Here is a 71,859-nt window from a genome sequence, read left to right on the forward strand (position 1 = left end):
CATGCCATATGCCTTCTTGACCACTCTATCCACCTGTGCAGTCACCTTCAGGGTACAAAGGACCTGAACACCTAAATCTCTTCTCAAGTTTACCAAAGGCTCTTCCGTTTACTGTATACTTGGCTCTGGAATTAGACTTTCCCAAATCATCACCTCACATTTGCTTGGATGGAACACCATTTGCCACTTCTCCGCTCAACTCTTCTGTCTATCTATATTCCCCTTCATTCTTTGACAGTCCCCTCTGTTTTCTGGCTACTCTGCCAATCTTTGTGTCATCTGCAAATGTAGTGGCGAGTTACTGGGCTAGCAACCCTTGGAGATTGGAACATGGCAGTTGTTCATCCCATGCAGCAAGGAACCATGTTTGGACGCTTGTTCCCAGTGAGGTACCACTGTCTCCTGATGTAGATCAATAATTCACACTTTTTTATTCGGAGTCAAGATGTAGAAATTTACTGACGATACATAGTCGTGTCGTTGACTATGATGAATAATGTCAGGGACCACAGGGATGTATCCAGCGGGTGGAAAGGAAAAATGGCGAATGGAATTGAATCCAGACCAATGAGTGGTAGTGAATTTGGGAAGTTGTAACAATAATAGTGAGGATTCTGAGTGGTGCACAGGAACAAAGAGATCTTGGAGTGGACATTCACAGATCCCTGAAGATTGTTAGGCAGGGAGATCAGTCGTTCCAGAGGATTTTGGATATTTTCTATTGTTGACAACAGAAAGTGGATGATATTCGATCTTTAGCAACCGCCAGTTTAGGAAACAACTAAAGGAACGAGCACAAGTCTGGTCCATGCAATAATCTACATTTTTAAAAATTGAAAGATGAAAGATAGAGGGCTGAAGTGTAACGCTTTGCCCATCAAACTACTTCACCGCTCAATGAATTTACCACTGATTCCTCTCCAGGTCATGCTGGTATGTGCCTTAGAGGGTAATTTGCAAATGGTGAAGATTCAGTGCATCTTCAAACTTGTCCTTATAGTCATTACAATTTTTGAGCTTTAAAGATTCTGCAAACAAAGCCTGGATGACTTACTCCAGTGAATCTTCTATGTGGTGCACTCTGCTGTAATTGCGCCTTAGCAGTTAAGGGAATAAATATTCAGGTGTTGAACAATATACAGTTTAGTGACTGCATTGTAGTGGAGGGTGCCCAGTTCCTTCAGTGGCATTGAAGCTGCACCCACCGAGGCAAATGGAGAGAGTTCTGTTTAACATCTAATTTGTGCGTTGCGGATGATGTAGGCTTCAAGGAGACAAGAGTTGAGTTAATAATCAAACAAAGTCCACCCAAGGACAGGTTTTTGTCGTCAACTTCTTTATATGGGCGGTCAGGTTGCATTTTTCCTAAATACTAGCTCCCAGGACGATTACACGGAGGAATTCAGTTACATTGAAGCCATTGAATGTCAATCGAATATGAGTAGATTCTCATTTGTCAGAGTTATCTTCGCTGTATTTGGTCCTTCTGTGGGTCAATCCGATTCTAATCGCTTTCTGATTTCAAGTTTCAATTCCCATCTGCGCCTGATATTTCAACCCGTTTCCTTGCCGACATTTCTCCACCTGTCTTAATAATATGTAAGGATGCTGTAAGGGACAGCGCAGACTTACAAACATTTTGCTAACTCTGTATACAGTAGAACTTCGTGAAATGATTGGTTAGACTGGGATTATTCTCCTTGAAACAAAGGAGGAGGAGGGGAAATCTATATTCACATAATAACAATTATAAACTTCCAATATTCGTGGGATCTTGACAGGGTAGATACGGGCAGGTGGCTTGGCCTATGCTCTGAGGAGAGCACTAGAGGACATAATCTCAGAATTAGATATTGCCCATTTAATTCAGAAATGAGGAGTAATTTCTTTGCTTAGGAGTCAAAGAATCTGTGGCATTTTCCAGTAACCGCTGTTGAGACAGTGTGGTTGGGTATTTTCAAACTCTGCCAGATAGTTAATAAGAAAGATGATGAACTTTGTTGATCTAAGTGAGCAGAAAGAATTTCAAGATTATCAGATGAACGATGTTAAAAATCACACAACACCAGGTTATAGTCCAACAGGTTTAATTGGAAGCACACTAGCTTTCGGAGTGACTATCACCTGATGAAGGAGCATCGCTACGAAATCTAGTCTGCTTCAAATTAAACCTGTTGGACTATAAACTGGTGTTGTGTGATTTTTAACTTTGTACACCCCAGTCCAACACCGGCATCTCAAAATCAGATCAACCATGAGTTCGTTGATTGGTTGAGCAGACTCCTTGGGCTGAATAGCATACTTCCACTTGGTTTAACATTTCGTCTAACGCCTTATTTTATTCATAAGTTCAGAAATGTGAGGGGATGGGAAGAAGTGACAGAAAAGGTTCATTAAACAGATAAAACAGATCAGGAACAAGCCTCGAATACTCAGGAAGAAGAAATGTGCTATGACCTGGGGGCGACAAATGACACTGGGCCCCAGCACAGGTGGCTGTCCAGAAGCTGTGATTGCTGAAGGAAGTTGCCAGATCTTATACAGTTGGCAAGTCAGTGATCACTCTGGATAATGGATCCTTGTATGATTCGCACACAGCAGAAATTTGTGAAAGAATGAAATGTTTGTTTCATTGAAGAAGTTTTCTGTGTTTCCAATTCCGAGTGACTGTTTGAAATGCTGATCAGATCTTTGTGTGAAGTGTTAGGTTAAAATACTCATGAACAACCCCACTGGATAAACTTGTGCTCCCGATGTCTTGTTAATTTTTTCTCTTTCTTTCGATGTAAATTCATAGAAAGACAAGATGGAATTTAGGGCAGAAAGAAAAATGCGTTCCTTCTCATTACACCAATTTCATCTCCAATTGAATAGAATGGCTGCTCTCACTCTTCATTTCGACTTTAATGTGGTGAAGATTATTTGTGAATCTTCCGTGCAGTGAAGGGCAAGATTCTCGATCCAGTGTATACCAGAGGGTGAGGTGCAAAGGAAAACTACTAGAGCGGTGTGTAAAGTTAGCAACCAGAGTGTGACTCGAACCCGTGAATGTGGAGCACAGCGGTATAATAACCCAGCACCGTAATCTCACAATCTCCTCTGCACATTTTGTAGTGGGGTGACATGTGACCTCATCAGGTTATATGCAGTGAAAGTCATGGATGAGAAAGTTCCAGAGCGGAATCGAATCCACACCATTGTGTTACTGCTTTCACTTGAATTATAATAACAGCAAATTCCAATAAATAGCCATGCTGGTCAGAATGAATAGCTGTCAGTAATACATTCTGAGTCAGAACTGAGTCAGAATGAAACAGGACAAGAATTTTCCGTCATATTTACACCTACATTTGACTCATAATTTCTTCAGTCACTTTTTCTACCACGTGAAGAAGCAGCCATGGTGGGTGAAATAAAGGTGATGTTGTCGCTCAATGGCCTTTCTCATGTGGCTGAACCTGAATTGGATTCAATCGCAAGAAATGCTGATTTGTTCCTTTCATTTTAATTTTGCTGAAACCTCACAATTTTCATTATAATGATCAGAAGTGAATTAGATATATCTCATTGGAACGATTAATGTTGTATTCAAATTTGCTCTGACTTTATTTCAGCTTAAGGAAAATACTGCTTAGAATTTCAGAGGGTTAAAGTGCTAAAGAAAACCCACCAGTTTTGTTGCTTGTTGCTTTATTAAATGTTGAGTATTAAATGGACCAAACATCATGGTGTTTGTTCTCACATCCTTAAAGCATATGATGAAAGCAGGAAGTCGATCTCCAAGCAACTGGTCACTTCCTATTCATTATGTAATATCTTCTGTTCACAATAAATAAAAATCCACTCAGTTCCATTTACAATGCTTTAGGTGGAATATTATGCCAAATCTTTCAAAATGCAGAGTTTTGGAAGCGAATTTATTCAGTTGCACACATTAAAGAAATTTCTTTACATTTAAAGTTAAGCAACTAAGACATTGTTTCCCGCAACTTCCGACCGACTACACCCCACCTCTGCACCTTTACCTAGCCACACGCTGTCTCTCTCCTTGTGAAATGTATTCCTTGTATGTCACCAAATGTGCCTTTCCAAATATTTTGAAAAACAGTTTCTTGGAGTGACAGCGATTCTGTTCTCATCATTTCTTTGCCCTTCCAAGGTTTTATCAAAGCTATTGAATGCCTGGCATCTCGATGTTTACTTACTTGAAAGAGGGAATTTTCCACCTATTTAGTCTGTTCAAACATTTCATAACCTGAAAAAAACCATTAAGTTTTCCTTGGTTCAGGGATAACTGTTCTCAATTTTCCAAGAAGACAAGTGAATAAAATCTCATCCTCAGTACACCCCCATCAGCATCTTCTCTAATGGCTTTACACCCCAGTAAACACCGTCATTATCAATTCATAGAATCACGGAATCCTACAGTGTAGAAAGAGCATTTCAGTCAATCGAACCGGTGTTGACTCTCTGAAGAGCATCTCACCCAGACATAGCTCCCCTCCCTATTTCCTTATATTTCACCTGAAGAAGGGGAATCCCTCCCCCATATGATTTCAAATAAACCTGTTGGAGTATAACCTGACGTCCTGTGACTTCTGACCTTATCCCCGCGTTACCCAGGGCTAATTCACCTAATGTACTTAATTCACTCCCTGGACACCGAGAGGGCAATTTAACTTTGCCAATCAACCTAACCCTCCCTCTGAACAGCAATGCGAATTACTGAGACAATGTTCCATCATACTGAGCATATGCTGTATCATTTCGTAATGGTTTTCTACCCTGGTAACAGCCTCATCAAAACAAATGAACCAAATTCAATGAATCGAAACGCTACTCTGTCCTTTATAATTTCATTCGTGCTGCGGGAAATGTTTCTGCATTCATATTTGAATGCGTTTATGTTGTTTCTTCCTTAGCTTCCTGCTTCTAGTAAACACTTCAATCCGGAACAATTCTGTCAAATGCTTTTCATTCCAACACAGGCACAAGGTGTAGTTTGCAGAAGTCACGTGTTTGGCCGTTCACTGACACTCTGCGTCCCTGAGAGTTGCAGTCCTTCCCCAACTTTAAGGAGAAAGTGAGGACTGCAGATGCTGGAGATCAGAGCTGAAAATGTGTTGCTGGAAAAGCGCAGCAGGTCAGGCAGTATCCAAGGAACAGGAGAATCGACGTTTCGGGCATATGCCCGTCATCAGGAATCAGGATTCCTGAAGAAGGGCTGATACCCGAAACGGCGATTCTCCTGTTCCTTGGATGCTGCCTGACCTGCTCCGCTTTTCCAGCAACACATTTTCAGCTTCCCCACCTTGATTCAGGCAGCACTGTCACATGCCCCATCGAGAATGGATGGACAGGTATCAATACCCACATGTGGGAATGGAGCGACAGTTTTAAAATGTTTACATTGTCCCAGGGGAAAATTGAGCCCTGTTACAGGCGGGGACATTAATCATTATACTACCGAGGACAAGAACGTCAAAGAAGGCCCTTCAACTAAATGTGGCCACACTTGTCAAAAACAACTGCCTAATGAACTGAATCCCGTTTTACAATGCTAACCCCACAGCCTTATATGTCTTGGTATCAAAAGTTCGCATCTGAATATTTATTCATGTTATAATGATTTCTGCCGCTCTGAACAATGCAGACAGTGTATTCCAAATTCCAACTACCCACTGGCTGATAAAGCTTTTTCGCACATCTTCTCAAACCTTTCTGTCTTTCTCCTTAAGTCTCTGGCCCCTGTTGATCTATCCCTCCATCAATGGGAAACTCGTTCAGTCAACCCTGTCCACACCTGAACTCAATCATGTCTTGTCTACATCCCCTTTGCACTGCGACAAACACTCCACTCTGTCCTGTCTTTCTTCACAACTGAAACTCTTCAGCCCAAACAGTATCCCGGTAAATAACTCCTGCAATTTTCTCAGTGTGATAACATCCCTGCTATAATGTGACTTGCAAAACTGCACAACGACACTCTTGTGTGAGTCTTATGAGCATTTGTTTTAAAATTTCTGGATTAGTATGAGGGCGATTCTGGCTAAGCAGAATTTATTACCCATTCCGAATTGCCCAGAGGTCAGTTGAGACTCAACCATATTGCTATGAGTCTGAAGTCACATGCAGCCCAGACCAAGTAAGGATAGCAGATTCCATTCTGAAATGACATCAGTGAAACAGATTTTCTTTCAACAACTGTCAATGGATCTATAGTCGTCATTAGATTCTTCCTTGCAGATATTTTTTGGATCCAAATTTGACAATCATGGCATGGTGGGATTCAAGCCCGAGTACCCAGACTATTACCTCGGTCTCTGGATTATCAGTCCTATGAAATTACCACAAGACCAACACAGAAAGCCACAAAGCTGATCTTGAACAATAAAATGTCTTTTCACCAGAACTGCCCTGGGTATTTTCCATGAGCCTGACGCTACAATTGTCTCTGGTCAGTAAAAGCTGTGACAAAGTGATTGATTTCACAACCGCGGTATCCAAATGGATCGACTTGTTTGAAGGTCCCGATGGTGGGATTGCGGCACGTTCACCCAACAACAGTGACCGCAGCAGCAGCACAGACAGAACAGTATGGATGTGAAAGAGAGTGATAGCTTGGGCATTGCCTCAGAGAAATGGGGGGAGGGACGGAAAGGAGGTTTAATGATCGTGGGAAGGACCGGAATCTCTGACAACGGGTGAGTTTGAATCCTGATATATGAAACGCAGAGATGTAAGAGAGCGGAATTTGAAGGTAAAACAATTAATTTCTTAGCATGTGTCACAAAAAGGACAACGGAGAGAACACTTAGTGCTGTGATTTCGTTTCAAATCGAGGTTGCTGTGGTCACAATGCAAAATACCGACAACCACGATCACAGTAACCACAGAACAGGATGCTTGCAAGCAGCAATAAGTATACGAGCAGAGGAAATGTTCGGAAGAATAACACATGTACAATATCAGTACTCAGTGAACAGTGACAGACATGTGGGAACTGAGAATGAGCTGAATCTTTCAGTTCCATGTCTTCAGAGGCTGTGAAGATCACTTGAATGAGAATGTTGAAAAATTAGATTGATCGATTCCGACAAAACATCAAAGACTCGGGGGACAGTACAGGATATTGTTGAAATGTATGCTTCAATAGCATTTCACCTTAACATCGGCACAGCCGCTCATCTCGAACCGGAAATGGAGATGGGAAAAACTGCGCAGTTACTCTCTGGCTCCAGTGATGCAATCGGTGAGCGTGCTGTCCTTCTATGATGGTATAGAGGCGCAGAAAATTACGAGGTTGAGTGTGCTCCTGCTCAGGGGAATGCTTGTCCCCTTTTATACTATCATAGCGATTTACACTGCATCTCTCTATAACAGCTGAGTGGCACAAGTGGAGCAAGTTGAGCCCTAAACTTGCAGACACCAAAGAAACTGAGTCGTTCGGGAGCAGAAAGAACCCCATTGATCGATTACAATTCAAATGCATTTGGCTTAAGGTTCGTAGCAGTTTATCAGCAGCACATAACCCTGACTCCAAAAGTCTGTGACTATCCAGAAGAACAGTGAGCGATCGTTGAAGGTACGTTTCTCCAGACGATATTTGTCAACGTTACAAGCTGCAGCTGAGCTGGTGGTGTTGCGATTGAATTTGCATGCGTCCGGACATTGTGCTTAATTTTGGATATCAGAGCAAATGGTTAAGTCGAGTATGCGCGTTTGGAAAAGGAAATGCTTTTTTTGTTGAAACCCTTTGCAACAAAAGGAAATACTTCACACGATCGTGCGATCGATAAGAAGCAGAAAATGCACAGCAGCCGTGGTTGTGAGCACCGGCAATATAGGCATTTGCTTTCGCTAGCCCGCAGGCATTGGTTGGTAAGCTCAGCTGGTTCGAGCGTGGTGCAAAAGATGCCAAAGTCGTGGGTTCAATCACCACACTGAGCATGTGCAGCGCTTGTGTGGTCAGCAGCGCGGTATCACGGTTCACTGTCTGCAAGCGTTTGTCACATGATCGGTAGAGAAGTGTATTCATACGAAAGCCGACAATCGCTGTCGTGGAACATGAATTCCCTGCTCGCATGCCGGATCTCAGCTGTGTTTCCAAACAACGTGCTTCACAAAGCCGGAAGCGCCATATGCGCAATAAAACATTTGACCGGGTTAGACGCACGACTTGATCGCCGTAGCCGTGATGACTGCAGCAAAACAACCAGTCTCAGTTGTTTTCACCAACAAATGCAAAACATGAAATATGTGCAGTATTAGGCAGACCTGGCACCGTCTCGGAGGAGAACCAGAGTTCACGCTTCAATGCAATCAAAGATTCGTTCGTGTTATTTTCCTGGATACTCGTCACACGACTTCCAGAGCCAATTCGTTCGCTTGCTCACCTCTCATGCATCGACACTGGAGTTATCATATCACCAGCAATATCATAGAGCCATTCATAAAAGCAAATTACTGCGGATGCTGGAATCTGAAACCAAAAGAGAAAATGCTGGAAAATCTCAGCAGGTCTGGCACCATCTGCAAGGAGAGAAAAGAGCTGACGTTTCCAGTCTAACTGATTAAAGATAAAGATAAAAACATAGGGGGAGTATTATGGAGCTATTTATACCACGCTGAGAGAAGGTGAGTCAAGGCTCCAGATGCAAAGGTGATAATGACAGTGCATGCAGAGATTAAAGGGAGATTAAGAGGCGTGAATGACCCAGGCTGAAGCCAGCGCTATGTGACAAAATATGTGAGGGATGGGTGAAGCAGAGACAAAATCGAACACAGGGGAGAAGGGTAGCAAATCGGGAAGAGGAGAGGAAAAAGGTATTGAGAGATTGGGGAGCGAGAGAAAGAGAGACAGTCAAGAAATAAGAGGTACAGAACAGTGAAAAAAAAAACACAACTAAAAAAGTTAAATAAAATAATTGAAATAAAATTACCTGAAGTTGTTTGAATTCAACAACTTCAGACAATTTTACTTCTTTTTTTTAATTTATCTTTTTTATCATTTCACCTGCACTACCATAGAGCCATTAGATATGGACAGCACTGAAAACACGGTCTTCGGTCGCACTCGTCCATTCCGAACAGATATCCTCAACTGATCCAGCCGCGATTGCATGCACTTGACCCATTTCTCTCTAACCCTTCCCTATTCAAGTACACGCCCAGATTCCTTAACAGTATTGGAATTATACCATCCATCACCAGCTCGTCTGGTAACTTATTCCAGAAACGCACCACCCTCTGCGTGCAGCCGTTGCCCCTCACTGCCTTTCGAATTCTCACCCTCCCACACCAGATTTATACCCTCTAGTTCTGAACTGCCCCACCTGAGCGAAAGGAACTTGTCTATTTACCCGATTCATCCCCTCATGATTGAAAAACCTCCGTAAGATCAGCTCCCAGCCTCTGACGCGCCAGGCGAAATAGTGAGCGAGTGTTCAGCCTGGAAACGTTTGCACCTTTTCCATTTTCAAATGTAGGATGATGTAGCATGCTGTCTGAAGCAATCATTTTAGCAGCTGACCTGTCGCTGACAAACTCTGCAGGAAGGACTGACAACTTGCTAAATATGCTGTCAAACGAAGATTTCATAAGCAACATGAATCATTGAGCAAAACGTGCAATTGACTTCTGAGCTGTTGCTGACACCAAAGCAACTGCGTCGTTCGGGAGCAGAAAGAACCCCACTGATAGATTACAATTCAAATGCATTTGGCATAAGGTTCGTAGCAGTTAATCAGCAGCACGTAACCATGAATCCAAAGGTCTGTGAGTATCCAGAAGAATAGTGAGCGATCGTTGAAGGTACGGTTCTCCAGACGAAATTTGTCAACGTGAGAAGCTGCAGCTGAGCTGGTGGCGTTGCGATTGAAATTGCATGCGTCCGGACTTTGTGCTTAATTTTAGATATCAGAGCAAATGGTTAACTCGAGTATGCGCGTTCGGAAAAGTAAATGTTTTTTTTGTTGAAAAGCTTGGCAACGAAAGGAAATACTTCAGACTATCGTGCGATCGATGAGAAGCTGAAAATGCAGAGCAGCCGTGGTTGTGAGCACCGGCAATATAGGCATTTGCTTTCGCGGGGCCGCCCGCGTTGGTCGGTTCGCTCAGCTGGTTAGAGCGTGGTGCTAATAACGCCAAGGTCGTGGGTCCGGTCCCCACACTGACCACGTCCAGCGCTTGTGTGGTTGCTGTGTTTCCAAACAACGTGCTCCACAAAGCCGGAAGCGCCATCTGCGCAATCAAACATTTGACAGTGTTCGACGCACGACTTGATCGCCGTACCCGTGATGACTGCAGCAAAACAACCAGTCTCAGTTGTTTTCACCAACAAATGCAAAACATGAAATATGTGCAGTATTAGGCAGACCTGGCACCGTCTCGGAGGAGAACCAGAGTTCACGCTTCAATTCAATCAAAGATTCGTTCGTGTTATTTTCCTGGATCTCTGTTAATACTCGTCACACGACTTCCAGAGGCAATTCGTTCGCTGCTCACCTCTCATGCATCGACACTGGAGTTATCATATCACCAGCAATATCATAGAGCCATTCATAAAAGCAAATTACTGCGGATGCTGGAATCTGAAACCAAAAGAGAAAATGCTGGAAAATCTCAGCAGGTCTGGCACCATCTGCAAGGAGAGAAAAGAGCTGACGTTTCCAGTCTAACTGATTAAAGATAAAGATAAAAACAAAGGGGGAGTATTATGGAGCTATTTATACCACGCTGAGAGAAGGTGAGTCAAGGCTCCAGATGCAAAGGTGATAATGACAGTGCATGCAGAGATTAAAGGGAGATTAAGAGGCGTGAATGTCCCAGGCTGAAGCCAGCGCTATGTGACAAAATATGTGAGGGATGGGTGAAGCAGAGACAAAATGGAAAACAGGGGAGAAGGGTAGCAAATCGGGAAGAGGAGAGGAAAAAGGTATTGAGAGAGTGGGGAGCGAGAGAAAGAGAGACTGTCAAGAAATAAGAGGTACAGAACAGTGAAAAAAAACACAACTAAAAAAGTTAAATAAAATAATTGAAATAAAATTACCTGAAGTTGTTTGAATTCAACAACTTCAGACAATTTTACTTCTTTTTTTTTAAATTTATCTTTTTTATCATTTCACCTGCACTACAATAGAGCCATTAGATATGGACAGCACTGAAAACACAGTCTTCGGTCGCACTCGTCCATTCCGAACAGATATCCTCAACTGATCCAGCCGCGATTGCATGCACTTGACCCATTTCTCTCTAACCCTTTCCTATTCAAGTACACGCCCAGATTCCTTAACAGTATTGGAATTATACCATCCATCACCAGCTCGTCTGGTAACTTATTCCAGAAACGCACCACCCTCTGCGTGCAGCCGTTGCCCCTCACTGCCTTTCGAATTCTCACCCTCCCACACCAGATTTATACCCTCTAGTTCTGAACTGCCCCACCTGAGCGAAATGAACTTGTCTATTTACCCGATTCATTCCCCTCATGATTGAAATACCTCCGTAAGATCAGCTCCCAGCCTCTGACGCGCCAGGCGAAATAGTGAGCGAGTGTTCAGCCTGTAAACGTTTGCACCTTTTCCATTTTCAAATGTAGGATGATGTAGCATGCTGTCGGAAGCAATCATTTTAGCAGCTGACCTGTCGCTGACAAACTCTGCAGGAAGGCCTGACAACCTGCTAAATATGCTGCCAAAAGAAGATTTCATAAGCAACATGAGTCATTGAGCAAAACGTGCAATTGACTTCTGAGCTGTTGCTGACACCAAAGCAACTGCGTCGTTCGGGAGCAGAAAGAACCCCACTGATAGATTACAATTCAAATGCATTTGGCATAAGGCTCGTAGCAGTTAATCAGCAGCACGTAACCCTGACTGCAAACGTCTGTGAGTATCCAGAAGAACAGTGAGCGATCGTTGAAGGTACGGTTCTCCAGACGAAATTTGTCAACGTGTGAAGCTGCAGCTGAGCTGGTGGCGTTGCGATTGAAATTGCATGCGTCCGGACTTTGTGCTTAATTTTAGATATCAGAGCAAATGGTTAACTCGAGTATGCGCGTTCGGAAAAGTAAATGTTTTTTTTGTTGAAAAGCTTGGCAACGAAAGGAAATACTTCAGACTATCGTGCGATCGATGAGAAGCAGAAAATGCAGAGCAGCCGTGGTTGTGAGCACCGGCAATATAGGCATTTGCTTTCGCGGGGCCGCCCGCGTTGGTCGGTTCGCTCAGCTGGTTAGAGCGTGGTGCTAATAACGCCAAGGTCGTGGATCCGGTCCCCAAACTGACCACGTCCAGCGCTTGTGTGGTTGCTGTGTTTCCAAACAACGTGCTCCACAAAGCCGGAAGCGCCATCTGCGCAATCAAACATTTGACAGGGTTAGACGCACGACTTGATCGCCGTACCCGTGATGACTGCAGCAAAACAACCAGTCTCAGTTGTTTTCACCAACAAATGCAAAACATGAAATATGTGCAGTATTAGGCAGACCTGGCACCGTCTCGGAGAACCAGAGTTCACGCTTCAATTCAATCAAAGATTCGTTCGTGTTATTTTCCTGGATCTCTGTTAATACTCGTCACACGACTTCCAGAGGCAATTCGTTCGCTTGCTCACCTCTCATGCATCGACACTGGAGTTATCATATCACCAGCAATATCATAGAGCCATTAATAAAAGCAAATTACTGCGGATGCTGAATCTGAAACCAAAAGAGAAAATGCTGGAAAATCTCAGCAGGTCTGGCACCATCTGCAAGGAGAGAAAAGAGCTGACGTTTCCAGTCTAACTGATTAAAGATAAAGATAAAAACAAAGGGGGAGTATTATAGAGCTATTTATACCACGCTGAGAGAAGGTGAGTCAAGGCTCCAGATGCAAAGGTGATAATGACAGTGCATGCAGAGATTAAAGGGAGATTAAGAGGCGTGAATGACCCAGGCTGAAGCCAGCGCTATGGGACAAAATATGTGAGGGATGGGTGAAGCAGAGACAAAATCGAACACAGGAGAGAAGGGTAGCAAATCGGGAAGAGGAGAGGAAAAAGGTATTGAGAGAGTGGGGAGCGAGAGAAAGAGAGACAGTCAAGAAATAAGAGGTACAGAACAGTGAAAAAAAACACAACTAAAAAAGTTAAATAAAATAATTGAAATAAAATTACCTGAAGTTGTTTGAATTCAACAACTTCAGACAATTTTACTTCTTTTTTTTAAATTTATCTTTTTTATCATTTCACCTGCACGACCATAGAGCCATTAGATATGGACAGCACTGAAAACACAGTCTTCGTTCGCACTCGTCCATTCCGAACAGATATCCTCAACTGATCCAGCCGCGATTGCATGCACTTGACCCATTTCTCTCTAACCCTTTCCTATTCAAGTACACGCCCAGATTCCTTAACAGTATTGGAATTATACCATCCATCACCAGCTGGTCTGGTAACTTATTCCAGAAACGCACCACCCTCTGCGTGCAGCCGTTGCCCCTCACTGCCTTTCGAATTCTCACCCTCCCACACCAGATTTATACCCTCTAGTTCTGAACTGCCCCACCTGAGCGAAATGAACTTGTCTATTTACCCGATTCATTCCCCTCATGATTGAAATACCTCCGTAAGATAAGGTCCCAGCCTCTGACGCGCCAGGCGAAATAGTGAGCGAGCGTTCAGCCTGTAAACGTTTGCACCTTTTCCATTTTCAAATGTAGGATGATGTAGCATGCTGTCTGAAGCAATCATTTTAGCAGCTGACCTGTCGCTGACAAACTCTGCAGGAAGGACTGACAACTTGCTAAATATGCTGTCAAACGAAGATTTCATAAGCAACATGAGTCATTGAGCAAAACGTGCAATTGACTTCTGAGCTGTTGCTGGCACCAAATCAACTGCGTCGTTCGGGAGCAGAAAGAACCCCACTGATAGATTACAATTCAAATGCATTTGGCATAAGGTTCGTAGCAGTTAATCAGCAGCACCTAACCCTGACTGCAAAGGTCTGTGAGTATCCAGAAGAACAGTGAGCGATCGTTGAAGGTACGGTTCTCCAGACGAAATTTGTCAACGTGAGAAGCTGCAGCTGAGCTGGTGGCGTTGCGATTGAAATTGCATGCGTCCGGACTTTGTGCTTAATTTTAGATATCAGAGCAAATGGTCACACTCGAGTATGCGCGTTCGGAAAAGTAAATGTTTTTTTTTGTTGAAAAGCTTTGCAACGAAAGGAAATACTTCAGACTATCGTGCGATCGATGAGAAGCAGAAAATGCAGAGCAGCCGTGGTTGTGAGCACCGGCAATATAGGCATTTGCTTTCGCGGGGCCGCCCGCGTTTGTCGGTTAGCTCAGCTGGTTAGAGCGTGGTGCTAAGAACGCCAAAGTCGTGGGTCCGATCCCCACACTGACCCCATGCAGCGCTTGCGTGGTTGCTGTGTTTCCAAACAACGTGCTGCACAAAGCCGGAAGCGCCATCTGCGCAATCAAACATTTGACAGGGTTAGACGCACGACTTGATCGCCGTACCCGTGATGACTGCAGCAAAACAACCAGTCTCAGTTGTTTTCACCAACAAATGCAAAACATGAAATATGTGCAGTGTTAGGCAGACCTGGCACCGTCTCGGAGGAGAACCAGAGTTCACGCTTCAATTCAATCAAAGATTCGTTCGTGTTATTTTCCTGGATCTCTGTTAATACTTGTCACACGACTTCCAGAGGCAATTCGTTCGCTTGCTCACCTCTCATGCATCGACACTGGAGTTATCATATCACCAGCAATATCATAGAGCCATTCATAAAAGCAAATTACTGCGGATGCTGGAATCTGAAACCAAAAGAGAAAATGCTGGAAAATCTCAGCGTGTCTGGCACCATCTGCAAGGAGAGAAAAGAGCTGACGTTTCCAGTCTAACTGATTAAAGATAAAGATAAAAACAAAGGGGGAGTATTATAGAGCTATTTATACCACGCTGAGAGAAGGTGAGTCAAGGCTCCAGATGCAAAGGTGATAATGACAGTGCATGCAGAGATTAAAGGGAGATTAAGAGGCGTGAATGACCCAGGCTGAAGCCAGCGCTATGTGACAAAATATGTGAGGGATGGGTGAAGCAGAGACAAAATCGAACACAGGGGAGAAGGGTAGCAAATCGGGAAGAGGAGAGGAAAAAGGTATTGAGAGATTGGGGAGCGAGAGAAAGAGAGACAGTCAAGAAATAAGAGGTACAGAACAGTGAAAAAAAAACACAACTAAAAAAGTTAAATAAAATAATTGAAATAAAATTACCTGAAGTTGTTTGAATTCAACAACTTCAGACAATTTTACTTGTTTTTTTAAAATTTATCTTTTTTATCATTTCACCTGCACTACCATAGAGCCATTAGATATGGACAGCACTGAAAACACAGTCTTCGGTCGCACTCGTCCATTCCGAACAGATATCCTCAACTGATCCAGCCGCGATTGCATGCACTTGACCCATTTCTCTCTAACCCTTTCCTATTCAAGTACACGCCCAGATTCCTTAACAGTATTGGAATTATACCATCCATCACCAGCTCGTCTGGTAACTTATTCCAGAAACGCACCACCCTCTGCGTGCAGCCGTTGCCCCTCACTGCCTTTCGAATTCTCACCCTCACACACCAGATTTATACCCTCTAGTTCTGAACTGCCCCACCTGAGCGAAAGGAACTTGTCTATTTACCCGATTCATTCCCCTCATGATTGAAAAACCTCCGTAAGATCAGCTCCCAGCCTCTGACGCGCCAGGCGAAATAGTGAGCGAGTGTTCAGCCTGTAAACGTTTGCACCTTTTCCATTTTCAAATGTAGGATGATGTAGCATGCTGTCTGAAGCAATCATTTTAGCAGCTGACCTGTCGCTGACAAACTCTGCAGGAAGGCCTGACAACTTGCTAAATATGCTGCCAAACGAAGATTTCATAAGCAACATGAGTCATTGAGCAAAACGTGAAATTGACTTCTGAGCTGTTGCTGACACCAAAGCAACTGCGTCGTTCGGGAGCAGAAAGAACCCCACTGATAGATTACAATTCAAATGCATTTGGCATAAGGTTCGTAGCAGTTAATCAGCAGCACGTAACCCTGACTCCTAAGGTCTGTGAGTATCCAGAAGAACAGTGAGCGATCGTTGAAGGTACGGTTCTCTAGACGAAATTTGTCAACGTGAGAAGCTGCAGCTGAGCTGGTGGCGTTGCGATTGAAATTGCATGCGTCCGGACTTTGTGCTTAATTTTAGATATCAGAGCAAATGGTCACACTCGAGTATGCGCGTTCGGAAAAGTAAATGTTTTTTTTGTTGAAAAGCTTTGCAACGAAAGGAAATACTTCAGACTATCGTGCGATCGATGAGAAGCAGAAAATGCAGAGCAGCCGTGGTTGTGAGCACCGGCAATATAGGCATTTGCTTTCGCGGGGCCGCCCGCGTTGGTCGGTTAGCTCAGCTGGTTAGAGCGTGGTGCTAATAACGCCAAGGTCGTGGGTCCGATCCCCACACTGACCCCATGCAGCGCTTGCGTGGTTGCTGTGTTTCCAAACAACGTGCTGCACAAAGCCGGAAGCGCCATCTGCGCAATCAAACATTTGACAGGGTTAGACGCACGACTTGATCGCCGTACCCGTGATGACTGCAGCAAAACAACCAGTCTCAGTTGTTTTCACCAACAAATGCAAAACATGAAATATGTGCAGTGTTAGGCAGACCTGGCACCGTCTCGGAGGAGAACCAGAGTTCACGCTTCAATGCAATCAAAGATTCGTTCGTGTTATTTTCCTGGATCTCTGTTAATACTCGTCACACGACTTCCAGAGGCACTTCGTTCGCTTGCTCACCTCTCATGCATCGACACTGGAGTTATCATATCACCAGCAATATCATAGAGCCATTAATAAAAGCAAATTACTGCGGATGCTGGAATCTGAAACCAAAAGAGAAAATGCTGGAAAATCTCAGCAGGTCTGGCACCATCTGCAAGGAGAGAAAAGAGCTGACGTTTCCAGTCTAACTGATTAAAGATAAAGATAAAAACAAAGGGGGAGTATTATGGAGCTATTTATACCACGCTGAGAGAAGGTGAGTCAAGGCTCCAGATGCAAAGGTGATAATGACAGTGCATGCAGAGATTAAAGGGAGATTAAGAGGCGTGAATGACCCAGGCTGAAGCCAGCGCTATGTGACAAAATATGTGAGGGATGGGTGAAGCAGAGACAAAATCGAACACAGGAGAGAAGGGTAGCAAATCGGGAAGAGGAGAGGAAAAAGGTATTGAGAGATTGGGGAGCGAGAGAAAGAGAGACAGTCAAGAAATAAGAGGTACAGAACAGTGAAAAAAAAACACAACTAAAAAAGTTAAATAAAATAATTGAAATAAAATTACCTGAAGTTGTTTGAATTCAACAACTTCAGACAATTTTACTTGTTTTTTTAAAATTTATCTTTTTTATCATTTCACCTGCACTACCATAGAGCCATTAGATATGGACAGCACTGAAAACACAGTCTTCGGTCGCACTCGTCCATTCCGAACAGATATCCTCAACTGATCCAGCCGCGATTGCATGCACTTGACCCATTTCTCTCTAACCCTTTCCTATTCAAGTACACGCCCAGATTCCTTAACAGTATTGGAATTATACCATCCATCACCAGCTCGTCTGGTAACTTATTCCAGAAACGCACCACCCTCTGCGTGCAGCCGTTGCCCCTCACTGCCTTTCGAATTCTCACCCTCACACACCAGATTTATACCCTCTAGTTCTGAACTGCCCCACCTGAGCGAAAGGAACTTGTCTATTTACCCGATTCATTCCCCTCATGATTGAAAAACCTCCGTAAGATCAGCTCCCAGCCTCTGACGCGCCAGGCGAAATAGTGAGCGAGTGTTCAGCCTGTAAACGTTTGCACCTTTTCCATTTTCAAATGTAGGATGATGTAGCATGCTGTCTGAAGCAATCATTTTAGCAGCTGACCTGTCGCTGACAAACTCTGCAGGAAGGCCTGACAACTTGCTAAATATGCTGCCAAACGAAGATTTCATAAGCAACATGAGTCATTGAGCAAAACGTGAAATTGACTTCTGAGCTGTTGCTGACACCAAAGCAACTGCGTCGTTCGGGAGCAGAAAGAACCCCACTGATAGATTACAATTCAAATGCATTTGGCATAAGGTTCGTAGCAGTTAATCAGCAGCACGTAACCCTGACTCCTAAGGTCTGTGAGTATCCAGAAGAACAGTGAGCGATCGTTGAAGGTACGGTTCTCTAGACGAAATTTGTCAACGTGAGAAGCTGCAGCTGAGCTGGTGGCGTTGCGATTGAAATTGCATGCGTCCGGACTTTGTGCTTAATTTTAGATATCAGAGCAAATGGTCACACTCGAGTATGCGCGTTCGGAAAAGTAAATGTTTTTTTTGTTGAAAAGCTTTGCAACGAAAGGAAATACTTCAGACTATCGTGCGATCGATGAGAAGCAGAAAATGCAGAGCAGCCGTGGTTGTGAGCACCGGCAATATAGGCATTTGCTTTCGCGGGGCCGCCCGCGTTGGTCGGTTAGCTCAGCTGGTTAGAGCGTGGTGCTAATAACGCCAAGGTCGTGGGTCCGATCCCCACACTGACCCCATGCAGCGCTTGCGTGGTTGCTGTGTTTCCAAACAACGTGCTGCACAAAGCCGGAAGCGCCATCTGCGCAATCAAACATTTGACAGGGTTAGACGCACGACTTGATCGCCGTACCCGTGATGACTGCAGCAAAACAACCAGTCTCAGTTGATTTCACCAACAAATGCAAAACATGAAATATGTGCAGTATTAGGCAGACCTGGCACCGTCTCGGAGGAGAACCAGAGTTCACGCTTCAATTCAATCAAAGATTCGTTCGTGTTATTTTCCTGGATCTCTGTTAATACTTGTCACACGACTTCCAGAGGCAATTCGTTCGCTTGCTCACCTCTCATGCATCGACACTGGAGTTATCATATCACCAGCAATATCATAGAGCCATTCATAAAAGCAAATTACTGCGGATGCTGGAATCTGAAACCAAAAGAGAAAATGCTGGAAAATCTCAGCAGGTCTGGCACCATCTGCAAGGAGAGAAAAGAGCTGACGTTTCCAGTCTAACTGATTAAAGATAAAGATAAAAACAAAGGGGGAGTATTATAGAGCTATTTATACCACGCTGAGAGAAGGTGAGTCAAGGCTCCAGATGCAAAGGTGATAATGACAGTGCATGCAGAGATTAAAGGGAGATTAAGAGGCGTGAATGACCCAGGCTGAAGCCAGCGCTATGTGACAAAATATGTGAGGGATGGGTGAAGCAGAGACAAAATCGAACACAGGGGAGAAGGGTAGCAAATCGGGAAGAGGAGAGGAAAAAGGTATTGAGAGATTGGGGAGCGAGAGAAAGAGATACAGTCAAGAAATAAGAGGTACAGAACAGTGAAAAAAAAACACAACTAAAAAAGTTAAATAAAATAATTGAAATAAAATTACCTGAAGTTGTTTGAATTCAACAACTTCAGACAATTTTACTTGTTTTTTTAAAATTTATCTTTTTTATCATTTCACCTGCACTACCATAGAGCCATTAGATATGGACAGCACTGAAAACACAGTCTTCGGTCGCACTCGTCCATTCCGAACAGATATCCTCAACTGATCCAGCCGCGATTGCATGCACTTGACCCATTTCTCTCTAACCCTTTCCTATTCAAGTACACGCCCAGATTCCTTAACAGTATTGGAATTATACCATCCATCACCAGCTCGTCTGGTAACTTATTCCAGAAACGCACCACCCTCTGCGTGCAGCCGTTGCCCCTCACTGCCTTTCGAATTCTCACCCTCACACACCAGATTTATACCCTCTAGTTCTGAACTGCCCCACCTGAGCGAAAGGAACTTGTCTATTTACCCGATTCATTCCCCTCATGATTGAAAAACCTCCGTAAGATCAGCTCCCAGCCTCTGACGCGCCAGGCGAAATAGTGAGCGAGTGTTCAGCCTGTAAACGTTTGCACCTTTTCCATTTTCAAATGTAGGATGATGTAGCATGCTGTCTGAAGCAATCATTTTAGCAGCTGACCTGTCGCTGACAAACTCTGCAGGAAGGCCTGACAACTTGCTAAATATGCTGCCAAACGAAGATTTCATAAGCAACATGAGTCATTGAGCAAAACGTGAAATTGACTTCTGAGCTGTTGCTGACACCAAAGCAACTGCGTCGTTCGGGAGCAGAAAGAACCCCACTGATAGATTACAATTCAAATGCATTTGGCATAAGGTTCGTAGCAGTTAATCAGCAGCACGTAACCCTGACTCCTAAGGTCTGTGAGTATCCAGAAGAACAGTGAGCGATCGTTGAAGGTACGGTTCTCTAGACGAAATTTGTCAACGTGAGAAGCTGCAGCTGAGCTGGTGGCGTTGCGATTGAAATTGCATGCGTCCGGACTTTGTGCTTAATTTTAGATATCAGAGCAAATGGTCACACTCGAGTATGCGCGTTCGGAAAAGTAAATGTTTTTTTTGTTGAAAAGCTTTGCAACGAAAGGAAATACTTCAGACTATCGTGCGATCGATGAGAAGCAGAAAATGCAGAGCAGCCGTGGTTGTGAGCACCGGCAATATAGGCATTTGCTTTCGCGGGGCCGCCCGCGTTGGTCGGTTAGCTCAGCTGGTTAGAGCGTGGTGCTAATAACGCCAAGGTCGTGGGTCCGATCCCCACACTGACCCCATGCAGCGCTTGCGTGGTTGCTGTGTTTCCAAACAACGTGCTCCACAAAGCCGGAAGCGCCATCTGCGCAATCAAACATTTGACAGGGTTAGACGCACGACTTGATCGCCGTACCCGTGATGACTGCAGCAAAACAACCAGTCTCAGTTGTTTTCACCAACAAATGCAAAACATGAAATATGTGCAGTATTAGGCAGACCTGGCACCGTCTCGGAGGAGAACCAGAGTTCACGCTTCAATTCAATCAAAGATTCGTTCGTGTTATTTTCCTGGATCTCTGTTAATACTTGTCACACGACTTCCAGAGGCAATTCGTTCGCTTGCTCACCTCTCATGCATCGACACTGGAGTTATCATATCACCAGCAATATCATAGAGCCATTAATAAAAGCAAATTACTGCGGATGCTTGAATCTGAAACCAAAAGAGAAAATGCTGGAAAATCTCAGCAGGTCTGGCACCATCTGCAAGGAGAGAAAAGAGCTGACGTTTCCAGTCTAACTGATTAAAGATAAAGATAAAAACAAAGGGGGAGTATTATGGAGCTATTTATACCACGCTGAGAGAAGGTGAGTCAAGGCTCCAGATGCAAAGGTGATAATGACAGTGCATGCAGAGATTAAAGGGAGATTAAGAGGCGTGAATGACCCAGGCTGAAGCCAGCGCTATGTGACAAAATATGTGAGGGATGGGTGAAGCAGAGACAAAATCGAACACAGGGGAGAAGGGTAGCAAAGCGGGAAGAGGAGAGGAAAAAGGTATTGAGAGATTGGGGAGCGAGAGAAAGAGAGACAGTCAAGAAATAAGAGGTACAGAACAGTGTAAAAAAAACACAACTAAAAAAGTTAAATAAAATAATTGAAATAAAATTACATGAAGTTGTTTGATTTCAACAACTTCAGACAATTTTACTTCTTTTTTTTAAATTTATCTTTTTTATCATTTCACCTGCACTACCATAGAGCCATTAGATATGGACAGCACTGAAAACACAGTCTTCGGTCGCACTCGTCCATTCCGAACAGATATCCTCAACTGATCCAGCCGCGATTGCATGCACTTGACCCATTTCTCTCTAACCCTTTCCTATTCAAGTACACGCCCAGATTCCTTAACAGTATTGGAATTATACCATCCATCACCAGCTCGTCTGGTAACTTATTCCAGAAACGCACCACCCTCTGCGTGCAGCCGTTGCCCCTCACTGCCTTTCGAATTCTCACCCTCACACACCAGATTTATACCCTCTAGTTCTGAACTGCCCCACCTGAGCGAAATTAACTTGTCTATTTACCCGATTCAGTCCCCTCATGATTGAAATACCTCCGTAAGATCAGCTCCCAGCCTCTGACGCGCCAGGCGAAATAGTGAGCGAGTGTTCAGCCTGTAAACGTTTGCACCTTTTCCATTTTCAAATGTAGGATGATGTAGCATGCTGTCGGAAGCAATCATTTTAGCAGCTGACCTGTCGCTGACAAACTCTGCAGGAAGGCCTGACAACCTGCTAAATATGCTGCCAAAAGAAGATTTCATAAGCAACATGAGTCATTGAGCAAAACGTGCAATTGACTTCTGAGCTGTTGCTGACACCAAAGCAACTGCGTCGTTCGGGAGCAGAAAGAACCCCACTGATAGATTACAATTCAAATGCATTTGGCATAAGGCTCGTAGCAGTTAATCAGCAGCACGTAACCCTGACTGCAAACGTCTGTGAGTATCCAGAAGAACAGTGAGCGATCGTTGAAGGTACGGTTCTCCAGACGAAATTTGTCAACGTGTGAAGCTGCAGCTGAGCTGGTGGCGTTGCGATTGAAATTGCATGCGTCCGGACTTTGTGCTTAATTTTAGATATCAGAGCAAATGGTTAACTCGAGTATGCGCGTTCGGAAAAGTAAATGTTTTTTTTGTTGAAAAGCTTGGCAACGAAAGGAAATACTTCAGACTATCGTGCGATCGATGAGAAGCAGAAAATGCAGAGCAGCCGTGGTTGTGAGCACCGGCAATATAGGCATTTGCTTTCGCGGGGCCGCCCGCGTTGGTCGGTTCGCTCAGCTGGTTAGAGCGTGGTGCTAATAACGCCAAGGTCGTGGATCCGGTCCCCAAACTGACCACGTCCAGCGCTTGTGTGGTTGCTGTGTTTCCAAACAACGTGCTCCACAAAGCCGGAAGCGCCATCTGCGCAATCAAACATTTGACAGGGTTAGACGCACGACTTGATCGCCGTACCCGTGATGACTGCAGCAAAACAACCAGTCTCAGTTGTTTTCACCAACAAATGCAAAACATGAAATATGTGCAGTATTAGGCAGACCTGGCACCGTCTCGGAGAACCAGAGTTCACGCTTCAATTCAATCAAAGATTCGTTCGTGTTATTTTCCTGGATCTCTGTTAATACTCGTCACACGACTTCCAGAGGCAATTCGTTCGCTTGCTCACCTCTCATGCATCGACACTGGAGTTATCATATCACCAGCAATATCATAGAGCCATTAATAAAAGCAAATTACTGCGGATGCTGAATCTGAAACCAAAAGAGAAAATGCTGGAAAATCTCAGCAGGTCTGGCACCATCTGCAAGGAGAGAAAAGAGCTGACGTTTCCAGTCTAACTGATTAAAGATAAAGATAAAAACAAAGGGGGAGTATTATGGAGCTATTTATACCACGCTGAGAGAAGGTGAGTCAAGGCTCCAGATGCAAAGGTGATAATGACAGTGCATGCAGAGATTAAAGGGAGATTAAGAGGCGTGAATGACCCAGGCTGAAGCCAGCACTATGGGACAAAATATGTGAGGGATGGGTGAAGCAGAGACAAAATCGAACACAGGGGAGAAGGGTAGCAAATCGGGAAGAGGAGAGGAAAAAGGTATTGAGAGAGTGGGGAGCGAGAGAAAGAGAGACAGTCAAGAAATAAGAGGTACAGAACAGTGAAAAAAAACACAACTAAAAAAGTTAAATAAAATAATTGAAATAAAATTACCTGAAGTTGTTTGAATTCAACAACTTCAGACAATTTTACTTCTTTTTTTTAAATTTATCTTTTTTATCATTTCACCTGCACGACCATAGAGCCATTAGATATGGACAGCACTGAAAACACAGTCTTCGTTCGCACTCGTCCATTCCGAACAGATATCCTCAACTGATCCAGCCGCGATTGCATGCACTTGACCCATTTCTCTCTAACCCTTTCCTATTCAAGTACACGCCCAGATTCCTTAACAGTATTGGAATTATACCATCCATCACCAGCTGGTCTGGTAACTTATTCCAGAAACGCACCACCCTCTGCGTGCAGCCGTTGCCCCTCACTGCCTTTCGAATTCTCACCCTCCCACACCAGATTTATACCCTCTAGTTCTGAACTGCCCCACCTGAGCGAAATGAACTTGTCTATTTACCCGATTCATTCCCCTCATGATTGAAATACCTCCGTAAGATAAGGTCCCAGCCTCTGACGCGCCAGGCGAAATAGTGAGCGAGCGTTCAGCCTGTAAACGTTTGCACCTTTTCCATTTTCAAATGTAGGATGATGTAGCATGCTGTCTGAAGCAATCATTTTAGCAGCTGACCTGTCGCTGACAAACTCTGCAGGAAGGACTGACAACTTGCTAAATATGCTGTCAAACGAAGATTTCATAAGCAACATGAGTCATTGAGCAAAACGTGCAATTGACTTCTGAGCTGTTGCTGGCACCAAATCAACTGCGTCGTTCGGGAGCAGAAAGAACCCCACTGATAGATTACAATTCAAATGCATTTGGCATAAGGTTCGTAGCAGTTAATCAGCAGCACCTAACCCTGACTGCAAAGGTCTGTGAGTATCCAGAAGAACAGTGAGCGATCGTTGAAGGTACGGTTCTCCAGACGAAATTTGTCAACGTGAGAAGCTGCAGCTGAGCTGGTGGCGTTGCGATTGAAATTGCATGCGTCCGGACTTTGTGCTTAATTTTAGATATCAGAGCAAATGGTCACACTCGAGTATGCGCGTTCGGAAAAGTAAATGTTTTTTTTTGTTGAAAAGCTTTGCAACGAAAGGAAATACTTCAGACTATCGTGCGATCGATGAGAAGCAGAAAATGCAGAGCAGCCGTGGTTGTGAGCACCGGCAATATAGGCATTTGCTTTCGCGGGGCCGCCCGCGTTGGTCGGTTAGCTCAGCTGGTTAGAGCGTGGTGCTAAGAACGCCAAAGTCGTGGGTCCGATCCCCACACTGACCCCATGCAGCGCTTGCGTGGTTGCTGTGTTTCCAAACAACGTGCTGCACAAAGCCGGAAGCGCCATCTGCGCAATCAAACATTTGACAGGGTTAGACGCACGACTTGATCGCCGTACCCGTGATGACTGCAGCAAAACAACCAGTCTCAGTTGTTTTCACCAACAAATGCAAAACATGAAATATGTGCAGTGTTAGGCAGACCTGGCACCGTCTCGGAGGAGAACCAGAGTTCACGCTTCAATGCAATCAAAGATTCGTTCGTGTTATTTTCCTGGATCTCTGTTAATACTCGTCACACGACTTCCAGAGGCACTTCGTTCGCTTGCTCACCTCTCATGCATCGACACTGGAGTTATCATATCACCAGCAATATCATAGAGCCATTAATAAAAGCAAATTACTGCGGATGCTGGAATCTGAAACCAAAAGAGAAAATGCTGGAAAATCTCAGCAGGTCTGGCACCATCTGCAAGGAGAGAAAAGAGCTGACGTTTCCAGTCTAACTGATTAAAGATAAAGATAAAAACAAAGGGGGAGTATTATGGAGCTATTTATACCACGCTGAGAGAAGGTGAGTCAAGGCTCCAGATGCAAAGGTGATAATGACAGTGCATGCAGAGAATAAAGGGAGATTAAGAGGCGTGAATGACCCAGGCTGAAGCCAGCGCTATGTGACAAAATATGTGAGGGATGGGTGAAGCAGAGACAAAATCGAACACAGGAGAGAAGGGTAGCAAATCGGGAAGAGGAGAGGAAAAAGGTATTGAGAGATTGGGGAGCGAGAGAAAGAGAGACAGTCAAGAAATAAGAGGTACAGAACAGTGAAAAAAAAACACAACTAAAAAAGTTAAATAAAATAATTGAAATAAAATTACCTGAAGTTGTTTGAATTCAACAACTTCAGACAATTTTACTTGTTTTTTTAAAATTTATCTTTTTTATCATTTCACCTGCACTACCATAGAGCCATTAGATATGGACAGCACTGAAAACACAGTCTTCGGTCGCACTCGTCCATTCCGAACAGATATCCTCAACTGATCCAGCCGCGATTGCATGCACTTGACCCATTTCTCTCTAACCCTTTCCTATTCAAGTACACGCCCAGATTCCTTAACAGTATTGGAATTATACCATCCATCACCAGCTCGTCTGGTAACTTATTCCAGAAACGCACCACCCTCTGCGTGCAGCCGTTGCCCCTCACTGCCTTTCGAATTCTCACCCTCACACACCAGATTTATACCCTCTAGTTCTGAACTGCCCCACCTGAGCGAAAGGAACTTGTCTATTTACCCGATTCATTCCCCTCATGATTGAAAAACCTCCGTAAGATCAGCTCCCAGCCTCTGACGCGCCAGGCGAAATAGTGAGCGAGTGTTCAGCCTGTAAACGTTTGCACCTTTTCCATTTTCAAATGTAGGATGATGTAGCATGCTGTCTGAAGCAATCATTTTAGCAGCTGACCTGTCGCTGACAAACTCTGCAGGAAGGCCTGACAACTTGCTAAATATGCTGCCAAACGAAGATTTCATAAGCAACATGAGTCATTGAGCAAAACGTGAAATTGACTTCTGAGCTGTTGCTGACACCAAAGCAACTGCGTCGTTCGGGAGCAGAAAGAACCCCACTGATAGATTACAATTCAAATGCATTTGGCATAAGGTTCGTAGCAGTTAATCAGCAGCACGTAACCCTGACTCCTAAGGTCTGTGAGTATCCAGAAGAACAGTGAGCGATCGTTGAAGGTACGGTTCTCTAGACGAAATTTGTCAACGTGAGAAGCTGCAGCTGAGCTGGTGGCGTTGCGATTGAAATTGCATGCGTCCGGACTTTGTGCTTAATTTTAGATATCAGAGCAAATGGTCACACTCGAGTATGCGCGTTCGGAAAAGTAAATGTTTTTTTTGTTGAAAAGCTTTGCAACGAAAGGAAATACTTCAGACTATCGTGCGATCGATGAGAAGCAGAAAATGCAGAGCAGCCGTGGTTGTGAGCACCGGCAATATAGGCATTTGCTTTCGCGGGGCCGCCTGCGTTGGTCGGTTAGCTCAGCTGGTTAGAGCGTGGTGCTAATAACGCCAAGGTCGTGGGTCCGATCCCCACACTGACCCCATGCAGCGCTTGCGTGGTTGCTGTGTTTCCAAACAACGTGCTCCACAAAGCCGGAAGCGCCATCTGCGCAATCAAACATTTGACAGGGTTAGACGCACGACTTGATCGCCGTACCCGTGATGACTGCAGCAAAACAACCAGTCTCAGTTGTTTTCACCAACAAATGCAAAACATGAAATATGTGCAGTATTAGGCAGACCTGGCACCGTCTCGGAGGAGAACCAGAGTTCACGCTTCAATTCAATCAAAGATTCGTTCGTGTTATTTTCCTGGATCTCTGTTAATACTTGTCACACGACTTCCAGAGGCAATTCGTTCGCTTGCTCACCTCTCATGCATCGACACTGGAGTTATCATATCACCAGCAATATCATAGAGCCATTAATAAAAGCAAATTACTGCGGATGCTGGAATCTGAAACCAAAAGAGAAAATGCTGGAAAATCTCAGCAGGTCTGGCACCATCTGCAAGGAGAGAAAAGAGCTGACGTTTCCAGTCTAACTGATTAAAGATAAAGATAAAAACAAAGGGGGAGTATTATAGAGCTATTTATACCACGCTGAGAGAAGGTGAGTCAAGGCTCCAGATGCAAAGGTGATAATGACAGTGCATGCAGAGATTAAAGGGAGATTAAGAGGCGTGAATGACCCAGGCTGAAGCCAGCGCTATGTGACAAAATATGTGAGGGATGGGTGAAGCAGAGACAAAATCGAACACAGGGGAGAAGGGTAGCAAAGCGGGAAGAGGAGAGGAAAAAGGTATTGAGAGATTGGGGAGCGAGAGAAAGAGAGACAGTCAAGAAATAAGAGGTACAGAACAGTGTAAAAAAAACACAACTAAAAAAGTTAAATAAAATAATTGAAATAAAATTACCTGAAGTTGTTTGAATTCAACAACTTCAGACAATTTTACTTCTTTTTTTTAAATTTATCTTTTTTATCATTTCACCTGCACTACCATAGAGCCATTAGATATGGACAGCACTGAAAACACAGTCTTCGGTCGCACTCGTCCATTCCGAACAGATATCCTCAACTGATCCAGCCGCGATTGCATGCACTTGACCCATTTCTCTCTAACCCTTTCCTATTCAAGTACACGCCCAGATTCCTTAACAGTATTGGAATTATACCATCCATCACCAGCTCGTCTGGTAACTTATTCCAGAAACGCACCACCCTCTGCGTGCAGCCGTTGCCCCTCACTGCCTTTCGAATTCTCACCCTCCCACACCAGATTTATACCCTCTAGTTCTGAACTGCCCCACCTGAGCGAAATGAACTTGTCTATTTACCCGATTCATTCCCCTCATGATTGAAATACCTCCGTAAGATCAGCTCCTAGCCTCTGACGCGCCAGGCGAAATAGTGAGCGAGTGTTCAGCCAGTAAACGTTTGCACCTTTTCCATTTTCAAATGTAGGATGATGTAGCATGCTGTCTGAAGCAATCATTTTAGCAGCTGACCTGTCACTGAGAAACTCTGCAGGAAGGCCTGACAACTTGCTAAATATGCTGTCAAACGAAGATTTCATAAGCAACATGAGTCATTGAGCAAAACGTGCAATTGACTTCTGAGCTGTTGCTGACACCAAAGCAACTGCGTCTTTCGGGAGCAGAAAGAACCCCACTGATAGATTACAATTCAAATGCATTTGGCATAAGGTTCATAGCAGTTAATCAGCAGCACGTAACCCTGACTGCAAAGGTCTGTGAGTATCCAGAAGAACAGTGAGCGATCGTTGAAGGTACGGTTCTCCAGACGAAATTTGTCAACGTGAGAAGCTGCAGCTGAGCTGGTGGCGTTGCGATTGAAATTGCATGCGTCCGGACTTTGTGCTTAATTTTAGATATCAGAGCAAATGGTTAACTCGAGTATGCGCGTTCGGAAAAGTAAATGTTTTTTTTGTTGAAAAGCTTGGCAACGAAAGGAAATACTTCAGACTATCGTGCGATCGATGAGAAGCAGAAAATGCAGAGCAGCCGTGGTTGTGAGCACCGGCAATATAGGCATTTGCTTTCGCGGGGCCGCCCGCGTTGGTCGGTTAGTTCAGCTGGTTAGAGCGTGGTGCTAATAACGCCAAGGTCGTGGGTCCGATCACCACACTGACCACATACAGCGCTTGTGTGGTTGCTGTGTTTCCAAACAACGTGCTCCACAAAGCCGGAAGCGCCATCTGCGCAATCAAACATTTGACAGGGTTAGACGCACGACTTGATCGCCGTACCCGTGATGACTGCAGCAAAACAACCAGTCTCAGTTGTTTTCACCAACAAATGCAAAACATGAAATATGTGCAGTATTAGGCAGACCTGGCACCGTCTCGGAGGAGAACCAGAGTTCACGCTTCAATTCAATCAAAGATTCGTTCGTGTTATTTTCCTGGATCTCTGTTAATACTCGTCACACGACTTCCAGAGGCACTTCGTTCGCTTGCTCACCTCTCATGCATCGACACTGGAGTTATCATATCACCAGCAATATCATAGAGCCATTAATAAAAGCAAATTACTGCGGATGCTGGAATCTGAAACCAAAAGAGAAAATGCTGGAAAATCTCAGCAGGTCTGGCACCATCTGCAAGGAGAGAAAAGAGCTGACGTTTCCAGTCTAACTGATTAAAGATAAAGATAAAAACAAAGGGGGAGTATTATGGAGCTATTTATACCACGCTGAGAGAAGGTGAGTCAAGGCTCCAGATGCAAAGGTGATAATGACAGTGCATGCAGAGAATAAAGGGAGATTAAGAGGCGTGAATGACCCAGGCTGAAGCCAGCGCTATGTGACAAAATATGTGAGGGATGGGTGAAGCAGAGACAAAATCGAACACAGGAGAGAAGGGTAGCAAATCGGGAAGAGGAGAGGAAAAAGGTATTGAGAGATTGGGGAGCGAGAGAAAGAGAGACAGTCAAGAAATAAGAGGTACAGAACAGTGAAAAAAAAACACAACTAAAAAAGTTAAATAAAATAATTGAAATAAAATTACCTGAAGTTGTTTGAATTCAACAACTTCAGACAATTTTACTTGTTTTTTTAAAATTTATCTTTTTTATCATTTCACCTGCACTACCATAGAGCCATTAGATATGGACAGCACTGAAAACACAGTCTTCGGTCGCACTCGTCCATTCCGAACAGATATCCTCAACTGATCCAGCCGCGATTGCATGCACTTGACCCATTTCTCTCTAACCCTTTCCTATTCAAGTACACGCCCAGATTCCTTAACAGTATTGGAATTATACCATCCATCACCAGCTCGTCTGGTAACTTATTCCAGAAACGCACCACCCTCTGCGTGCAGCCGTTGCCCCTCACTGCCTTTCGAATTCTCACCCTCACACACCAGATTTATACCCTCTAGTTCTGAACTGCCCCACCTGAGCGAAAGGAACTTGTCTATTTACCCGATTCATTCCCCTCATGATTGAAAAACCTCCGTAAGATCAGCTCCCAGCCTCTGACGCGCCAGGCGAAATAGTGAGCGAGTGTTCAGCCTGTAAACGTTTGCACCTTTTCCATTTTCAAATGTAGGATGATGTAGCATGCTGTCTGAAGCAATCATTTTAGCAGCTGACCTGTCGCTGACAAACTCTGCAGGAAGGCCTGACAACTTGCTAAATATGCTGCCAAACGAAGATTTCATAAGCAACATGAGTCATTGAGCAAAACGTGAAATTGACTTCTGAGCTGTTGCTGACACCAAAGCAACTGCGTCGTTCGGGAGCAGAAAGAACCCCACTGATAGATTACAATTCAAATGCATTTGGCATAAGGTTCGTAGCAGTTAATCAGCAGCACGTAACCCTGACTCCTAAGGTCTGTGAGTATCCAGAAGAACAGTGAGCGATCGTTGAAGGTACGGTTCTCTAGACGAAATTTGTCAACGTGAGAAGCTGCAGCTGAGCTGGTGGCGTTGCGATTGAAATTGCATGCGTCCGGACTTTGTGCTTAATTTTAGATATCAGAGCAAATGGTCACACTCGAGTATGCGCGTTCGGAAAAGTAAATGTTTTTTTTGTTGAAAAGCTTTGCAACGAAAGGAAATACTTCAGACTATCGTGCGATCGATGAGAAGCAGAAAATGCAGAGCAGCCGTGGTTGTGAGCACCGGCAATATAGGCATTTGCTTTCGCGGGGCCGCCTGCGTTGGTCGGTTAGCTCAGCTGGTTAGAGCGTGGTGCTAATAACGCCAAGGTCGTGGGTCCGATCCCCACACTGACCCCATGCAGCGCTTGCGTGGTTGCTGTGTTTCCAAACAACGTGCTCCACAAAGCCGGAAGCGCCATCTGCGCAATCAAACATTTGACAGGGTTAGACGCACGACTTGATCGCCGTACCCGTGATGACTGCAGCAAAACAACCAGTCTCAGTTGTTTTCACCAACAAATGCAAAACATGAAATATGTGCAGTATTAGGCAGACCTGGCACCGTCTCGGAGGAGAACCAGAGTTCACGCTTCAATTCAATCAAAGATTCGTTCGTGTTATTTTCCTGGATCTCTGTTAATACTTGTCACACGACTTCCAGAGGCAATTCGTTCGCTTGCTCACCTCTCATGCATCGACACTGGAGTTATCATATCACCAGCAATATCATAGAGCCATTAATAAAAGCAAATTACTGCGGATGCTGGAATCTGAAACCAAAAGAGAAAATGCTGGAAAATCTCAGCAGGTCTGGCACCATCTGCAAGGAGAGAAAAGAGCTGACGTTTCCAGTCTAACTGATTAAAGATAAAGATAAAAACAAAGGGGGAGTATTATAGAGCTATTTATACCACGCTGAGAGAAGGTGAGTCAAGGCTCCAGATGCAAAGGTGATAATGACAGTGCATGCAGAGATTAAAGGGAGATTAAGAGGCGTGAATGACCCAGGCTGAAGCCAGCGCTATGTGACAAAATATGTGAGGGATGGGTGAAGCAGAGACAAAATCGAACACAGGGGAGAAGGGTAGCAAAGCGGGAAGAGGAGAGGAAAAAGGTATTGAGAGATTGGGGAGCGAGAGAAAGAGAGACAGTCAAGAAATAAGAGGTACAGAACAGTGTAAAAAAAACACAACTAAAAAAGTTAAATAAAATAATTGAAATAAAATTACCTGAAGTTGTTTGAATTCAACAACTTCAGACAATTTTACTTCTTTTTTTTAAATTTATCTTTTTTATCATTTCACCTGCACTACCATAGAGCCATTAGATATGGACAGCACTGAAAACACAGTCTTCGGTCGCACTCGTCCATTCCGAACAGATATCCTCAACTGATCCAGCCGCGATTGCATGCACTTGACCCATTTCTCTCTAACCCTTTCCTATTCAAGTACACGCCCAGATTCCTTAACAGTATTGGAATTATACCATCCATCACCAGCTCGTCTGGTAACTTATTCCAGAAACGCACCACCCTCTGCGTGCAGCCGTTGCCCCTCACTGCCTTTCGAATTCTCACCCTCCCACACCAGATTTATACCCTCTAGTTCTGAACTGCCCCACCTGAGCGAAATGAACTTGTCTATTTACCCGATTCATTCCCCTCATGATTGAAATACCTCCGTAAGATCAGCTCCTAGCCTCTGACGCGCCAGGCGAAATAGTGAGCGAGTGTTCAGCCAGTAAACGTTTGCACCTTTTCCATTTTCAAATGTAGGATGATGTAGCATGCTGTCTGAAGCAATCATTTTAGCAGCTGACCTGTCACTGAGAAACTCTGCAGGAAGGCCTGACAACTTGCTAAATATGCTGTCAAACGAAGATTTCATAAGCAACATGAGTCATTGAGCAAAACGTGCAATTGACTTCTGAGCTGTTGCTGACACCAAAGCAACTGCGTCTTTCGGGAGCAGAAAGAACCCCACTGATAGATTACAATTCAAATGCATTTGGCATAAGGTTCGTAGCAGTTAATCAGCAGCACGTAACCCTGACTGCAAAGGTCTGTGAGTATCCAGAAGAACAGTGAGCGATCGTTGAAGGTACGGTTCTCCAGACGAAATTTGTCAACGTGAGAAGCTGCAGCTGAGCTGGTGGCGTTGCGATTGAAATTGCATGCGTCCGGACTTTGTGCTTAATTTTAGATATCAGAGCAAATGGTTAACTCGAGTATGCGCGTTCGGAAAAGTAAATGTTTTTTTTGTTGAAAAGCTTGGCAACGAAAGGAAATACTTCAGACTATCGTGCGATCGATGAGAAGCAGAAAATGCAGAGCAGCCGTGGTTGTGAGCACCGGCAATATAGGCATTTGCTTTCGCGGGGCCGCCCGCGTTGGTCGGTTAGTTCAGCTGGTTAGAGCGTGGTGCTAATAACGCCAAGGTCGTGGGTCCGATCACCACACTGACCACATACAGCGCTTGCGTGGTTGCTGTGTTTCCAAACAACGTGCTCCACAAAGCCGGAAGCGCCATCTGCGCAATCAAACATTTGACAGGGTTAGACGCACGACTTGATCGCCGTACCCGTGATGACTGCAGCAAAACAACCAGTCTCAGTTGTTTTCACCAACAAATGCAAAACATGAAATATGTGCAGTATTAGGCAGACCTGGCACCGTCTCGGAGGAGAACCAGAGTTCACGCTTCAATTCAATCAAAGATTCGTTCGTGTTATTTTCCTGGATCTCTGTTAATACTCGTCACACGACTTCCAGAGGCACTTCGTTCGCTTGCTCACCTCTCATGCATCGACACTGGAGTTATCATATCACCAGCAATATCATAGAGCCATTAATAAAAGCAAATTACTGCGGATGCTGGAATCTGAAACCAAAAGAGAAAATGCTGGAAAATCTCAGCAGGTCTGGCACCATCTGCAAGGAGAGAAAAGAGCTGACGTTTCCAGTCTAACTGATTAAAGATAAAGATAAAAACAAAGGGGGAGTATTATGGAGCTATTTATACCACGCTGAGAGAAGGTGAGTCAAGGCTCCAGATGCAAAGGTGATAATGACAGTGCATGCAGAGATTAAAGGGAGATTAAGAGGCGTGAATGACCCAGGCTGAAGCCAGCGCTATGTGACAAAATATGTGAGGGATGGGTGAAGCAGAGACAAAATCGAACACAGGGGAGAAGGGTAGCAAATCGGGAAGAGGAGAGGAAAAAGGTATTGAGAGATTGGGGAGCGAGAGAAAGAGAGACAGTCAAGAAATAAGAGGTACAGAACAGTGAAAAAAAAACACAACTAAAAAAGTTAAATAAAATAATTGAAATAAAATTACCTGAAGTTGTTTGAATTCAACAACTTCAGACAATTTTACTTGTTTTTTTAAAATTTATCTTTTTTATCATTTCACCTGCACTACCATAGAGCCATTAGATATGGACAGCACTGAAAACACAGTCTTCGGTCGCACTCGTCCATTCCGAACAGATATCCTCAACTGATCCAGCCGCGATTGCATGCACTTGACCCATTTCTCTCTAACCCTTTCCTATTCAAGTACACGCCCAGATTCCTTAACAGTATTGGAATTATACCATCCATCACCAGCTCGTCTGGTAACTTATTCCAGAAACGCACCACCCTCTGCGTGCAGCCGTTGCCCCTCACTGCCTTTCGAATTCTCACCCTCACACACCAGATTTATACCCTCTAGTTCTGAACTGCCCCACCTGAGCGAAAGGAACTTGTCTATTTACCCGATTCATTCCCCTCATGATTGAAAAACCTCCGTAAGATCAGCTCCCAGCCTCTGACGCGCCAGGCGAAATAGTGAGCGAGTGTTCAGCCTGTAAACGTTTGCACCTTTTCCATTTTCAAATGTAGGATGATGTAGCATGCTGTCTGAAGCAATCATTTTAGCAGCTGACCTGTCGCTGACAAACTCTGCAGGAAGGCCTGACAACTTGCTAAATATGCTGCCAAACGAAGATTTCATAAGCAACATGAGTCATTGAGCAAAACGTGAAATTGACTTCTGAGCTGTTGCTGACACCAAAGCAACTGCGTCGTTCGGGAGCAGAAAGAACCCCACTGATAGATTACAATTCAAATGCATTTGGCATAACGTTCGTAGCAGTTAATCAGCAGCACGTAACCCTGACTCCTAAGGTCTGTGAGTATCCAGAAGAACAGTGAGCGATCGTTGAAGGTACGGTTCTCTAGACGAAATTTGTCAACGTGAGAAGCTGCAGCTGAGCTGGTGGCGTTGCGATTGAAATTGCATGCGTCCGGACTTTGTGCTTAATTTTAGATATCAGAGCAAATGGTCACACTCGAGTATGCGCGTTCGGAAAAGTAAATGTTTTTTTTGTTGAAAAGCTTTGCAACGAAAGGAAATACTTCAGACTATCGTGCGATCGATGAGAAGCAGAAAATGCAGAGCAGCCGTGGTTGTGAGCACCGGCAATATAGGCATTTGCTTTCGCGGGGCCGCCTGCGTTGGTCGGTTAGCTCAGCTGGTTAGAGCGTGGTGCTAATAACGCCAAGGTCGTGGGTCCGATCCCCACACTGACCCCATGCAGCGCTTGCGTGGTTGCTGTGTTTCCAAACAACGTGCTCCACAAAGCCGGAAGCGCCATCTGCGCAATCAAACATTTGACAGGGTTAGACGCACGACTTGATCGCCGTACCCGTGATGACTGCAGCAAAACAACCAGTCTCAGTTGTTTTCACCAACAAATGCAAAACATGAAATATGTGCAGTATTAGGCAGACCTGGCACCGTCTCGGAGGAGAACCAGAGTTCACGCTTCAATTCAATCAAAGATTCGTTCGTGTTATTTTCCTGGATCTCTGTTAATACTTGTCACACGACTTCCAGAGGCAATTCGTTCGCTTGCTCACCTCTCATGCATCGACACTGGAGTTATCATATCACCAGCAATATCATAGAGCCATTAATAAAAGCAAATTACTGCGGATGCTGGAATCTGAAACCAAAAGAGAAAATGCTGGAAAATCTCAGCAGGTCTGGCACCATCTGCAAGGAGAGAAAAGAGCTGACGTTTCCAGTCTAACTGATTAAAGATAAAGATAAAAACAAAGGGGGAGTATTATAGAGCTATTTATACCACGCTGAGAGAAGGTGAGTCAAGGCTCCAGATGCAAAGGTGATAATGACAGTGCATGCAGAGATTAAAGGGAGATTAAGAGGCGTGAATGACCCAGGCTGAAGCCAGCGCTATGTGACAAAATATGTGAGGGATGGGTGAAGCAGAGACAAAATCGAACACAGGGGAGAAGGGTAGCAAAGCGGGAAGAGGAGAGGAAAAAGGTATTGAGAGATTGGGGAGCGAGAGAAAGAGAGACAGTCAAGAAATAAGAGGTACAGAACAGTGTAAAAAAAACACAACTAAAAAAGTTAAATAAAATAATTGAAATAAAATTACCTGAAGTTGTTTGAATTCAACAACTTCAGACAATTTTACTTGTTTTTTTAAAATTTATCTTTTTTATCATTTCACCTGCACTACCATAGAGCCATTAGATATGGACAGCACTGAAAACACAGTCTTCGGTCGCACTCGTCCATTCCGAACAGATATCCTCAACTGATCCAGCCGCGATTGCATGCACTTGACCCATTTCTCTCTAACCCTTTCCTATTCAAGTACACGCCCAGATTCCTTAACAGTATTGGAATTATACCATCCATCACCAGCTCGTCTGGTAACTTATTCCAGAAACGCACCACCCTCTGCGTGCAGCCGTTGCCCCTCACTGCCTTTCGAATTCTCACCCTCACACACCAGATTTATACCCTCTAGTTCTGAACTGCCCCACCTGAGCGAAAGGAACTTGTCTATTTACCCGATTCATTCCCCTCATGATTGAAAAACCTCCGTAAGATCAGCTCCCAGCCTCTGACGCGCCAGGCGAAATAGTGAGCGAGTGTTCAGCCTGTAAACGTTTGCACCTTTTCCATTTTCAAATGTAGGATGATGTAGCATGCTGTCTGAAGCAATCATTTTAGCAGCTGACCTGTCGCTGACAAACTCTGCAGGAAGGCCTGACAACTTGCTAAATATGCTGCCAAACGAAGATTTCATAAGCAACATGAGTCATTGAGCAAAACGTGAAATTGACTTCTGAGCTGTTGCTGACACCAAAGCAACTGCGTCGTTCGGGAGCAGAAAGAACCCCACTGATAGATTACAATTCAAATGCATTTGGCATAAGGTTCGTAGCAGTTAATCAGCAGCACGTAACCCTGACTCCTAAGGTCTGTGAGTATCCAGAAGAACAGTGAGCGATCGTTGAAGGTACGGTTCTCTAGACGAAATTTGTCAACGTGAGAAGCTGCAGCTGAGCTGGTGGCGTTGCGATTGAAATTGCATGCGTCCGGACTTTGTGCTTAATTTTAGATATCAGAGCAAATGGTCACACTCGAGTATGCGCGTTCGGAAAAGTAAATGTTTTTTTTGTTGAAAAGCTTTGCAACGAAAGGAAATACTTCAGACTATCGTGCGATCGATGAGAAGCAGAAAATGCAGAGCAGCCGTGGTTGTGAGCACCGGCAATATAGGCATTTGCTTTCGCGGGGCCGCCTGCGTTGGTCGGTTAGCTCAGCTGGTTAGAGCGTGGTGCTAATAACGCCAAGGTCGTGGGTCCGATCCCCACACTGACCCCATGCAGCGCTTGCGTGGTTGCTGTGTTTCCAAACAACGTGCTCCACAAAGCCGGAAGCGCCATCTGCGCAATCAAACATTTGACAGGGTTAGACGCACGACTTGATCGCCGTACCCGTGATGACTGCAGCAAAACAACCAGTCTCAGTTGTTTTCACCAACAAATGCAAAACATGAAATATGTGCAGTATTAGGCAGACCTGGCACCGTCTCGGAGGAGAACCAGAGTTCACGCTTCAATTCAATCAAAGATTCGTTCGTGTTATTTTCCTGGATCTCTGTTAATACTCGTCACACGACTTCCAGAGGCAATTCGTTCGCTTGCTCACCTCTCATGCATCGACACTGGAGTTATCATATCACCAGCAATATCATAGAGCCATTAATAAAAGCAAATTACTGCGGATGCTGGAATCTGAAACCAAAAGAGAAAATGCTGGAAAATCTCAGCAGGTCTGGCACCATCTGCAAGGAGAGAAAAGAGCTGACGTTTCCAGTCTAACTGATTAAAGATAAAGATAAAAACAAAGGGGGAGTATTATAGAGCTATTTATACCACGCTGAGAGAAGGTGAGTCAAGGCTCCAGATGCAAAGGTGATAATGACAGTGCATGCAGAGATTAAAGGGAGATTAAGAGGCGTGAATGACCCAGGCTGAAGCCAGCGCTATGTGACAAAATATGTGAGGGATGGGTGAAGCAGAGACAAAATCGAACACAGGGGAGAAGGGTAGCAAAGCGGGAAGAGGAGAGGAAAAAGGTATTGAGAGATTGGGGAGCGAGAGAAAGAGAGACAGTCAAGAAATAAGAGGTACAGAACAGTGTAAAAAAAACACAACTAAAAAAGTTAAATAAAATAATTGAAATAAAATTACCTGAAGTTGTTTGAATTCAACAACTTCAGACAATTTTACTTCTTTTTTTTAAATTTATCTTTTTTATCATTTCACCTGCACTACCATAGAGCCATTAGATATGGACAGCACTGAAAACACAGTCTTCGGTCGCACTCGTCCATTCCGAACAGATATCCTCAACTGATCCAGCCGCGATTGCATGCACTTGACCCATTTCTCTCTAACCCTTTCCTATTCAAGTACACGCCCAGATTCCTTAACAGTATTGGAATTATACCATCCATCACCAGCTCGTCTGGTAACTTATTCCAGAAACGCACCACCCTCTGCGTGCAGCCGTTGCCCCTCACTGCCTTTCGAATTCTCACCCTCCCACACCAGATTTATACCCTCTAGTTCTGAACTGCCCCACCTGAGCGAAATGAACTTGTCTATTTACCCGATTCATTCCCCTCATGATTGAAATACCTCCGTAAGATCAGCTCCTAGCCTCTGACGCGCCAGGCGAAATAGTGAGCGAGTGTTCAGCCAGTAAACGTTTGCACCTTTTCCATTTTCAAATGTAGGATGATGTAGCATGCTGTCTGAAGCAATCATTTTAGCAGCTGACCTGTCACTGAGAAACTCTGCAGGAAGGCCTGACAACTTGCTAAATATGCTGTCAAACGAAGATTTCATAAGCAACATGAGTCATTGAGCAAAACGTGCAATTGACTTCTGAGCTGTTGCTGACACCAAAGCAACTGCGTCTTTCGGGAGCAGAAAGAACCCCACTGATAGATTACAATTCAAATGCATTTGGCATAAGGTTCGTAGCAGTTAATCAGCAGCACGTAACCCTGACTGCAAAGGTCTGTGAGTATCCAGAAGAACAGTGAGCGATCGTTGAAGGTACGGTTCTCCAGACGAAATTTGTCAACGTGAGAAGCTGCAGCTGAGCTGGTGGCGTTGCGATTGAAATTGCATGCGTCCGGACTTTGTGCTTAATTTTAGATATCAGAGCAAATGGTCACACTCGAGTATGCGCGTTCGGAAAAGTAAATGTTTTTTTTTGTTGAAAAGCTTTGCAACGAAAGGAAACACTTCAGACTATCGTGCGATCGATGAGAAGCAGAAAATGCAGAGCAGCCGTGGTTGTGAGCACCGGCAATATAGGCATTTGCTTTCGCGGGGCCGCCCGCGTTGGTCGGTTAGTTCAGCTGGTTAGAGCGTGGTGCTAATAACGCCAAGGTCGTGGGTCCGATCCCCACACTGACCCCATGCAGCGCTTGCGTGGTTGCTGTGTTTCCAAACAACGTGCTCCACAAAGCCGGAAGCGCCATCTGCGCAATCAAACATTTGACAGGGTTAGACGCACGACTTGATCGCCGTACCCGTGATGACTGCAGCTAAACAACCAGTCTCAGTTGTTTTCACCAACAAATGCAAAACATGAAATATGTGCAGTATTAGGCAGACCTGGCACCGTCTCGGAGGAGAACCAGAGTTCACGCTTCAATTCAATCAAAGATTCGTTCGTGTTATTTTCCTGGATCTCTGTTAATACTTGTCACACGACTTCCAGAGGCAATTCGTTCGCTTGCTCACCTCTCATGCATCGACACTGGAGTTATCATATCACCAGCAATATCATAGAGCCATTAATAAAAGCAAATTACTGCGGATGCTGGAATCTGAAACCAAAAGAGAAAATGCTGGAAAATCTCAGCAGGTCTGGCACCATCTGCAAGGAGAGAAAAGAGCTGACGTTTCCAGTCTAACTGATTAAAGATAAAGATAAAAACAAAGGGGGAGTATTATAGAGCTATTTATACCACGCTGAGAGAAGGTGAGTCAAGGCTCCAGATGCAAAGGTGATAATGACAGTGCATGCAGAGATTAAAGGGAGATTAAGAGGCGTGAATGACCCAGGCTGAAGCCAGCGCTATGTGACAAAATATGTGAGGGATGGGTGAAGCAGAGACAAAATCGAACACAGGGGAGAAGGGTAGCAAAGCGGGAAGAGGAGAGGAAAAAGGTATTGAGAGATTGGGGAGCGAGAGAAAGAGAGACAGTCAAGAAATAAGAGGTACAGAACAGTGTAAAAAAAACACAACTAAAAAAGTTAAATAAAATAATTGAAATAAAATTACCTGAAGTTGTTTGAATTCAACAACTTCAGACAATTTTACTTCTTTTTTTTAAATTTATCTTTTTTATCATTTCACCTGCACTACCATAGAGCCATTAGATATGGACAGCACTGAAAACACAGTCTTCGGTCGCACTCGTCCATTCCGAACAGATATCCTCAACTGATCCAGCCGCGATTGCATGCACTTGACCCATTTCTCTCTAACCCCTTCCTATTCAAGTACACGCCCAGATTCCTTAACAGTATTGGAATTATACCATCCATCACCAGCTCGTCTGGTAACTTATTCCAGAAACGCACCACCCTCTGCGTGCAGCCGTTGCCCCTCACTGCCTTTCGAATTCTCACCCTCCCACACCAGATTTATACCCTCTAGTTCTGAACTGCCCCACCTGAGCGAAATGAACTTGTCTATTTACCCGATTCATTCCCCTCATGATTGAAATACCTCCGTAAGATCAGCTCCTAGCCTCTGACGCGCCAGGCGAAATAGTGAGCGAGTGTTCAGCCAGTAAACGTTTGCACCTTTTCCATTTTCAAATGTAGGATGATGTAGCATGCTGTCTGAAGCAATCATTTTAGCAGCTGACCTGTCACTGAGAAACTCTGCAGGAAGGCCTGACAACTTGCTAAATATGCTGTCAAACGAAGATTTCATAAGCAACATGAGTCATTGAGCAAAACGTGCAATTGACTTCTGAGCTGTTGCTGACACCAAAGCAACTGCGTCTTTCGGGAGCAGAAAGAACCCCACTGATAGATTACAATTCAAATGCATTTGGCATAAGGTTCGTAGCAGTTAATCAGCAGCACGTAACCCTGACTGCAAAGGTCTGTGAGTATCCAGAAGAACAGTGAGCGATCGTTGAAGGTACGGTTCTCCAGACGAAATTTGTCAACGTGAGAAGCTGCAGCTGAGCTGGTGGCGTTGCGATTGAAATTGCATGCGTCCGGACTTTGTGCTTAATTTTAGATATCAGAGCAAATGGTCACACTCGAGTATGCGCGTTCGGAAAAGTAAATGTTTTTTTTTTGTTGAAAAGCTTTGCAACGAAAGGAAACACTTCAGACTATCGTGCGATCGATGAGAAGCAGAAAATGCAGAGCAGCCGTGGTTGTGAGCACCGGCAATATAGGCATTTGCTTTCGCGGGGCCGCCCGCGTTGGTCGGTTAGTTCAGCTGGTTAGAGCGTGGTGCTAATAACGCCAAGGTCGTGGGTCCGATCCCCACACTGACCACATACAGCGCTTGTGTGGTTGCTGTGTTTCCAAACAACGTGCTCCACAAAGCCGGAAGCGCCATCTGCGCAATCAAACATTTGACAGGGTTAGACGCACGACTTGATCGCCGTACCCGTGATGACTGCAGCAAAACAACCAGTCTCAGTTGTTTTCACCAACAAATGCAAAACATGAAATATGTGCAGTATTAGGCAGACCTGGCACCGTCTCGGAGGAGAACCAGAGTTCACGCTTCAATTCAATCAAAGATTCGTTCGTGTTATTTTCCTGGATCTCTGTTAATACTCGTCACACGACTTCCAGAGGCACTTCGTTCGCTTGCTCACCTCTCATGCATCGACACTGGAGTTATCATATCACCAGCAATATCATAGAGCCATTAATAAAAGCAAATTACTGCGGATGCTGGAATCTGAAACCAAAAGAGAAAATGCTGGAAAATCTCAGCAGGTCTGGCACCATCTGCAAGGAGAGAAAAGAGCTGACGTTTCCAGTCTAACTGATTAAAGATAAAGATAAAAACAAAGGGGGAGTATTATGGAGCTATTTATACCACGCTGAGAGAAGGTGAGTCAAGGCTCCAGATGCAAAGGTGATAATGACAGTGCATGCAGAGATTAAAGGGAGATTAAGAGGCGTGAATGACCCAGGCTGAAGCCAGCGCTATGTGACAAAATATGTGAGGGATGGGTGAAGCAGAGACAAAATCGAACACAGGGGAGAAGGGTAGCAAATCGGGAAGAGGAGAGGAAAAAGGTATTGAGAGATTGGGGAGCGAGAGAAAGAGAGACAGTCAAGAAATAAGAGGTACAGAACAGTGTAAAAAAAACACAACTAAAAAAGTTAAATAAAATAATTGAAATAAAATTACCTGAAGTTGTTTGAATTCAACAACTTCAGACAATTTTACTTCTTTTTTTTAAATTTATCTTTTTTATCATTTCACCTGCACTACCATAGAGCCATTAGATATGGACAGCACTGAAAACACAGTCTTCGGTCGCACTCGTCCATTCCGAATAGATATCCTCAACTGATCCAGCCGCGATTGCATGCACTTGACCCATTTCTCTCTAACCCTTTCCTATTCAAGTACACGCCCAGATTCCTTAACAGTATTGGAATTATACCATCCATCACCAGCTCGTCTGGTAACTTATTCCAGAAACGCACCACCCTCTGCGTGCAGCCGTTGCCCCTCACTGCCTTTCGAATTCTCACCCTCACACACCAGATTTATACCCTCTAGTTCTGAACTGCCCCACCTGAGCGAAAGGAACTTGTCTATTTACCCGATTCATTCCCCTCATGATTGAAAAACCTCCGTAAGATCAGCTCCCAGCCTCTGACGCGCCAGGCGAAATAGTGAGCGAGTGTTCTGCCTGTAAACGTTTGCACCTTTTCCATTTTCAAATGTAGGATGATGTAGCATGCTGTCTGAAGCAATCATTTTAGCAGCTGACCTGTCGCTGACAAACTCTGCAGGAAGGCCTGACAACTTGCTAAATATGCTGCCAAACGAAGATTTCATAAGCAACATGAGTCATTGAGCAAAACGTGAAATTGACTTCTGAGCTGTTGCTGACACCAAAGCAACTGCGTCGTTCGGGAGCAGAAAGAACCCCACTGATAGATTACAATTCAAATGCATTTGGCATAAGGTTCGTAGCAGTTAATCAGCAGCACGTAACCCTGACTCCTAAGGTCTGTGAGTATCCAGAAGAACAGTGAGCGATCGTTGAAGGTACGGTTCTCTAGACGAAATTTGTCAACGTGAGAAGCTGCAGCTGAGCTGGTGGCGTTGCGATTGAAATTGCATGCGTCCGGACTTTGTGCTTAATTTTAGATATCAGAGCAAATGGTCACACTCGAGTATGCGCGTTCGGAAAAGTAAATGTTTTTTTTGTTGAAAAGCTTTGCAACGAAAGGAAATACTTCAGACTATCGTGCGATCGATGAGAAGCAGAAAATGCAGAGCAGCCGTGGTTGTGAGCACCGGCAATATAGGCATTTGCTTTCGCGGGGCCGCCCGCGTTGGTCGGTTAGCTCAGCTGGTTAGAGCGTGGTGCTAATAACGCCAAGGTCGTGGGTCCGATCCCCACACTGACCCCATGCAGCGCTTGCGTGGTTGCTGTGTTTCCAAACAACGTGCTCCACAAAGCCGGAAGCGCCATCTGCGCAATCAAACATTTGACAGGGTTAGACGCACGACTTGATCGCTGTACCCGTGATGACTGCAGCAAAACAACCAGTCTCAGTTGTTTTCACCAACAAATGCAAAACATGAAATATGTGCAGTATTAGGCAGACCTGGCACCGTCTCGGAGGAGAACCAGAGTTCACGCTTCAATTCAATCAAAGATTCGTTCGTGTTATTTTCCTGGATCTCTGTTAATACTTGTCACACGACTTCCAGAGGCAATTCGTTCGCTTGCTCACCTCTCATGCATCGACACTGGAGTTATCATATCACCAGCAATATCATAGAGCCATTAATAAAAGCAAATTACTGCGGATGCTGGAATCTGAAACCAAAAGAGAAAATGCTGGAAAATCTCAGCAGGTCTGGCACCATCTGCAAGGAGAGAAAAGAGCTGACGTTTCCAGTCTAACTGATTAAAGATAAAGATAAAAACAAAGGGGGAGTATTATAGAGCTATTTATACCACGCTGAGAGAAGGTGAGTCAAGGCTCCAGATGCAAAGGTGATAATGACAGTGCATGCAGAGATTAAAGGGAGATTAAGAGGCGTGAATGACCCAGGCTGAAGCCAGCGCTATGTGACAAAATATGTGAGGGATGGGTGAAGCAGAGACAAAATCGAACACAGGGGAGAAGGGTAGCAAAGCGGGAAGAGGAGAGGAAAAAGGTATTGAGAGATTGGGGAGCGAGAGAAAGAGAGACAGTCAAGAAATAAGAGGTACAGAACAGTGTAAAAAAAACACAACTAAAAAAGTTAAATAAAATAATTGAAATAAAATTACCTGAAGTTGTTTGAATTCAACAACTTCAGACAATTTTACTTGTTTTTTTAAAATTTATCTTTTTTATCATTTCACCTGCACTACCATAGAGCCATTAGATATGGACAGCACTGAAAACACAGTCTTCGGTCGCACTCGTCCATTCCGAACAGATATCCTCAACTGATCCAGCCGCGATTGCATGCACTTGACCCATTTCTCTCTAACCCTTTCCTATTCAAGTACACGCCCAGATTCCTTAACAGTATTGGAATTATACCATCCATCACCAGCTCGTCTGGTAACTTATTCCAGAAACGCACCACCCTCTGCGTGCAGCCGTTGCCCCTCACTGCCTTTCGAATTCTCACCCTCCCACACCAGATTTATACCCTCTAGTTCTGAACTGCCCCACCTGAGCGAAATGAACTTGTCTATTTACCCGATTCATTCCCCTCATGATTGAAATACCTCCGTAAGATCAGCTCCTAGCCTCTGACGCGCCAGGCGAAATAGTGAGCGAGTGTTCAGCCAGTAAACGTTTGCACCTTTTCCATTTTCAAATGTAGGATGATGTAGCATGCTGTCTGAAGCAATCATTTTAGCAGCTGACCTGTCACTGAGAAACTCTGCAGGAAGGCCTGACAACTTGCTAAATATGCTGTCAAACGAAGATTTCATAAGCAACATGAGTCATTGAGCAAAACGTGCAATTGACTTCTGAGCTGTTGCTGACACCAAAGCAACTGCGTCTTTCGGGAGCAGAAAGAACCCCACTGATAGATTACAATTCAAATGCATTTGGCATAAGGTTCGTAGCAGTTAATCAGCAGCACGTAACCCTGACTGCAAAGGTCTGTGAGTATCCAGAAGAACAGTGAGCGATCGTTGAAGGTACGGTTCTCCAGACGAAATTTGTCAACGTGAGAAGCTGCAGCTGAGCTGGTGGCGTTGCGATTGAAATTGCATGCGTCCGGACTTTGTGCTTAATTTTAGATATCAGAGCAAATGGTCACACTCGAGTATGCGCGTTCGGAAAAGTAAATGTTTTTTTTTTGTTGAAAAGCTTTGCAACGAAAGGAAACACTTCAGACTATCGTGCGATCGATGAGAAGCAGAAAATGCAGAGCAGCCGTGGTTGTGAGCACCGGCAATATAGGCATTTGCTTTCGCGGGGCCGCCCGCGTTGGTCGGTTAGTTCAGCTGGTTAGAGCGTGGTGCTAATAACGCCAAGGTCGTGGGTCCGATCCCCACACTGACCACATACAGCGCTTGTGTGGTTGCTGTGTTTCCAAACAACGTGCTCCACAAAGCCGGAAGCGCCATCTGCGCAATCAAACATTTGACAGGGTTAGACGCACGACTTGATCGCCGTACCCGTGATGACTGCAGCAAAACAACCAGTCTCAGTTGTTTTCACCAACAAATGCAAAACATGAAATATGTGCAGTATTAGGCAGACCTGGCACCGTCTCGGAGGAGAACCAGAGTTCACGCTTCAATTCAATCAAAGATTCGTTCGTGTTATTTTCCTGGATCTCTGTTAATACTCGTCACACGACTTCCAGAGGCACTTCGTTCGCTTGCTCACCTCTCATGCATCGACACTGGAGTTATCATATCACCAGCAATATCATAGAGCCATTAATAAAAGCAAATTACTGCGGATGCAGGAATCTGAAACCAAAAGAGAAAATGCTGGAAAATCTCAGCAGGTCTGGCACCATCTGCAAGGAGAGAAAAGAGCTGACGTTTCCAGTCTAACTGATTAAAGATAAAGATAAAAACAAAGGGGGAGTATTATGGAGCTATTTATACCACGCTGAGAGAAGGTGAGTCAAGGCTCCAGATGCAAAGGTGATAATGACAGTGCATGCAGAGATTAAAGGGAGATTAAGAGGCGTGAATGACCCAGGCTGAATCCAGCGCTATGTGACAAAATATGTGAGGGATGGGTGAAGCAGAGACAAAATCGAACACAGGGGAGAAGGGTAGCAAATCGGGAAGAGGAGAGGAAAAAGGTATTGAGAGATTGGGGAGCGAGAGAAAGAGAGACAGTCAAGAAATAAGAGGTACAGAACAGTGAAAAAAAAACACAACTAAAAAAGTTAAATAAAATAATTGAAATAAAATTACCTGAAGTTGTTTGAATTCAACAACTTCAGACAATTTTACTTGTTTTTTTAAAATTTATCTTTTTTATCATTTCACCTGCACTACCATAGAGCCATTAGATATGGACAGCACTGAAAACACAGTCTTCGGTCGCACTCGTCCATTCCGAACAGATATCCTCAACTGTTCCAGCCGCGATTGCATGCACTTGACCCATTTCTCTCTAACCCTTTCCTATTCAAGTACACGCCCAGATTCCTTAACAGTATTGGAATTATACCATCCATCACCAGCTCGTCTGGTAACTTATTCCAGAAACGCACCACCCTCTGCGTGCAGCCGTTGCCCCTCACTGCCTTTCGAATTCTCACCCTCACACACCAGATTTATACCCTCTAGTTCTGAACTGCCCCACCTGAGCGAAAGGAACTTGTCTATTTACCCGATTCATTCCCCTCATGATTGAAAAACCTCCGTAAGATCAGCTCCCAGCCTCTGACGCGCCAGGCGAAATAGTGAGCGAGTGTTCAGCCTGTAAACGTTTGCACCTTTTCCATTTTCAAATGTAGGATGATGTAGCATGCTGTCTGAAGCAATCATTTTAGCAGCTGACCTGTCGCTGACAAACTCTGCAGGAAGGCCTGACAACTTGCTAAATATGCTGCCAAACGAAGATTTCATAAGCAACATGAGTCATTGAGCAAAACGTGAAATTGACTTCTGAGCTGTTGCTGACACCAAAGCAACTGCGTCGTTCGGGAGCAGAAAGAACCCCACTGATAGATTACAATTCAAATGCATTTGGCATAAGGTTCGTAGCAGTTAATCAGCAGCACGTAACCCTGACTCCTAAGGTCTGTGAGTATCCAGAAGAACAGTGAGCGATCGTTGAAGGTACGGTTCTCTAGACGAAATTTGTCAACGTGAGAAGCTGCAGCTGAGCTGGTGGCGTTGCGATTGAAATTGCATGCGTCCGGACTTTGTGCTTAATTTTAGATATCAGAGCAAATGGTCACACTCGAGTATGCGCGTTCGGAAAAGTAAATGTTTTTTTTGTTGAAAAGCTTTGCAACGAAAGGAAATACTTCAGACTATCGTGCGATCGATGAGAAGCAGAAAATGCAGAGCAGCCGTGGTTGTGAGCACCGGCAATATAGGCATTTGCTTTCGCGGGGCCGCCCGCGTTGGTCGGTTAGCTCAGCTGGTTAGAGCGTGGTGCTAATAACGCCAAGGTCGTGGGTCCGATCCCCACACTGACCCCATGCAGCGCTTGCGTGGTTGCTGTGTTTCCAAACAACGTGCTCCACAAAGCCGGAAGCGCCATCTGCGCAATCAAACATTTGACAGGGTTAGACGCACGACTTGATCGCCGTACCCGTGATGACTGCAGCAAAACAACCAGTCTCAGTTGTTTTCACCAACAAATGCAAAACATGAAATATGTGCAGTATTAGGCAGACCTGGCACCGTCTCGGAGGAGAACCAGAGTTCACGCTTCAATTCAATCAAAGATTCGTTCGTGTTATTTTCCTGGATCTCAGTTAATACTTGTCACACGACTTCCAGAGGCAATTCGTTCGCTTGCTCACCTCTCATGCATCGACACTGGAGTTATCATATCACCAGCAATATCATAGAGCCATTAATAAAAGCAAATTACTGCGGATGCTGGAATCTGAAACCAAAAGAGAAAATGCTGGAAAATCTCAGCAGGTCTGGCACCATCTGCAAGGAGAGAAAAGAGCTGACGTTTCCAGTCTAACTGATTAAAGATAAAGATAAAAACAAAGGGGGAGTATTATAGAGCTATTTATACCACGCTGAGAGAAGGTGAGTCAAGGCTCCAGATGCAAAGGTGATAATGACAGTGCATGCAGAGATTAAAGGGAGATTAAGAGGCGTGAATGACCCAGGCTGAAGCCAGCGCTATGTGACAAAATATGTGAGGGATGGGTGAAGCAGAGACAAAATCGAACACAGGGGAGAAGGGTAGCAAAGCGGGAAGAGGAGAGGAAAAAGGTATTGAGAGATTGGGGAGCGAGAGAAAGAGAGACAGTCAAGAAATAAGAGGTACAGAACAGTGTAAAAAAAACACAACTAAAAAAGTTAAATAAAATAATTGAAATAAAATTACTTGAAGTTGTTTGAATTCAACAACTTCAGACAATTTTACTTCTTTTTTTTAAATTTATCTTTTTTATCATTTCACCTGCACTACCATAGAGCCATTAGATATGGACAGCACTGAAAACACAGTCTTCGGTCGCACTCGTCCATTCCGAACAGATATCCTCAACTGATCCAGCCGCGATTGCATGCACTTGACCCATTTCTCTCTAACCCTTTCCTATTCAAGTACACGCCCAGATTCCTTAACAGTATTGGAATTATACCATCCATCACCAGCTCGTCTGGTAACTTATTCCAGAAACGCACCACCCTCTGCGTGCAGCCGTTGCCCCTCACTGCCTTTCGAATTCTCACCCTCACACACCAGATTTATACCCTCTAGTTCTGAACTGCCCCACCTGAGCGAAAGGAACTTGTCTATTTACCCGATTCATTCCCCTCATGATTGAAAAACCTCCGTAAGATCAACTCCCAGCCTCTGACGCGCCAGGCGAAATCGTGAGCGAGTGTTCAGCCTGTAAACGTTTGCACCTTTTCCATTTTCAAATGTAGGATGATGTAGCATGCTGTCTGAAGCAATCATTTTAGCAGCTGACCTGTCGCTGACAAACTCTGCAGGAAGGCCTGACAACTTGCTAAATATGCTGCCAAACGAAGATTTCATAAGCAACATGAGTCATTGAGCAAAACGTGCAATTGACTTCTGAGCTGTTGCTGACACCAAAGCAACTGCGTCGTTCGGGAGCAGAAAGAACCCCACTGATAGATTACAATTCAAATGCATTTGGCATAAGGTTCGTAGCAGTTAATCAGCAGCACGTAACCCTGACTCCTAAGGTCTGTGAGTATCCAGAAGAACAGTGAGCGATCGTTGAAGGTACGGTTCTCTAGACGAAATTTGTCAACGTGAGAAGCTGCAGCTGAGCTGGTGGCGTTGCGATTGAAATTGCATGCGTCCGGACTTTGTGCTTAATTTTAGATATCAGAGCAAATGGTCACACTCGAGTATGCGCGTTCGGAAAAGTAAATGTTTTTTTTGTTGAAAAGCTTTGCAACGAAAGGAAATACTTCAGACTATCGTGCGATCGATGAGAAGCAGAAAATGCAGAGCAGCCGTGGTTGTGAGCACCGGCAATATAGGCATTTGCTTTCGCGGGGCCGCCCGCGTTGGTCGGTTAGCTCAGCTGGTTAGAGCGTGGTGCTAATAACGCCAAGGTCGTGGGTCCGATCCCCACACTGACCCCATGCAGCGCTTGCGTGGTTGCTGTGTTTCCAAACAACGTGCTCCACAAAGCCGGAAGCGCCATCTGCGCAATCAAACATTTGACAGGGTTAGACGCACGACTTGATCGCCGTACCCGTGATGACTGCAGCAAAACAACCAGTCTCAGTTGTTTTCACCAACAAATGCAAAACATGAAATATGTGCAGTATTAGGCAGACCTGGCACCGTCTCGGAGGAGAACCAGAGTTCACGCTTCAATTCAATCAAAGATTCGTTCGTGTTATTTTCCTGGATCTCAGTTAATACTTGTCACACGACTTCCAGAGGCAATTCGTTCGCTTGCTCACCTCTCATGCATCGACACTGGAGTTATCATATCACCAGCAATATCATAGAGCCATTAATAAAAGCAAATTACTGCGGATGCTGGAATCTGAAACCAAAAGAGAAAATGCTGGAAAATCTCAGCAGGTCTGGCACCATCTGCAAGGAGAGAAAAGAGCTGACGTTTCCAGTCTAACTGATTAAAGATAAAGATAAAAACAAAGGGGGAGTATTATAGAGCTATTTATACCACGCTGAGAGAAGGTGAGTCAAGGCTCCAGATGCAAAGGTGATAATGACAGTGCATGCAGAGATTAAAGGGAGATTAAGAGGCGTGAATGACCCAGGCTGAAGCCAGCGCTATGTGACAAAATATGTGAGGGATGGGTGAAGCAGAGACAAAATCGAACACAGGGGAGAAGGGTAGCAAAGCGGGAAGAGGAGAGGAAAAAGGTATTGAGAGATTGGGGAGCGAGAGAAAGAGAGACAGTCAAGAAATAAGAGGTACAGAACAGTGTAAAAAAAACACAACTAAAAAAGTTAAATAAAATAATTGAAATAAAATTACTTGAAGTTGTTTGAATTCAACAACTTCAGACAATTTTACTTCTTTTTTTTAAATTTATCTTTTTTATCATTTCACCTGCACTACCATAGAGCCATTAGATATGGACAGCACTGAAAACACAGTCTTCGGTCGCACTCGTCCATTCCGAACAGATATCCTCAACTGATCCAGCCGCGATTGCATGCACTTGACCCATTTCTCTCTAACCCTTTCCTATTCAAGTACACGCCCAGATTCCTTAACAGTATTGGAATTATACCATCCATCACCAGCTCGTCTGGTAACTTATTCCAGAAACGCACCACCCTCTGCGTGCAGCCGTTGCCCCTCACTGCCTTTCGAATTCTCACCCTCACACACCAGATTTATACCCTCTAGTTCTGAACTGCCCCACCTGAGCGAAAGGAACTTGTCTATTTACCCGATTCATTCCCCTCATGATTGAAAAACCTCCGTAAGATCAACTCCCAGCCTCTGACGCGCCAGGCGAAATCGTGAGCGAGTGTTCAGCCTGTAAACGTTTGCACCTTTTCCATTTTCAAATGTAGGATGATGTAGCATGCTGTCTGAAGCAATCATTTTAGCAGCTGACCTGTCGCTGACAAACTCTGCAGGAAGGCCTGACAACTTGCTAAATATGCTGCCAAACGAAGATTTCATAAGCAACATGAGTCATTGAGCAAAACGTGCAATTGACTTCTGAGCTGTTGCTGACACCAAAGCAACTGCGTCGTTCGGGAGCAGAAAGAACCCCACTGATAGATTACAATTCAAATGCATTTGGCATAAGGTTCGTAGCAGTTAATCAGCAGCACGTAACCCTGACTCCTAAGGTCTGTGAGTATCCAGAAGAACAGTGAGTGATCGTTGAAGGTACGGTTCTCCTGACGAAATTTGTCAACGTGAGAAGCTGCAGCTGAGCTGGTGGCGTTGCGATTGAAATTGCATGCGTCCGGACTTTGTGCTTAATTTTAGATATCAGAGCAAATGGTTAACTCGAGTATGCGCGTTCGGAAAAGTAAATGTTTTTTTTTGTTGAAAAGCTTTGCAACGAAAGGAAATACTTCAGACTATCGTGCGATCGATGAGAAGCAGAAAATGCAGAGCAGCCGTGGTTGTGAGCACCGGCAATATAGGCATTTGCTTTCGTGGTGCCGCCAGCGTTGGTCGGTTAGCTCAGTTGGTTAGAGCGTGGTGCTAATAACGCCAAGGTCGTGGGTCCGATCCCCACACTGACCACATTCAGCGTTTGTGTGTTTGCTGTGTTTCCAACCAACGTGCTCCACAAAGCCGGCGGCTCACATCTGCACAATGAAACATTTGACAGGGTTAGACGCACGACTTGATCGCCGTACCCGTGATGTCTGGTGGATGTTGTCTGCAGCAAATCAACCAGTCTCAGTTGTTTTCACCAACAAATGCAAAACATGAAATATGTGCAGTATTAGGAGGAGAACCGGAGTTCAGGCTTCAATTCAAATCAAAGATTCGTTCATGCTATTTTCCTGGATCTCTGTTAATACTCGTCACATGACTTCCAGAGGCAATTCGTTCGTTTGCTCACCTCTCATGCATCGACACTGGAGTTATCATGTCACCAGCAATATCATAGAGCCATTATTAAAAGCAAATTACTGCGGATGCTGGAATCTGAAACCAAAAGATAAAATGCTGGAAAATTTCATCAGGTCTGGCACCATCTGCAAGGAGAGAGACGAGCTGACGTTTCAAGTCTAACTGATTAAAGATAAAGATAATTACAAACGTGGAGTATTATGGAGCTATTTATAACACGCTGAGTCTGAGTTGGGAAGAAGAGGAAAAAGAACTATTTAAGAATTTAAAAGAGATCTGATCCATGCCCCTGGGTCAGCCTTACCTTCTCAAGATAAACCTTTCCATCTCTTTGCTACCATATATGAAAAGCGCGGCTTTGGGAGTATTAACCCAGAGGTGGGGAGTAATGAAACAGCCAGTAGCATATCTTTCAAAGCTATTGGATCCAGTATCCCAGGGCAGGCCTGAGTGTGTGCAGGCCGTGGCTGCCACTGCACTGTTGGTGGGGGAAAGCAGGAAGCTTACACTTGGGGGAGCCCTAATAGTAAGCACCCCACACCAAGTGAGAACGATCATAAACCAAAAAGCTGGGTGATGGTTGACAGATTCGCGGGTTCTGAAATATGAGGCAATATTAGTAGGAAAGGATGATCTAGTGTTGGTCACGCATAATTGTTTAAATCCAGCTGCCTTTCTTTGGAAAGGGGAAGGAGAATATCCTTAGAATCCAGGGCACGACTGCCTTGACATTATAGAATACCAAACTAAGGTCTTCATGGACCTGAGAAATGTTCCGCTTCATGCAGGAGCCTGACTGTTTATAGGCAGATCATCCCGGGTGACTGAAGAGAAAATACATAATGGGTATGTACTTGTAGACGGGATGGAAGGTGGTGTGGTAGAGGCAGGAAGGTTGCCAAATGGGTGGTCAGCTCAGACCTGCGAACTCTATGCATTGGAAAGTGTCCTTAGGGCGTTAGAAAATAAAGAGGGAGCAGCATACAGTGACTCTAAATATGTATTTGGTGTTGGCACTTTCGGAAAGATCCGGCAGGAAAGAAGACTGATCAATATCCGGGGGAAGGAATTTGCATACGAGGAGTTGATTAAACGGGTCTTGGAATCCCTATTCCTTCCCTGAGAAATAGCGGTAGTGCATGTAAATGGTCATCAGAAAGGAAATGAACCAGAAGTTAGGGGGAAAAGATTAGGCGATAAAGTGGCTCAGGAAGCAGGCCTGGACACACAAGTCGTGCTAATTCATTCCCTAATATCTCCTGTTCCTGATCCCCGGAAGCTCTTACATTTACTGAAAAAATTGAAAAAGAATTGACAGATTTTGGGGCTGAAAAAAACAGCAGATGGGCATTGGATGTTACCTGATGGAAGGGAAATGTCAAACAAAATGATGATGCGAGAAATTATGGCCGTCCTACATCAAGTCAGCCATTGGGCAGTACAAGCAACGTATCCTTTAGTTCTTAGGGAATATGGATGTAAAGGAATATATACAATTGCTAAACACATATGTGAGGGATGTATCATATGCAGAAAGGTACAAAATAAAGTCGTGAGAAAACAGACCTCGGGAGGAAGAGACCCGGGATTGAGACTCTTCCAGAGTATACAAGAAGATTATACTGAACTACCCAGAGCAGGAAGACTAAAATATATACTGGTCATAGTAGATCATCTATCTGGTTGGGTTGATGCTACTGCCACTGCGAGTGTGGTGTGTAAAACAATATTGGAGCACATAATTCCCCGATATGGGCTAGTGAACCATATAGATTTCGACCAAGGAACTCATTTTACCTCTAAAGTGTTACAGGAGATAATGAAAGGGTTGGGAATTTCCTCAGGAAACAGAGTTTATTGGCACAGACTGCACCCCTTGAATTCACCGTTCATCCCATCCGGCCGGGAGATTGGGTCTTAGTAAAATCATGGACAGAGACTAAATTGCAGCCGGACTGGGAAGGGCCATATCAGGATCCTTTGATTACCGAAACGACAATAAGGACAGCGGAGAAAGGCTGGACTCACTACACTCGGATCAAAGGGCCAGTGAAATCTCCAGTTGAGGAAGAAGTCTGGACAGCCGAATCAACGGAAGACCCGCTGAAACTCAGGCTGAAGAGACTTAGAGTAACTGATTATACAGTGGCGACGCGAGCGCAGGATTATTTCTGTAGGATTGTGTATTAAGTTTTATTGTACTTCAGCAGAATTTTTAGAATGCTGGGGATCTTAGAGTTATGATACTAGCTCTCTTCGTATTGGGATTTTGTCAAACATAATTTCATATGTATTATTAACGGTCCCTGCATCTGATAATCCGCACGAAATAGACGCTGATGCATGCAGTTTAGTAAATTGTGGCATGTCGATAATCAGAGACAGTTCCGCAGCTCAGAGATACATCTTAAGTCCTTTGGGGATGGTACTTGGTATAATGGTCTTGGAACAATACACAGGGCCACCTTCTGGTTTTCTCCCACAATCCAAAGATATGCAGGTTAGGTAAATTGACCATGCTGAGCTGCACGTTCTGTTCAGGGATGTGTAGGTTATATGCATTTGTCAGGGGTAAGTGTCCAGTAATCTGAGAGCAGAATGGTGCTGAGTGGATTATTCTTTGGAACGTCAGTGTCGACTTGTTGGGCCAAATGGCCTGTTTCCACACAGTAGGGATTATATAAACTTAGAATTGTGTTTCGCGAAACAAAACTGACCTTTTTTTTAACTGTTGCATTAAAAACTTACCTTTAGCTGTCAATTGTCAATATGTAAAATATCTCAATGTTACTGAAATCAATGTTCAAACAAAACACTGTACATAAAGCTGCACAAAGATCTTCATGACCATCTAATTACTGTTCAGTGGAATACTCACAGTAAAATTTTACTGTTTCTGAGATCAATCCCCACTATCACAGTAAGGATCAGGTTATTATTCCCTTCAATAAATGCAATCGTTGTCCTCTGGTATTTCAGTTCAGTCGTTATACACCATACTGGTTGTTCAAAGCATGGTTATTCTTTATTATGAAGGGCCAAGTGTTCTTACGGCAAGAGATGTTGTTCGATCTGATGCATGTTCTCAAACAAGTTTTCACTATAAATATTGCAAAAAATGTGTTTATTTGGTATTGTTCAGCTGCTGATGCTAACATTTTCAGTTCATGTTCATTAAGCATATTTGGAGAAAGTGAGGAAAGCTGTGGTGTTGCAAAAGTGCAGGCACATTCAAAGAGCAGGAGTATCGAAAAGATTCCTGATGAAGGGCTTATGCCCAAAACATCGATTCTGCTTCTCCTTGAATGCTGCCTGACCTGCTGTGCTTTATCGGTACAACGCTCTTGCCATTAGAAATATTTGACTAAATATTCAGAGACAATACTAAAAGTTACCTCTGTCAATTTAATTGACTGTGCTTTCTATTCACGGAACGTTTGATGTTAATTGCTCCTCTTTTTCTTCTTAAATCTGATACAAATTTCAAAATACAGAACACATTAAAATTCACATGAATTATAAATTTACGTTCTCGACAAGAAAACCAATGGAAGGCGATATAGAATTCTTGAACAGCCTACACATTTGAATGAAAAAGCAATTCCTTCTAAAAAATGTTTCCACGTCTGTATCTTTTTCTCAATTCAATAATCCTGCAAGTTTATAATTGTCAGTTGATCTCTCTGAATGAGTACCTAATCAATGTCAATGTAACAGCTGAAACATTAACAACAGATTGATAACTGGGTGTTAAAGACCTTATTTGAAGCCAACAAATGTTTGATATTTCCTAGAATTCCACCAGAAAACATACTTGAATCATAATACAAGAAAAGAGATGTGCAAACCTTATTTTTAAATGAACAATCTCAAATATTTCCAAAGCATTTCAATCTTACGGTCAAAATGAACAGGTGAATGGAAAAATAAAAACAAATTTCTGACAATGCATAAACTGAACAACAATTACAAATTCACTTTGATCAAAGGACAGAGTAATATATAGATGAATCACAACATTTAGTAACAAAGTAGGTAATCAACTGACTGACAAGTAATACGTGGTAGCATTTGTTAGTTTACTGAAGAAGATATCAACTTTATTTTCAATTTATACAACGACAGAATAATGTTTAATGTGTTTCAATTTTTTTGGACTTGCCCCTTTGCAGCAATAAAAGATCAATCTCATTACTTAGACATGGTAATCTTTAATTCTGCAACATTTTCAAATAGTCTCCAGGAATTTATAAGCGACAGAATTAGATACAGGTCTCCCCACTATCCGAAAGTAAAGCATTATTATGAAACCTTACATAAACTGAAAAGGCGTTCGTCGAAGAAGCATTAATTTATATGGGAAACACCTCCCCCTTTCTTCGTAAAAGTGGAAATCCTCTTCAGATTTCTTCCAGTCAGAGAAAACAGGGACAGATGTAAGTCTTTTGTAAAAGCAAAGTGGCTAAAGCGAATTTTCCAACACATATTTCTTGGTAACCTGACACAAATAAGCATCAGATTTTGTGATTATTGATATAATAGATAAAAGCAGATCTGATGTTGGATTGAAAAGCAGTTCAATCTGTGCTCAGGTACTCTCTAATCTCCATTCAGATAGCTCTTGATATATTTGTGGTGAAGGTTTGATTTGAAACCTTCCCTCGGGTTTAGTAATAGAGACACTGCCACAGCTCCACAGGCTCCTTTCGTAATGTTCCCACTCAGGACGGCAGGACTATAATATTATGTTTAATATGGTTACTCAAAATGAAAACTAATCAGCTGTTTATTCTAGTAATTTGAATGGGAATTAATTAAGTAGTTTCTGTGTGCAATGGACTGGAAATTAAACAATATTTTACACTAACAATAGAATAAATGAATGATAGTCTTAAATAAAGAGAATCTCGTGACAATTCTTTGAAAGACAAATTGACAAAACTGCATGATCATTGTACTTTAATTTTAAAAATGCATCAGTCATTCAAAATGAAAATTCAGCCGAAGACAAGTTCCCTTCCTGTCAACAACGTACAACTTCCACAATTTCAAAATGAACAGTCATTGATAAAGGAAGGAACAAACAGATGCTAATTCTATTTTCTTCACATAAACGTGCGATGAATTTTAAGTAAGTTTCATATATGTAAAAAGGAAACTCTTATTGTGGTTCTAAATACAATAAATGTTAGCATGAAGTGAAACATAATCAAATCAATTTAACTGTGTTTTCTCAGTTAAAATACCGTTCAATATTGAATGTAGTCGAGTGATTGTACACTGCAATATCTTTACATTAATTCAGTGCTGAGACATAATTCCACATTTATACCCCTTATAGTGAAGCACACTTGTGCCAGTAGTCTGAGCAGGTAGGGGAGGTCTTTACTGAGTACTTTGCTTCAGTATTCACAAGTGAGTGGGACCTTGTTCCTTGTTAGGACAACGTGACACAGGTTGATATGGAGGAACAGGTCGATGTTCAGACAGAGAATGTGCTGAAAATGTTTAAAAATCATGGGGATAGATAAGTGCCCTGGGCCAGAAAGGATATAACCTATGTTGTTATGGGAAGGGAGGCAATTGATTACTGTGTTTTGGCAATGATCTTTGCATCCTCACTATGCACTCGAGTCATACCAGATGATTGAAGGTTGGCAAAAGTTATTCCCTTATTGAAGAAAAGCAATTGAGATGATCCTGGGAATCATCGATGAGTCAGTCTTACATCAGTTGTGGGCAAATTCTTGGAGAGAATTCTGAGAGACAGGATTTATGATTATTTGGAAAAGCATAGATTAATTAGAGATGGTCAACATGGCTTTGTGAGCGGCAGATTATGCCTCACAAGCCTCATTGAATTATTTGAGGTTGTGGCAAACACATTGGTGAGGACAGAATAGTGGATGTGGTGTATAAGGATTTTAGCAAGGTGTGTGATAAGGTTCTCCATTGTAGGCTCATTCAGAAAGTAATGAGACATGGGATATAGGGAAACCTGCCTGGTTAGATAATAAATTGGTTGACCCATAGAGGACAGGGTGAGATTAAATGGTTAGTTTTCAGCTTGGAGCACGGTGACCAATGGTGTTCTGAAGGGATCAGTTGTGGGACCTCTGCTTTTTGTGATTTTTACAAATGACTTGGATGAGGAAGTGGAAGGGTGGGTTAGGAAGTTTGCCAATGACACGAGGGTTAGTGGAGTTGTGGATAGTGTGGAGGGCTTTTGTAGGTTGCTCGAGGACATTGACAGGATGCAGAGGTGGGCTGAGAAATGGCAGGTGGAGTTTAACCTCGGAAAATGTGAAATTATTCATTTTGGAATTTCAAATTTGAATGCACATTTTTCAGATTAAATACAGGATTCTTGACAATGTGAAGAAACAGAGGGATCGTGGGGTGCATGTCCATACATCCCTCATCGCTGACATCTAAGGTGATAGGGCTATTAAGACAGTGCATAGCGTGTTGGCTTTCATTAATGGGGAGGTTGAGTTTAAGAGCCACGAGGTTATGCTGCAGCGCTATGGATCCCTGATGAGACTATACTTGGAATATTGTGTTCTGTTCTGATCACCTCATAAGACAAAGGATGTGGAAGCTTTAGAAAAAGTGCAGATGCGATTTATCAAAATGTTGTCTGGACTGGAAGGCATGTCTTATGAATAAAGGTTGACAGAGCTGGGGCTTTGGTCATTGCAATGAAAGAGGATGATAGTTTACTTGATAGCTTTGGGTAAGTTGATGAGAGGCATAGATAGAGTGGATAATGAAAGACTTTTCCCTACAAAGTGGCATAATTTTAAGATGAATGGGGGAAGTTGTGCGGAGATGTCAGAGATAGTTTCTTTATAGATAGTGGTGATTGTGTGGAATGCACTGCCAGTGGTGGGAGAAGATTCAGATCCATCAGGGACATCTAAGCGACTCTTGGATAGGCACATGGATGATAGTAAATGAAGGGCATGTTGGTTAGTTTGATCTTAGAGTTGGATAAAATGTCGGAACAACATCGTGGCCAAAGGGCCTGTACTGTGCTGCACTGTTCTATATTTTATGGATTGAAATTAACAATTATTTTATATTAACAACACATAGATTTTCAAAATTCTATTACCATACTTAAGAATAATGATAAATTTCATCTTGTTATTTGACTGTGATATCTGCAGAAATGAACGGAATTATTGCAGGGAAAAGTAATTAGGATTTTCTAAATTTACAAAGCTGGAATTACACAGATCATTCAAATGAGCAAAAGTCATATTTTTGACAGTGCGCATTGCATCAGAAATAATGGATTCTTTTGTAGGTGTGTTGATTGGAAATAGAACGGATATTTATTTTACTGCATAGGTACGAGGGAAGATTGGATTAAATTCAAATATAAACTTCAATGTAGTTGTTAGCAAGACTAAACTAAAGCATACTATAATTATTGTCATTCAAATGCATTAACAGTTACTGTTAGAATCCTGAAAAAAGGATATATTGCACCATTTTTCAAAAAGTCAATAAATTAAGTCGTGAACCTCCGTACACTTGTTACCCAGGCCAATTATTATGCAATTATTGCAATGGTAATGACTTGATAACTAATGCTAAAACCTAAACAGATAAATTGGTTCAATACTTTATCAGCATGTTCCTCTGAAATTGATTGGATATTTATGAAGATCGGTAAACTGAGGGACAAAATATTGATTGATTGAATTGAAGGAAAAAAATGAGACAGCGTCTATTGAGCAGGATTGTTTTTGTTTAAAAATGCAGTTGATGCAAGAATAGTATATTTTCCTCCATTGGTTTTCTTGTAGATACATTTTTTTTTAAATTGTCATGATTCAAGGTTGAGACACTGGTGTCAGAGTCTGCAAAGGGGAGAGTGAGAGAGTAAGAAATTCTGAAAAAGCAGAAAGGAAAGGAACTGGCGAGCAGAGGAGCTCCAACTGTAGTGTCTCAACCTGCTAACATCTTATTGGGTGATTTGGAATGCAGTCTAGTCAAGTAACAAGCTGACACAGTCATACGCACAGAATCATAGCTTACAATGCCCTAGACACCATCGTCACCATCCCTGTGTGTCCTGTCCCACCGGCAGGACATGGATGTAACTGAAATGCTGGAACATGCAGGGTAATGGACTAAGATCTGCAGAATATGATCAATGTGATTTATTTGACATTTCTGCAGAATATTAAACTCCAGTACAAAATGAAAAGTTACTAGCGCCATCAGACTTGAACTACAAATGTCAGAAAAAAGAAATATCAGATATTTACAGCACACTTGGCCAATCCTGGGTATGTGTTGGCTGTAATAGAACTCCCCAGGCTTTACAGCTTTTTGTACTCACCATTGAGAGCAACGATTTCAGACTGAACTGTGCCCTCTATGCTTTTATAATCTGTTTTTAACATGTTACTTTGGCAGCTGGACACCTTGTTTCCTTGTTTCTTTCCCAGCTCTAACTCCATTCCCTGTGGCCTTGAGGGACGACCATTTCTGCCATTTAATCTCTCCTGCCTTCCCCCATGTGACAGACTGTCTTTATATCCTTGTCTCACCCCCACCTTGCTCACAACCTGTTACATTTCTGATGGTTCCCAGACCTCTGTAACTTTCACTGCACCCCCTGGGTGAATGGCGTGAGTTTTGAATTCTCTTCCTCCTGAGATAATCAGAATTTTTTCCGGTTGCAGTGTCCCCCAGATTTTATTTTGAAAAACAGAGCATTTGTGTCAGAGTCAAGTATTTGTGAGCCTTCATCCACAATTCCTAGCATTTGGATGTAATTTGTGACCCTCCCACAGCTGTGTAACGTTACTGGATTAGGCATGCTAACATGGTCGCAGTGTGCAATTTAGGTGGGTTGGGCTAGCCATGGTTAATGTGTGGTTATTGTGGTAGCATGGGTAAGCAGGTCACTGGAGACTCGATGGGACGAATAGAGTCTTTCTGCACCCACGGGATTCTGTGATTCTAACTAGTTGTGATTGTTGTCATGTTTTCCTCATGCCAGGTTCATTCAACTCAGATACATATGCTTCCTTTATGATTCTGTGGGTGCTCACTCACTCAATTGATGTAAAACTCCTTCAGTTTTACATCAATTTCACACTGTATGATAGGGTGGGAATGGATTTGTAAATATAAATACTCCAACCAAAACCCCTCACAGGTCAGGAACTGTTTCTGCTACTTTCATCACTCACAAGGAAGAGGAAAATAAAGGTTCTGTCATGGATCTTACAGGACCATAGCGGTTATACTCACCAGGAAAGGCTGACCAGCTCAAAGCGCTTTTCTCAAGGAAAGCGGAGGCTCAGAGACAAGCTGTTACAAGTAGAAAGCTTTGTGTCTGTGTTTTCAGAGATTTGTGGTTGAAATCATTGGTTTGGAAGCGTGTCTCATTGCCCCAGATCATCAAAGGTGCTGTCTAAATGTGCATATTTCTTTCTATCTGTCTGAGTTAACAATCAGATGGACAGGTCAATGTCTGGGTGTCTTACCAAATCCCTGATTGAATCTGTCTCCGCCCACAAACTCAGGTGCCTCACCACTCACTGGGTCATGGAGAACCTCTGCCGTTACAATGAGAACTGTCTTTGCTGTCAACGCTCCTCGTACTTCCGCCTAATCGCAACTTCCCTTCATTATATCCCAGCTGCCTCTCGTCCACCCACATGGACACGTTGAAGAGCATGACAGGAGATTGGATTGAAACCGAGAGTTCAATAACCCGAATGAAATAGGAAGAAGGAAATAAACGGTGATTGTGGATCCCAGGGGATACGGACTCCAGGATTAGTCCTTGTGGGCATTCCTGCAGTATTACGAGACAGCATTCCAAGATGAGAGTTAAACCCGGGTGGCAGGAAAGGGAGTCACTGAACATTAGCAAGTTAATTTCAAACACAGGAGGTTTGTTGAGTCAGTAACAATGTGTTCGACATGGAGGTGAAGGGAGCAGTGAGGGGAAATGTTGCCACAAGCTGACGATATAACTTTCATTGGAACAGGAGGAGGCCATTCAGCACCTTGACTTTGCTCTGCCGTTCATGATGATCATAGCTGATGTGTGACCTAACGGACAATTTTCAAAACCCTCTAATTTCATCAATAAACTCCTCTGTAACAGACAAGAAGAGTATTGGAAAACTAAACATCTGCAAATGCTGGGAAATCAGAAAAAAAAACACAGAAATCGCTGGAAAAATTCAGCAGATCTGGCAGCATCTGTGGAGAGTGAACCTTTCAGGACCAGTGACCGGTCAGGTGACCAGCTGCAGCTGACCATTCTGCATCTTCTGGAACACTCTCTGGAACAGGTTCTGGTGTGAGATTGTCAATAATAACTGAGAGAAACAGGAGGACGGGCTCAATCAGAATAAGGAATTCACTAAACCCTTCCAGTGGAACACTCACCAACACAGTCACACTGCGGAGAGGCCGTTCACCTGCCCCACGTATGGGAAGGGATTTACTCGATCTTACAATCTGCTGAGGCACCAGAGATGGCACAGTTGGTTTAGATCCTTCACCTGCTCCATCTGTGAGAAAGATTAGATTAGATTAGATTAGATTACTTACAGTGTGGAAACAGGACCTTCGGCCCAATAAGTCCACACCGCCCCGCCGAAGCGTAACCCACCCATACCCCTACATCTACATCTACCCCTTACCTAACACCAAGGGCAATTTAGCATGGCCAATTCACCTGGCCTGCACATCTTTGGAGTGTGGGAGGAAACCGGAGCACCCGGAGGAAACCCACGCAGACACGGGGAGAACGTGCAAACTCCACACAGTCAGTCGCCTGAGGCGGGAATTGAACCCGGTTCTCTGGCGCTGTGAGGCAGCAGTGCTAACAATTAAAACCTCTCACCTGAGGAGACATTGGTGCATTCCCACCGGGGAGAGGCCATTCACCTGCTCAGTGTGTGGGAAAGCATTCACTCAGTCCTCTGATCTGCTTAAACACCAGCGAGCTCACTCTGGGGAAAGGTCATTCACTTGTTCCCAATGTGGGAGGAGATACACTCAAATGCAGCACCTGTGGAGTCCCCAGTGAGCCCAAACAGGGGGAGAGGCCATTCCGATGGTCAGTGTGGGAGAAGGGATTCAGTGATTCATCCCATCCCCCGAGACCCCAGTGGGTTCACTCTGGGTAGGAGCTGTTCACCCCTCTGTGTGACAAGGGATTTGCTGCGTCTTTAACACTATTGAGAGCCCAGTGAGTGCTCACAGGGAAGTGGTCATCCCCCCTGCTCCATGTGGACTGCAGGACTCTGATTCTGATGTTACTGTCCATCAGAGTCAGGAGTGGACCTTGTACATGATGACACTGCTGGAGTATTGATGTTGTTGTTAACCACAGTAACTGGGCTGGACGTGACTGAACTTACGTTGCCACTTTCTAAACCTCAGGATGTCTCTCTGGGCAGTAAGTCTCCACAAACAGCACTGTGACAATGAGCAGGGATCATCAGTTTTGATTTAAATTGTGACTGTAGCACGGCTGCTTCACAGCATCAGGTACAAGGTTGGAGTCCAGCCTTGTCCAACGGCCTGTGTGGAGTTCCCTCTTTCTCCCCATGATAGTGTGAGTCTCCTCCAGGTGCTCTGGTTTCCTCCCATAGTCCAAAGATGTGCAGGTCAGGTGGATCAGTCATGCTAAAATGTCCACAGGATCCAGGATTGTGCAGACTAGGTGGATCAGCCATGGGAAATGCAGTGTTACAGTGATAGAGTGCTCTGGGCGTGATGTTCTTCGGATGGTCGGTGGCGTTTGATGGGCCAATGCTCTCCTCCCACACTGTAGGGATTTTATTCACTGACTGAGGATAAATGCAACAGAGCAGGGTGCCTGAGAGAAGGAGCATGTGATGTGCATCAATGCTGTCTATGCCTTTAGATAGAGGTGGGCACCGCAGGCGATATAGTGCTTTATCTCCACCGCTGCCCCCTCCCCACAACTCTACTTAGATTTGGTCCCTTCTCACTCTGTCACTTGTAATGGTTTGCTTGGCCCGTAATGGGCTTTGTTTGGAAATATTCTATTAGTCACACGAATGGTTTACTGCTGGTGATGATATGAGTAGATTAGAGTGGTGCTGGAAAAGCACAGCAGGTTAAGCAGGATCCGAGGAGCTGGAAAATGAATGTTTTGGCAAAAGCCCTTTTCCAGCACGCCTCTAATCTAGGCTCTGGTTTCCACCATCTGCAGTCCTCACTTTCGCACTGCTGGTGATTATATGTTAACCAAAAGCACAATGGCAGAATGATGATTTTGATGGTGGGAAGGTTGCTGTACTCACATTTCTGGGTCGGAGAAATGGGGAAAAAGAACGCTTCACAGCTAACAGAATGACAACTGAAAAGCAGTTAAATCAAACCAAAGGTTCAGACAAGGAGGGAATATTTCCCTGGAGTTTGAGTAGCTGGAAAGTGATGGTGTCTGGGACAGGAATTTGCTTTACAGAGGTTGAAAGCTTTAAAACTGTTGTATTCAAACAGTTCAATTTATTTTCTTTAATTTTACTTGCGGTGCAAAAAGCTCTTACAACATTTTAAAACCAACATTTACAAACCTTGTGTTAAAGATAAATGTTAAATAAAATCCATCAAACCATCCCTCAGTGAAAACTGTTGTGGAAATGCAATCTCCTGAAAAATCCCTGCCCCCTTCTTCCTACCCGGGCTCCATGACTATATACATACCTGGGAGATAGCAGCAGGAGGAGACCATTCAGCCTTTCAATCCTGCTCCATCATTCAATGGGAAACAGCTGACCATCCAGCTCAGTCTCCTGTTCCTGCTGTGTTCCAATCCCCTTTCATGACTTTACCTTGAAGAACTATATCTAAGTCCTCCTTCAGCTTCACTGCCTTTTGTTCCAGTGACGTTGTTGCGTTACTGTGTAGGTGTAGGCAGGGGAAATGTGATGGTGCTGCCTCCTGGAGGATGCACTCAGCGTCCCTCATCATCCTGCAGTAACATCAACTGGGTTTCTGGAACTAGTGATAGAAACGGTTTCGAGGATATGGGCATCACTGGCTCAGCCAGCATTTATTCCCCATCTCTCGTTACCCTTCAGAAGATGGTAGTGAGCTGCTGTCTTGTACCATTCACAGTCCATTTGGCGCAGAGAGACCGACAACGCTGGGAGAGAGAGTGTTGCAGGATTTTGGCCCAGTGATTCTCCATCTTTGGTTCATCAAATGTTGTGTAACTTAATCACGATCTGCACGTGATTTTGAGATTTCAGTCTGCAAATCTTCACTATCTCGCACCCTGTATAAAAGGAATATGTACAGATAAGAAATTCAGAACAGACAATTCTAGTTTCTCTGGAATATCTTTCTCCCCTTTCTTCCCCTAAAGCTGTAACCCTCCAGCCCTCTTACTCTCTCCCATCATTCTGACTCTGCTACCACCTAATGTACACCCTCTACATTCTCATGGTGTTACTGATAAACAGATCCATGCCACCACTTTTCGTCCCTGGTTAGACACTGCACCCTTTCTGGGTTCACTTCTTTTCCCTTCAGTTGCTGCAAGTCAATAATGTAACAGCAGACTGAAACAAAAGGAAACAGAAAGGGAGGTGGCAGATCCTGGACAGAAGAGGAACCTTCAGACTGGGAGAATGGGTCAGATTCTTCCTTGTTTCCCATTGGTCAATTCCCAGTGTTATGACAAGTTGCGAATGGAACTTGGTCCCATCTAGGCGTAGTGACACTTTGATCCCCCCAAAACTGATCAATACTATAGGCAGATGCGTCCCTTCTCCTGCCAATGACAGTGTGAAATGCTTTCCGCGAGTTACCCCAAAGAACATGCTCCAAAACCCGCCCACATTCTGTACATTTACAGTGGTGGGTTTCCTCACACACGTGTGGTCCCTGCCTCAGGGACTGTGGGAGTTGTAGTCCCCATGAAGCCTCTGGAGACCTGTCCCTGGAAAGTGAGAGAAAGTGTGGGCTGGTGGGTGTTGTGTATAGGATATCCATTCAGACACACAGGACATGTGGGCTGCCACTGGGATTTACTGAGACATCCGCTTAGACACCCGGACTTCTGACGTAAGGAAAATACATTCAGCCAATTGCGGGGTGGGGAGGTTAGTAATGGGCAGCAGATTTTAAGCAGAGGTGGCTCAGTGGCTAACACTGCTGCCTCATAGCGTCAGCGACCCGGGTTTGATTCCAGCGTTAGGCAACTGTGTGGAGTTTACACATTCTCCCCACGTCTGTATGGTTTTGTTCGGTGCTCCAGTTTCCTCCCACAGTCCAAAGACGTGCAGGTTAGGTGGATTGGTCATGCCAAACTGCTAACAGGTTCCATGCATGTGCTGGTTAGGCAATTAGCCACGGGAAATGCAGGGTTACAGGGAATGGGTGGGTCTGAATGGGATGCTCATCATAGGGTTGGTGTGGAATCGATGGATGAATACCCTGTTTCTGCACTATAGGGACTCTATTCTATTCTCATGAAGAAGAATGTACCTATCTCAATGTGTTGTGAATCTGTGGAATTTCCTATTCAAAATGCGGTGGATGCCAAGACAATGAGCAAATTTAATGAAGAGATACAGATTTTTAATTTGCAATGAGTTGAAGCGTGAGAGAGAGCAGGCAGGAAAATCCAGCCGAGACCGATGTGAGCTCAATCATCACCGTATTAAATGGTAGAGCTGATTCAAAGGGCTGCATTGCCTCCCCTGTGCCCAGGGCTTATCTTCTTACGGTAATAACTGGAAAGATGAATCCAAAACTCACCATCTTCACCAAAGGAGATTTTCAGAAACAGCAGGATCGTCAGGTGGATTAGTGTTCCAAATTTAGGTAGTGAGGAAGCGTCTAGGAGATAATGATTTTGCAATTTTAAACTGAGGGGTGACAGTTATTTATGGTTTTAGACTGTGTAGTACATTCACAGCGTCCAGAATACTCTGTTGTGAATATCTGTCCTGTACTTTATTACAAAGCCAAGGTCACTGACAATGAAACCAAAACACCCAGGAAACATTGCCTCCCCTCGTAATCTGATAAAAGACTTGTCATTAATCTGATAGAATTTAGAACACAGATGGAAAGCGGGAAGATTAAATCCAATCCCAAGATACTGTGCTTAAACAAAGGAGACTACAATATGATGAGGCAGGAGTTGGCGAATGCAGAATGGAAGCAAAGACTTTACTGTGGGACAGTTGACAGACAGTGGAGGAATATCAAAGTAATTTTTCAAATTTCTCAGCAAAAGTATATATCAGTGAAAAGGAAGGACTGTAGGAAAAGGAGTAATCTGCCATGTCTAAGGAAATAAGGGAGACTGTCAAATTGAAGTAGAAGGCATACAAACTGTCAAAGACCAAGGATAAATTCGGAGATTGGAAAAACTTCAAAGATCTACAGAAAGCATGATGAAATTGGGGATAAAAAGTGATGAGTAGCTATCCCCAGGGCCAGAATAGCAGTTTACACTGCTAGAGGGAAACTTATTGTTTGGTGAACATATGGACTCTGTAATTGTTGAAGCATTTAACAGTTACCATAGAGATAATCCTGATCAAGTTAAAAATCACAGCACACTCCAAAAGCTTGTACTTCCAAATAATCCTGTTGGACTATAACCTGGTGATGTGTGGTTTTTAAACTTTGTCCACCCCACCACCGGCTCCTCCACATCAGAATCCTGATAGATCCCCCACTGAAACTGAAGTGCCTGTCAGATACTTGAGGGAGCCACAGGGGTGTGGGGAAGGGTGTGTGTTTTAGCCACAAAGTGCTGAACTGAACTAGACTTTCTAACTGCCGTTGCCATGGAGATAATACTGAGAGACAGTCTCTATTCAAGGATCCCAAACCACAAAGGTTTAAGAATGGGAGTGGCACATCGGACAGGCGGGGAGTTACCTGATGCTGCCTGGAGGTGTTTTGCATGTACACTATCCAGGTAACTGCCATGTCTCATCAATAAAGACTCAAAGAAGATCTCTCTGAGTTCTGTGCCTGGTTATTCCTATCCAACAGGGTTCAGGAATATGAGGACACAGCAGTCAGTCTTCACAGTGGAGGATACGAAGAACATGCCAGTAATTGATAAGGAGACTGAGGAAGGTGAGAATCTAGAAACAATCATTATCACAAAAGAGTTAGAGCTGGGCAAGCTAATGGAGCTAAAGGTAAACAAGTCTCATTGCCCTGATGGAATACATCCCAGGATACCAACAGAGTTAGTGGGAGAAATAGCAAATGCACTTAGAGTTATAGAATCCTACAGCAGAGACAGGCCCAAACTGGCCCATACCAATCAGAATGTCCATCCACGCTAACCCCATATCCCTGCACTTGGCCCATCTGCATCTGAAACTTTCCTATCCTTGTATTTTTCCAAATGTCTTTCACTTGTTGTTAATATACCCACATCAACCACTTCCACTGGCAGCTCATTCCATATACATACCACCTTTGTGTAGAACACTTGCCCCTCAGTTTCCCATGTATTCTTTCTCCTCTAAATTTAACCGGATGCCCTCCAATCCTTGAGACCCTGCGAAAAAGACCGAGGCATTCACCTTACCCATGCCTCTCATGGTCTTATACACTACTATAAAATATTCCCCCACAGTTACCTATGCTCTAAACAAAAAAGTCCTCGCCTGTCCAACCTCTCCCTGTAACTCAGACCCCTGAGACCTGGCATCATCCTTGTAAATTTCTTCTTCACCTTTCCAGTTGAATAACTTAAACTGACACTGCATTCATCACATTTCCTGTGTTTCCCTACGGCGCTGGAACCGATGTGACAACACCAATGGATTACAATCAATGATCGATAATTCACTCCATTACAACAATCCCATTTTCATAGCTTTTTCCATGATGCAGGAATCCTTTGGTCTTTCTGGTTTCATGGCTAATTCTCCTCATACAAAACCAATCTGTGGCTTGACTGTTCCAGGGAAATGTGCCATGATTTTTTTAGACATTCAAAAACCAAGTCCCCACGCTAACATGGACTTCACTGTCTCAGTACTTTTTTCGTCACACGGACATTTGAAATATTCGCCCATGAACAGAATGCAAACATTTCCTTCCAGATGAAAAGGCCAATGATATTCAGATCGGCACGGATCATGTAACATGAAGTTCAATTTGAATTTCTCAACTGCAAATCCCCCCTTTCAACACTCGACAGCAGAGAAAACAAAGTGCTGGAGATCCTCAGCAGGTCTGGCAGCATCTGAAATGGTGACAGATGCAGGACACATTGCAGCCTTGAAGAAGTGTTGAGATGATCACACCAGGCACGTGTGCTTGATGACCATTATGGATAAGATGGGGGCAGGGAACTCTTTCTGGAAGGGCCTTGGTGAGACCACACCTGGAGTACTGTATCCACCTTTGTTCCCCTTTTCCAAGGAAGGCTCTCCTGGTTATTGAGAGAGTGTAAAGGAGGATCACCAGATGAGTCCTGGGATGTGAAGATAGTTAAGGACTGCAGATGCTGGAAGTCAGAGTCTGTACAATGTGGACCTGGGGATGTGCAGCAGGTCAGGCAGCATCAGAGGAGCAGGAAGTTTGATGTTTTGAGTCGGGACCCTTTGTCAGTCTTGATAAATAACCCTGACCCAAAACGTCAACTTTCCAGCCCCATCGTATTCATGCTGGTCATCAAGCACCTATTTATGCTAGTCCAACGTTCAGGCACTCAGTGTGTAACCGATATTGTACTGCTTGGTGTGATCATCTAAACACTTCTACAAGGCTGCAATGTTTCCTGCATCTGTCACCATTTCCAGTGCTGCCCGACCTGCCGAGGATCTCCAGCGCTTTTTGTTTGTATTGCAGATTTCCCCCATTTTGCTGAAGCACAGATTCATAGACATGTAAACAGCTCCATATTTTGTTGACTCACCTTCCTGGGATGTCAGGACTGATGGCTGAAGAGGGACTCAATCTTCGTTTAATCCTCCTTTCCTTTGGCTTTCTGAGCCACTAACTACATCACTAATATTCTACCTCCCATTCCCTGTCCTGAATCTGACCCATCTAAGCCTACACTTTCGTTCCCATCCCCCTGCCAGACTAGTTACAAACTCACCAACAGAACTGGCAAAAGCCCCCACCAGATTTGTCTCAGCTCTGCCCTGGGTAACCGATCAGGCTGGTACAGGTTCCCACCCTGAAACAGTCCCAGTGCCTGAAGAATCAAAACCCTTCTGTGGTACACCATTACCCCAGCCACACATCCAGCTGATCTACCTTCTCATTCCTGCTCTCATTAGCACATGGCACTGGGAGTAAGTCTGACATTATTACATTTCAGGAGCTACATTTCAATGTATCTCTGCTCTCCCTATATCCAGCTTTCAGGCCGTCATCCCTCTGTTTAGCGATGTCGTTGGTATCTGTGTGTTGCACCACCACGGCCTGTTTACCCTCCAGCTCCAGAATGTCCTGCAGCCACTCCATGATATCATGGATCTTGGCACCAGGGAGATTACACACCATCCTGTATTCATGTCTGTGGGCACAGCAGTGCCTGGCTGTACCCCTGATTATTGAATCCCCTGTCACTATAGCCCTGCCACTCTCATTCCTCTTGTTCTGATCAGCAGAGCTCTCTGTGGTGTCATGAACCTGGCTGATGCTGATTTCCCGAGAAGCCACCCCACCCATTCCCGCCCTTACAGAATCCCAAGTGGTATACAGTATCTGTATGAGAAGGGGATAACAACGGGGGACTCCTGTACTCACTTCCTGAGCCTTTTACTAGATCTGATGTTCACCCATTCCCTTTCTGCCTGTGTAACCCTCACATGCAGTGTGACTAACTCACTAAACGTGCTGTCCATAACATTCTCAGTATTGCAGATGCTCCACAGTGAGTCCACTCTCAGCTCCAGCTTTGAAAAGCAGTTTCCCAGTAGCTGCAGATGGGAACCCTTGCTGCACAAATAGCCGTCAGGGACACTGGAAGCGGCCCTTATTTCCCACATTGTGCAAGAGGAGCACACCACGGGTCTGAGGGCTCCTGTCACAAGGTCTCGTTACATTCATCTAGTTACTCCCATTAAGAGAA

The 71,859-nt window shown here is 44.1% G+C and overlaps 14 non-coding genes across 14 annotated transcripts; all 14 read left to right on the forward strand.

Moving 5' to 3' along the window:
- Positions 1-16,437: 16,437 nt before the first annotated feature.
- trnai-aau (transfer RNA isoleucine (anticodon AAU)) lies at positions 16,438-16,511 on the forward strand. Its single transcript has one exon. It is a non-coding gene; the product is annotated as a tRNA-Ile (tRNA).
- Positions 16,512-18,550: 2,039 nt separating this feature from the next.
- On the forward strand, positions 18,551-18,624 carry trnai-aau (transfer RNA isoleucine (anticodon AAU)). The gene has a single exon. It is a non-coding gene; the product is annotated as a tRNA-Ile (tRNA).
- A 2,039-nt stretch (positions 18,625-20,663) lies between these two features.
- Positions 20,664-20,737, forward strand: trnai-aau (transfer RNA isoleucine (anticodon AAU)). Its single transcript has one exon. It is a non-coding gene; the product is annotated as a tRNA-Ile (tRNA).
- A 4,147-nt stretch (positions 20,738-24,884) lies between these two features.
- Positions 24,885-24,958, forward strand: trnal-aag (transfer RNA leucine (anticodon AAG)). The gene has a single exon. It is a non-coding gene; the product is annotated as a tRNA-Leu (tRNA).
- Positions 24,959-26,997: 2,039 nt separating this feature from the next.
- trnai-aau (transfer RNA isoleucine (anticodon AAU)) lies at positions 26,998-27,071 on the forward strand. Its single transcript has one exon. It is a non-coding gene; the product is annotated as a tRNA-Ile (tRNA).
- A 4,151-nt stretch (positions 27,072-31,222) lies between these two features.
- trnai-aau (transfer RNA isoleucine (anticodon AAU)) lies at positions 31,223-31,296 on the forward strand. Its single transcript has one exon. It is a non-coding gene; the product is annotated as a tRNA-Ile (tRNA).
- Positions 31,297-35,447: 4,151 nt separating this feature from the next.
- On the forward strand, positions 35,448-35,521 carry trnai-aau (transfer RNA isoleucine (anticodon AAU)). Its single transcript has one exon. It is a non-coding gene; the product is annotated as a tRNA-Ile (tRNA).
- Positions 35,522-37,560: 2,039 nt separating this feature from the next.
- On the forward strand, positions 37,561-37,634 carry trnai-aau (transfer RNA isoleucine (anticodon AAU)). The gene has a single exon. It is a non-coding gene; the product is annotated as a tRNA-Ile (tRNA).
- Positions 37,635-41,789: 4,155 nt separating this feature from the next.
- trnai-aau (transfer RNA isoleucine (anticodon AAU)) lies at positions 41,790-41,863 on the forward strand. The gene has a single exon. It is a non-coding gene; the product is annotated as a tRNA-Ile (tRNA).
- A 2,039-nt stretch (positions 41,864-43,902) lies between these two features.
- Positions 43,903-43,976, forward strand: trnai-aau (transfer RNA isoleucine (anticodon AAU)). The gene has a single exon. It is a non-coding gene; the product is annotated as a tRNA-Ile (tRNA).
- A 2,041-nt stretch (positions 43,977-46,017) lies between these two features.
- Positions 46,018-46,091, forward strand: trnai-aau (transfer RNA isoleucine (anticodon AAU)). The gene has a single exon. It is a non-coding gene; the product is annotated as a tRNA-Ile (tRNA).
- Positions 46,092-48,130: 2,039 nt separating this feature from the next.
- On the forward strand, positions 48,131-48,204 carry trnai-aau (transfer RNA isoleucine (anticodon AAU)). Its single transcript has one exon. It is a non-coding gene; the product is annotated as a tRNA-Ile (tRNA).
- A 2,039-nt stretch (positions 48,205-50,243) lies between these two features.
- On the forward strand, positions 50,244-50,317 carry trnai-aau (transfer RNA isoleucine (anticodon AAU)). Its single transcript has one exon. It is a non-coding gene; the product is annotated as a tRNA-Ile (tRNA).
- Positions 50,318-52,356: 2,039 nt separating this feature from the next.
- Positions 52,357-52,430, forward strand: trnai-aau (transfer RNA isoleucine (anticodon AAU)). Its single transcript has one exon. It is a non-coding gene; the product is annotated as a tRNA-Ile (tRNA).
- Positions 52,431-71,859: the final 19,429 nt, after the last annotated feature.

The sequence above is a fragment of the Chiloscyllium punctatum genome, chromosome 21 (genome assembly GCF_047496795.1).
Source record: "Chiloscyllium punctatum isolate Juve2018m chromosome 21, sChiPun1.3, whole genome shotgun sequence".
In the NCBI taxonomy this organism is placed as follows: Eukaryota; Metazoa; Chordata; class Chondrichthyes; order Orectolobiformes; family Hemiscylliidae; genus Chiloscyllium; species Chiloscyllium punctatum.